General features: G+C 41.6%; 4 protein-coding genes and 1 non-coding gene across 6 annotated transcripts; 3 read left to right on the forward strand and 2 right to left on the reverse strand.

Annotated features, from left to right (window-relative positions):
- The first annotated feature begins 10,226 nt into the window (after window positions 1–10,226).
- Window positions 10,227–19,121, forward strand: ACAT2 (acetyl-CoA acetyltransferase 2). The gene is made up of 9 exons (XM_054395624.1): window positions 10,227–10,275; window positions 10,382–10,516; window positions 11,751–11,932; window positions 12,706–12,823; window positions 13,549–13,692; window positions 14,740–14,862; window positions 16,205–16,359; window positions 18,305–18,415; window positions 18,944–19,121. Exons 1-9 carry the CDS (start codon window positions 10,227–10,229, stop codon window positions 19,109–19,111), a joined length of 1,185 nt encoding a protein of 394 aa, XP_054251599.1. The 3' UTR covers window positions 19,112–19,121.
- Window positions 19,122–19,378: 257 nt separating this feature from the next.
- Window positions 19,379–27,919, reverse strand: TCP1 (t-complex 1). Its single transcript, XM_054394753.1, has 12 exons — window positions 27,845–27,919; window positions 26,265–26,350; window positions 25,635–25,763; window positions 24,932–25,029; window positions 24,474–24,584; window positions 23,652–23,833; window positions 22,915–23,041; window positions 22,431–22,606; window positions 21,606–21,729; window positions 20,352–20,544; window positions 19,902–20,065; window positions 19,379–19,661 (listed from the first exon to the last, which is right to left on the reverse strand). Exons 1-12 carry the CDS (start codon window positions 27,915–27,917, stop codon window positions 19,448–19,450), a joined length of 1,677 nt encoding a protein of 558 aa, XP_054250728.1. The 5' UTR covers window positions 27,918–27,919; the 3' UTR covers window positions 19,379–19,447.
- LOC128980807 (small nucleolar RNA SNORA29) lies at window positions 26,877–27,011 on the reverse strand. Its single transcript, XR_008489495.1, has one exon. It is a non-coding gene; the product is annotated as a small nucleolar RNA SNORA29 (small nucleolar RNA).
- A 920-nt stretch (window positions 27,920–28,839) lies between the features above and the next one.
- Window positions 28,840–31,727, forward strand: MRPL18 (mitochondrial ribosomal protein L18). Of its 2 annotated transcripts, none has more exons than XM_054395636.1 (4): window positions 28,840–28,993; window positions 29,748–29,928; window positions 31,026–31,260; window positions 31,523–31,727. In XM_054395636.1, the coding sequence occupies exons 1-4, from the start codon at window positions 28,930–28,932 to the stop codon at window positions 31,592–31,594; spliced, it is 552 nt and encodes a 183-aa protein (XP_054251611.1). In that variant the 5' UTR covers window positions 28,840–28,929; the 3' UTR covers window positions 31,595–31,727. The 2 variants fall into 2 exon arrangements, with proteins under 2 accessions (XP_054251611.1, XP_054251619.1); XM_054395644.1 differs by having other exon boundaries at window positions 31,026–31,264; window positions 31,523–31,585.
- A 629-nt stretch (window positions 31,728–32,356) lies between these two features.
- PNLDC1 (PARN like ribonuclease domain containing exonuclease 1) lies at window positions 32,357–44,086 on the forward strand. The gene is made up of 19 exons (XM_054396606.1): window positions 32,357–32,432; window positions 32,971–33,028; window positions 33,127–33,200; window positions 34,118–34,151; window positions 34,274–34,397; window positions 35,107–35,195; window positions 35,484–35,584; window positions 36,873–36,952; window positions 38,118–38,255; window positions 38,846–38,915; window positions 39,139–39,224; window positions 39,443–39,498; window positions 40,602–40,669; window positions 41,529–41,582; window positions 41,795–41,837; window positions 42,390–42,489; window positions 42,992–43,167; window positions 43,338–43,436; window positions 44,014–44,086. Exons 1-19 carry the CDS (start codon window positions 32,357–32,359, stop codon window positions 44,084–44,086), a joined length of 1,599 nt encoding a protein of 532 aa, XP_054252581.1.
- The last annotated feature ends 6,516 nt before the right edge of the window (window positions 44,087–50,602 follow it).

Genomic DNA, 50,602 nt, shown 5'->3' on the forward strand with positions numbered 1-50,602 from the left:
GTCGGAATGTCTCAGCTTTGCCAGTACGAGGGTTTCCTTGGGGCATTTGAACGTTGATTCAAAGTTTGTCAGTTAAACAGGCCGAAGGGAGGAGGCAGGAGCGCGCCATGGCCGAGCACCGGCTTGCGGGGCACCAGGGACGGGGGGAGGAAAACACGGGCGCTGGCGCCTCCGCTTTCCACAGTCGGGGTGGAGGGGTTGGGGTGTCAGCTACTGCGCGAGCTGTAGGGAGCGCAGTCATCTCTGTGTGTGTAGCGTCTCCGCGGTGCTTGTGAAAGCGGCTGGCGGCCAGGGGCGGCGGGAGCAACGGGAGCTTAATGAGAAAGCTGCTTGGCGCCTTCTCGGAAGGTGAGAAAAGTGGCATCTCTGGAAAGGAAAACCGCGCGTAGCAGTTACGTGCAGGATGGGTGCCGGGTGTCCCGGTGTGGCTTGTTCTTCCAAGCAGGGAATTAACGTTTTCACACGCGTAACCCGGGTCAGTCAGTGTCATCAAAGAAACGGAAGTTAATGCTTGCTCTTTCTAAAGAGTTCTTCAGTTTCAGCACTTGGGAATAATAAAGAATAAAGCGTACTATTTGTCCTTTATTGCAGTCTAGTACTGAGCTGCTACTTTACAATCAAATGTATTTTTCCTATTATCTGCAATTTCTGAAGCAGTGCTATTGGAACGAGTAAATGCCTTCCCCTCTTGCCAGCAAAGTCCTAAAGCTTCTGTACACTAAATTAGTCTGTCTATTGAGTTGCACAGGTGTAACTGATTATCACTCACTACATCACTGGTGATCATGTGCTCAGAATTTCCATTGACTCTTCCTGATATCAGAATATATTTACCACAGAAAAGATTCCAATGTGCATGTCCCTACATCCATTTCTACATGAATACACACATTTTTCGGTAAGAACTTCAAGCATTTTGAAACCCAAGCTACAGTGTAAGTGATTTGGCATGGTTAGCCAAAAAAAGGCTAAGGATTGTGTGATGAGTGACCACAAGGACAGAGGGCTTGAATTAATTCTTTTGAAGTCCATCTCCTTTTAAAACTGAAAAATATGCTGTCATTACTGTTTAGGGTTTCCTGCTTCTGTTTTCCTCTGCAAATACCTTGCAGGTATTTAAGTATTGCAAGATGCTAATTAACATATGAAACCATCACAGGATATGGCAGCATGGAAGAGGTGCTGAAATATCAGCGTAATCCTTAATATAGAACATAGAATCAGTCAGAGTTGGAAGGGACCACAAGGATCATCTAGTTCCAACCCCCCTGCCATGGGCAGGGACACCTCCCACTAGATCAGATTGGCCAGAGCCTCATCCAGCCTGGCCTTAAACACCTCCAGGGATGGGGCCTCAACCACCTCCCTGGACAACCCATTCCAGGCTCTCACCACTCTCATGGTGAAGAACTTCTTCCTCACTTCCAGCTTGAATCTCCCCACTTCCAGCTTCATTCCATTCCCCCTAGTCCTATCACTACCATATGAACATGAATGTAGCAAATTGACTTGATTTCGTGGGAAACACACTAGCTGAGCAAGAGGCAGGCAGCCAGAGACATCTAGGGATAAGTAGAAACAGTCCACAGAGCTTTATATGCTAGCCTGCCTTCCTTCTGTCCCTTCAAAGTAGTGTGTATTATCAGGTGACACTTAAAATTTTTATTTGAGAAAAGAGCAGCAATAAGAACAAACGTAGGAAATGTTGGTGCTACTGCAGTAAACGTGTCGACACCTGCATTATGTTGTTTACAGCATGATAACTGTAGTGAATTTGCATTTCAAATAATAGTGGGTAGCGTAACCCCCAGCAGCACTGTTTTTCCTCATGAGCGGACATGTAACAGAATGTCCAAGCATCAACAAAAAAGCAAAAATCATATATGCATTTATCTAAAATAGGAACCAGATTATGAATGTGTGGGCATGACAGCTTGCACACAAGAAATTAATATGCTTAAGGCAAATTAACTACTGCACTTTCATTAAGTATATTGTGTTTGTATCTCTCCTGTTTTTTAAGCAGTCATCTGATTGTATGGTGAAATTGTTGCAGACTTCTGACTTTGATGGAAAAGTTGATTAAAGGAGAAGAATGTGCCGACAAGACCATCATTTCGCATTACAGTGAGACCCCTGCACTTACACACCACTGCCCGCCCTCCTAGTGGCACTTTCACACCCAGAGACTGCTCAGGGGATAATGGAAAGGGTTCTCATTTTTGTTCTAAATCTGCTCATAGAACTGTCTCATCCAGTTTTAAGTTCCTTGAATGACAGTCTGTTGTTCATTAACTTAATTATCCATTGACTGGAAGGCTTGTAATTGTTTTTACCTGCTCAGTTCTGGGTTTCAGGAGGTAAAGAAAAGCCAGTCAGCTCTTGCAAAGATTGTCCTTAACTTGTAAGGACATGAGATAGAGGAAGGCAAAACCGTCCATCTGCTGCTGGAGCACTAGAAAAGTGCTGCTGTAGTTTACAGGTGTGGGGAAAAGATAAAATGTATGCACTGTGAAGAAAGTGATACAGAGAAGTTCTTCAGGTAACTACTAGGGCCTCAAAAAGCCCAAATTTGACATCCATGAATTCTTCCTCTCTTACAGAAGCTTCCTGAATACTAGGCTGAAATCTTAGTGCTTTGTATTTCCTGATAAGAGTGTTTTACGGATCTTAGTGGAATTACAACATATTTTTCTTCCATTTTTAAAGCAAGATGTAATTAAATTTCTTCAGAAAATTCTTACAAGGACTTCTCTTTTACTTACCAGTAATTTTTTACAGTTACATATAAGACACCATGAAAGCACGCAAGATCAGCAGTCTGATAATGTCCAGCTCCACAGAGCCAATTTGATTTACAGCTCATCTCTAGGGTGGCAGCACTTGTGATGCTACTGTGCATCTGTGAATCAGCAGATAGAACACAGTGGCTGGAAATTTTGTTCCTGTTAGGGGCTGCCTGTACCAGTGAGTGAACTCCAGAGCCTCTCCTGAAGAAACCCCCTGACTTACTATTAGTCAAGATACGATTACAGCAAAATGGTGACTTGAGTTATAGTCATGTTTGGGATGCTTGATGAATGCTGCAGGGTTACACTGAAATACAGATGTGCGTATAGTTGCTAAGGATATAAAACCAGGTACTTGTTGTACCTTATATGTCATAGAAAAGCAATGGTGGTTTTAAAACAAAGATTTTTCTGTCTTGGAGGAACACAGCATTCATTATTAAACACTGATTAGATTACGAGCATTCTCTGACAAAAATAGATTCAAGGCAAACAGATTCCTCTTAACACAGCCAAAACAATTTTTTGCATATCAGGACCTTGATTTTCAAGGACCCAGTCCTCACTTCGAGGGCCAGGAATTTTATAAAAATTAAATCTCATCCTCACTGGGAAAACAGTTTGTTGAGACATAGCTTACATGCTGAGGCTACCCACAGACAACTGGGTGTCAAGTCCATTAATAAGTTGTCTTTCTAGACATGAGAAAGGGCCACAAGGTACTAAAGGTGTACCCTATATAACCTGACATGATGTAACAGCACATGGAGAAAAACAAAAGCTTCCTCAAATCCTTCCCTAGTGAAAAAGCCTCTGGTTTTCAAGAAATTATGGTTGTTGTTCATCATACTTGTTTTGGTAGCTGTTTGGTTTTTTTTAAGGAAAGAAAAAGATGGTGACTTTGCTTTTCCTTTGTTGAAGAGCAAAAAGCTGGCTTTTTGCTTAGACCAACCAAAGAACAAATCCTATTCCCTATCAGTAATAAACATATTTTCAGAGACAAAGCACAGAAAACCTGCATCAATAGGGTGAACATCTCTCAAATGCTTTCACATAAGAAGTATGGACACTAAAAGTATCAATGATTATGAGGTGTCTTATATAACTACTGTGACAAGGTTTGACTCTGATCTTAGAAGATGCCAGTTTTAACAGACACTGAGATGAGCCACATCTCATTCCCTGAGGGATCCCATGTGCATTTTTTGGTAAGAATCACAACAAAGGAGATATTAGTACCATTACTTGTGTATGAGATTTCAAAGATTAGAGCATTTCCTATCACAGGAAAGTTGTAAAATTATGTATTTTTTAAAATTATAGAATGATCTGATATCAAGATTTATTAAAATAATTGTTCTTTGTTTTTGTTTCCTATAAAAGGTGCAGCTTAGTTTTTCTCAAATTCACATGTCCAACAAAAGTACTGTTGTAAATCTTCACCAACCGAGTGTCAGATTAATGGTATAAAGCAAGGGTTTCACATTTTGGTAACAACACTGATCTCTCTGTAAAGGTTACATTTAGAAAACATTTTTTTAGCAGAAGAGTGAATTAGTGCACATTGAGGTACTCTAAATTTTAGCCTATTTCTAATAAAAATGAATCACCAGTACCAGATGAAAAAGCCAAAATCTTTGCACTTTAAGTATTTCACATGAGGCCCAATTCCATTCTGTTTGTAAAAAGGTAATAAATAAACTTTACACAACATAACCTTACTTACTGATAGTAAGTAAGCACTGTTCCAAGCTGACGTCCTTTTTACTGACTTACTTAATTTCCCAGAGCTTAGATTTTCAAGAAACAGTAAAATGTACCAGCATAAGGCAGTAGTTTCCTTATTATTATTATACTGCTCATTAACTACAATGAATTTAGAAGCACAGTTGCCAAGTCCCATTTAGGAGGTTCTTTTCTACATTTGAGTAACTTAACTTTGGCCTGTAACACACATTTCATAATTATTTGCCTTTGTGCAATTGTTATGTTATTTTGTTCCTTTACATGTCCCTTTTATCCTCAATCCTGGACACCATCCAAGTAGAGTTAAACAGTATACTACAAGACTGATAAAGATAGCAAGATAAAACTCATTCATCTCTGTTGAAGGTGGTCCAACATTGCAGCCTGGTCCATCACTCATGTCGAGTTGCGAAACAGTTCTGCTGTGTGGGGCTGTAAGCAAAGATGCAGCAGGTCAGCTCCCTGAGGTGAGCTTGCCTGAAGTTCCTAGGGCTGCTTCACATTCAAACTCTCCATCTGTCTGTTAGTGGATTAAAGGTGGAGGATGGGGAGGGAAGGAGCTGAAGCCTCACTTTATGCTCTATTCACTATTTATGGTGATAACTGTAAAGTTTTAAATACAAGGGAATCCTGTCAGGCTTACTTCAGGTATATTGTAATTTTTGGACTTTGCACACCTGCTAACAGAGTTAATCTGAGCGTGTCTTACCTTATTGATTTTGTATTTACATTGATGACTTTTAAGTACTGATCAGTCTAATATTACATTAAGAATTGCATATTGGTATGTGGTACAGTACATTTGATAAATGAGATTATTTGGTGCTGCCCTCATACATCTATTACTCATTCTCTACTGAATTTTGAAATGATGCAGGGACTACATCCAGTCATATAGGGTTATTCTGGAACCGTACAGTATTTTTCTAAACCCATCACTCTGTATTGCTCAAAATCATATATTCTTAAGTTTTGCATGTATGGTAGATCTACTAATTACTAATGAGTCTTTTGAGAAGACATCAAACATGTCTTTTCCACCCAGATTTAGTCAGGGGGTAGGAGGCTAGTGCTATCAGCTGCCCTGAGTGCACAGCATCACTAAACAAAAGCTGTAGCACATGCTTGTTGCAAATTAATGCATTCTTAGGAGACTGGTAGATCAGTCCACCTAAGCATTTGCTACCCATAGGATTTTCCAAAGGTTTCCTTTCCTGAAGATATCTAAAGGCATTCTTTTCTTGCCAAAGGATACATAACTGGAGAACCTTATGGTTCTTCAGTCAGACCAAAGTAGCTAAAAAGAGAAACCTGTTTTGAGTGTTGGAACTACTCTGACCAGCATGGTTTATCAGAGCTGTTGGTGAAATCTGGGCTAACAGTATTGCTTTGCATAGATGAAGTAGTTTTGTTTTTTTTTCTATCTAGTAATGCTGTAGCTTTTTACATCGTAAAACAACAATAGTGACTGGTAAGAGCTAGAGGAATCCAACTCAGGTATTGTATTGCTCCTTCTAGTCAGTGTTTCCACGCAGAGGGTTCAGATGTGTGTTATGCATTCATATTTCATACCATAAAGTTCAGATTAGCCAATGTAGAATGTGATCACAGTTGTATTGGTGCATCTACTGTTATATATGTTAGTGTTTGTCATCACAAAGTATGTGTTTTTCTAAGATTTAGTTTCTTCTTCTCCTCGCTCTCCCAGTCCTACACAATTCTACTACCTGGATAAAAAAAAAAAATGTATCTCCCAATTTTGTGGATTCTCCAGCTAAGGTAGGAGTGACAGCACATTTTCTAACAATCTTCTTGGCCTTCAGTTGCAACTTCTTTGCAGTGCTGTTTTGCAAATGAGTCAGCACAGGACTCAGCACAGGAAGAACTAAGGACTGAAGTTCTAATCTAGGCTGTGACATAGATGAGTGATTTCAGCTCATCTTTTTTTTTTCTTTTTTTTTCTTTTTTTTCTTTTTTGTTTTTTTGTGTTTTTTTTGTGCTCTTGGTTCCTCCCTTTATTCTGTCCACTTTGAGGGAAGATGAGGTAGTAATTTCAGGACCATCTGTTCAGGTGGTGAATAAAGGAAAGCCATCAAAACTGAAAGAAGTTACATAATGGGTGACGAAAAAATAAATGTGGAATGATCTTGTATGAGCTGGTATCCCACAATCAGATGTTTCACCAATGGCAAAAGTTATCATCTACATAAAAAAAAGCCAACTGCCCCTGGTGGTGCCAGCTCCACACCCACCCTCCAGCCCTGCTTGGCACCTCCAAGCAATATGCTAAATGGCAAACGACAGAACAGCAAAAATGAAAGTTTGGCAGGTCCCCCAAAATCTATGAATCCTATTTGGCCTGTCCAAAAACCAGATGGCACTTGGGCAATGACTGTAGATTACAGAGAAGTGAATAAAGTACACACTCACCCTTGCAGTAACTGCACCAGATATGGTTACTCTTGTAGAAAAATTCAGCAAAAACTTTACAGCTTTGGGAGGTGGTGATGGATCTTCCTAACGCTTTCTTTTCAATACCCTTTACATATTTATAGAGCATGCACACATAACTGTACTACTTGTATACGGTTACATTTAACAGCATTACATAGGCCATGGGGAAAGATAAAACACTGCCTATTGGCCTTGAATACCTGACAGGTTGATTGCATAGGCCCACTGCCCCTGTCAAGGGGGTGGCAATGTGTGTTCACTTCTGTGGATATAGTGTCTGGGTTGTTTTTTTTTCACTAAACTCACCAAATATGCTGTCCTGGTTTAAACTGGGATAGAGCTAGTTTTCCTTTCTTAATAGCTAGAATAGTACTGTGTTTTGGATTCACTATGAGACAAATGCTGATAATTCCATTTGTGGCTGAAGAATCAAGGACTTTCCAGCTTCCTATGTTTTGCTAGTGTGCAGGTGCACAAGAAGCTGGGGGAGAACATAGCCAGGACAGCTGATTCAAACTAGCCATACCATTAGAATGTCAGCTCAGTATATAAACTGGGAGGAGTTGGCTGGGGGAGGTTGGATCACTGCTTGGGCATCAATCTGTGGGCAGTGAGCAATCAGATTGTGCATCACTTATCTTTTCTTGGGTTTTCTTTATGTCTCTTTTTGTTATATTCCTTTTAATTACAATTATTAAAATAATATTTTCATCTTATTGTTGTTATATTTTAGTTTCGTTTAGTTATTAAACTGTTCTTAACCCACAAGTTGACACCCACTACTCCACTGGGAGGAAGAGAGTAGTGATAAGTGGCTGAGTGCTGTTTAGTTGCTGGCTGGAGTTAAATAACAACATATGCTAATCAACATAACACAATTGAAGCATTAGAACAACTCATTCCCTCCAAAATATTAACTGCAGGGGAAATTGAATCATTTACACTGACAAATTCATGCTTTAATGGCCATGTTGATCTTAGGTTGATGGTTTGACTTGATGATCTCAAAAGTGAAACAACTCCATGATTCTATGACTGCATGCTGGGACCATGACCTATTAGCTTAGATGTGAAGATTCATATAATAACCTCTGAGAATGCCATATGGTTCTGTGCCCCAACTTCTCTTATTTTCCATCCTCTATTGATAACTTGTATTTCAGTTATCCTGTTTGGAGGAGATAGCATTGGAACTATGTTACTGATGTCATGAACTCAACATTGAAGTTCAATCTGAAAAAGCACGAGCCACAGCTCTCCAATCTATGTGGGCAATTACTCCACATCAGGTTATCAAACCCAAAATAATATTAGCTGGAGGAGCTGGAGTGACTGGAAGGAGACGACACTCCTGTTTTCCTCCTCTATCATAAGCTGGCTTGTACTTAATAGTTTTATACTAAAATACCCACATACCCTGGATATGTTTCCTCAAGATCAAGATGGTTAACCTCTGATCTCTGTTAAGCTTAAACTTAGTAAACATTTTTTAGCAGAAAATTAGTGATCACTGAGATGCTCTAAATTTTAGCCTATTTCTAATAAAACTGAGCCACCAGTACCAAATGAAAAAGAAAAAAATGAAAATTAAAATCTTTGCACTTTTAAGTATATCAGGTAAGTCCATTTTGTTCCATTCATAGAAAGGGAGTAAATAAAATTTGTGTAACATAGCAATCTCTCTGTTCAGAGCTGACATCCTGATTTTTAGTGACTTAATTCCCTATAGCTTAGATGAATCAACTAGCACAGAGGACAACATGCAACACCTCTAGGGCATAATGCATCAAATGAAACAATTTACTGTTGATGGATGTCTGGCTGAGTGGTTTTATTTCCTAACTGGATGAATGGGACACCTGATTCAAATTATTGTAGAGATATGTTTAGTCCTTTTATTATATGTCTTGCATGCCTCTGTAAATTACACTTTCCTATACCCTGCAAGCCCAAGTGGACACCTCCAGCTTTGCTAGCCCCAGTGGAAGTGGTCTGTTGAGTGAGGGGATGAAATGTGGGAAAATAATAGATTGGACTTGATGATCTCTAGGGTGTTTTCCAACCTGGTTAATTCTGTGATTCTGTGATGTACTTTTATCTGGAATAACAGAAGATTGGCAAGGAAGATTGTAAACACACTCAAGTGACTTGTAGCTGGGGTTTTGAAAAACACATAAACATACTAATAATTGTTTGGTCTCTCTGTTTAACAAGTAGAACACAGAATCATAGAATCGTTTTGTTTGGAAAAGACCTTCAAGATCATCAAATCCAAACTTTAACCTGTCACTAACTCCAGCACTAAACTATGTCCCTAAGCATCTGTGTTTAAGTAACATAGGCCTTTGATAAACTCAGAGCCAGCCTATATAACATGAATAAGATACCTGCCCTGCTGTGGGAAAGACCAAAGCAGTGGTAAATTATGCCTGTGATACACAGGCAAAAGCAGCAGGCTCCAAATCTTGACCACAAACTGAGCTCTGCGGTGCCTGCAGCCCTGCTTGTGCACCTCTGCCAGGGCGCTACTTCCAAGATCCCCTGGATGAGAATAAATTTGCCCTTTGAATTTCATTCGTGATTTTGTGGTTGTTCGTGCATCCTGTCTGTGCCAGTTCACACGTTATAGTTTGATTTAAATGATTATTCAATTTTTTTTCCTGCTCACATCGATCCTATGAAATGCCACCATCCATTAAACAAAATGTTCTTAATGCCACAATGTTATAATAGAGCATTTGATCTGCATGCTTTATTTTGTAAAAAAGTAAACTGAGTATTAGCAGGAGTTGGCAAAAGGCAGTGAACGGCCCCGACTGTGTCAACGGGAAGGGGAAGAGAGAGACATGACTGACACTCCCCCCGCCCCGTAGTGCGCGGTAGCTCCGGGCCTGGCCGGCAGAGGGTGGCAGCAGCGTTTTCTCACCGCCTCAAGGAGGGAGATGGCGAGAGACCCCGCCCCCCATGGACCCAGAGCTGGGCGAGCAGACCCCACCACCGGCCAACCTCCCGGCTCTCCCCAGGGGCGCGGCCACGAATCACCCGTGCGGATTCCCTTCTCCTGCCCAATCTCCGGGCAGTGCCCGGCCCGCCCAGTAGCGGGCGAGGGGCGGGACCGGCAACCCGCGACGGGGGGGGCTCGCGACCGGGTGCAGCTCCGCTCTCTTGCCAGACGCAGTTGCTGCTCCCGTTCTCTGCTGCTGCTCCACGCCGCTCCGCTCCGCCGCTGCTGCCGCCATGACCACGGATCCTGTCGTCTTCGTTTCCGCCGCCAGGACCGCCATCGGTGAGGGCCTGGGCCGTGACGCGGGTGTCGTCCCCCTCCAACCTCCTCCTCCCGTTGTCGCCCCGCGGGACCCGGTGCTGAGTGCTCTCCCTCTGTGTCCGCCCAGGTTCCTTCAACGGCGGCCTGTCCACGTTGCCGGCGCACGAGCTGGGGGCCGCCGTCATCCGAGAGGTGTTGCGGCGGGCCGGGCTGGCCCCCGAGGAGGTGACGGAGGTGATCCTGGGGCAGGTCCTCACCGCAGGTACCTGGGCGGGCGGGCGGACGGGCGGGCGGCGGGGAACGGGGCGCGGCGGAGAGCCCTCCTCCCGCTGCCGGGCGGTCCTTTGTGGGCTTTTCCTCTCTACGGCCACATCTCTCCTTAGTTGCCCCTTGGCAACAGCTCTGGTTTCGCGTGTCGGAACCTTACTCTTTGCCGTTAAGGACGTGGTTCGTTAACAAAGCACTTGAGTGGCGTCTTGGCCACTTCTCCACACGCTCCACAGCACCAAACACATTGCTGGGTTTTTAAAATGGATGTGAGGGGGAATACTTTACTTTTTAAAAAAATTCCCGAAGTAGATAACGGTGTATGAGTGAAAGTCAGTTTCTTCTCTTTGTTACAGCATCCCCTCTCTTGCGTGGGTCATCTCCTCTCATAATTCAACATAACAAGTATAGATAACTTAGGTTTTAAGAGCAAGGCCAGCGTTTCTGTTTATCTGTAAGATCGACCCATGGCTTGAAGACAAATAGTTTGATTTAATGAAAATGCAGCTGATAGCAAATTGTTTGCTTTGAGTGGTCCCCAGCCTTTTCCAGGGCAATGTTTAATCAGCAGAGTCATGGGGCAGGTTTGTATTTTAAAGATGGAGGAGGAAAATAAAGGAAACTTTTTTTTCCTTGCTTAAAGCTGATCCAGATTCCTGCATATTTTAAGCTTGCTGAATGATTTAGACCTTTTCTTGCATGCAAAGAGATGGCTTTACTTTGGCCTGAGGAGATGCAGATGAAGAATGTTTTCAGCACTCCTCTCCATCAGGATCACAACAAAGAATGAAAGCTTTTTGGGTTGTCCTTGCATAACTCTGCCTTTGGTTTCCATAAGAACTTTTAGGGAGCGTCATCTGGTAGTACAGAAGATGTAAAAAGGAAACCCTTTAGCGAGTAGCAGTTTGAATGAACTGTCACCTTACACATGTACAACAGGCTAGTGATAATTTGGTGTTTCATCTGACCTGCCGTCAAAGGCAGAGTGCAGGTACAAAACTGTCAGTACCAAATCCCTGATCTTGCAGGTATTTTATTAATGAGCAATACAAATGAGAAAGGTAACTGAGCTCCTGTTTACAGATTACCACTGGGAACCTCTGTACCAGGTGAAAATTGGAATGAGCTTTACATTTTGATGGAATCAGGGTACCTGTTATGGAAAATGACAAGGCTGACATTCATTTTTTTAAGAATAGACAAAGGAAAAATGCTGCCTGTTCCTGCAGGTGCTGGCCAGAACCCTGTCCGGCAGGCAAGTGTTGCTGCAGGAATCCCTTACTCTGTGCCTGCTTGGAGCTGCCAGATGATCTGTGGGTCAGGCTTGAAAGCAGTATGCCTGGGTGCTCAGTCCATACTGACAGGAGACTCCAGCATAGTGGTTGCAGGAGGCATGGAAAGTATGAGCAAGGTAAAGCAAATGATGACAGTGGCATTGTGTTGACTTGCTGGGAGCAAACAGCATTAAGTTACGTTGAAATCCTGTGTTTCTAGGCTAGTGCTCTAGAGGCAGTTTGAAAGAGTATCTTTGGTTTCTGTAATTTGGAATGAATTTACACATATAACAATTGACTTAATCAGCTTTGGGGTTTTTTTTGTGTGTGTGTTTTTTTAAACAAAACAAAACTGAAAAAACACTAAAGGACCTGATACTGTAGCTACTGAAAAGGTCCCATGCAAACACACACCACATTTAAAATTCCATTTTAACTTCCATCTAGCCCAGTTGTGGTGAATGACATTTTTGTGTGTATGAAACTGGAAATGTTATTTTCCCCCAAGAAATTTGAGCTGGGAAAGAAAGCAAAGCACTTGTATTTCAAGGTGTCCATCCCAAGGCTGTATTGAGGAATGTTGCTGGGCTGGTGATCTGATACCATAGAAGGGGGTAGCTGCTTCTGCTGGGGCTCTCTAGCTGCCTTTGCTGAGAATAATGTTGGTGTAGTGGGGGACCCATGGCTGTATGGCCCCAGGGATGATTGATTTGATCTGAGAAGTGAAGCCACTTGCTCCTTGGTGATCTGCTGCTGGGGAAATGCACAGGCCAAACAGAGGTGGCAGCCTCCAGGGAGATACAGAGCAGGCATCTGGGGAGATGCCAGGATTTGGGGTAGCTACTTGCAGCCGCTGTGTTGTGCTCTGAAATATAAAACATCTGACTCCTTTCAAAATACCTTCTTGCAGGCTCCTCATGTCATTCACATGCGAGCTGGGGTAAAAATGGGAGAGGCTTCCTTGCAGGACACTGTAATACTTGATGGCCTTACAGATGCTTTTTATCAGTACCATATGGGTATAACAGGTAAGTGGTGACAATCCAAAAAATTAAATGGTTAATTGGAGAGTGGGAAAGATTGAACTGACAGGAAATTTCAGAAATCTATTTTCAAGTAAGGTGTTTTAAGCTGTCCTTAAGAAAGAAATGTCTGATAATGCTTTGTTTATAAAGCTAGGTTTTTTTCTTTTTTTCTGTCTGAGCTAATCTCAGTGCTTCTCTTTTGCATGAGAGTAATTTAATTTAATTTCATGAAAAATAAATAAAATAGTCTCTCTATGTAACTGGAGCAATTGGCAGCACAGATTTACAGTGGGCAGGAATTGTGTAAGGTGTATTGTGGATACATGTTTCTGCAACTTCAGGTTATTGCACCCTGCATGCAATAGTTAGCAACTGCGTTTCCAAACTTTGCTGATGAAATGGAGTAATTACAGAATGTTCCCTTCTCTGTATTATCTGTTGAGAGATCTGAGTGTAATAAACCAGAGAGACAATAAACTAGAAGAACTTATTTGCATTTGTATTTAAGTGGATAGAACCTCTGAGAGTAGATCCTACACAGAAATTTTGACCTTCCAAAGAAAACAGAGAATCATGAGCAAACAAAATGAGAAAATCAGAATAAAAACTATTCAACAAGATGAGCAGCTTGCTATAGCAAACATTAATTACTGCCTTGGTGCTTAAAATTGTACAACTTAAAATGTTAGCATTTTCTGATGGCAGTTTATGTTTTGTTCCTACTGCAGCTGAAAATGTGGCCAATCAGTGGCAAGTCAGCAGAGGGGAACAAGACCAACTTGCTGTACAGTCACAGAACAGGGCAGAGGCAGCACAGAAAGCTGGCTATTTTACAAAAGAAATCGTTCCTGTTCTTGTACCTTCAAAAAAAGGTATGTGTGAATGGATAAGAGATGATTTTAAAGAAAAAAAAATCTGGTTTCTGCTATGTCTCCTATAATCAGGGGGTGTTTTCCCACTTACACAGTGTTTTTTCTAAGCTGTTCTGTAAGCATGTAGCATGTTGGTCTCTTTTATTTTTTTTTTTAATCTTTTCAGTGGATATTTTTTAAATGAGATAGAAGCAATGCAAATGTGGAATATGTAAATGTAGCTCTTTGCAAATACTACTGCTGTTTTATTTGAGATGTAATTACTACTTAAGCAAACCACTGACTTTTACATAGGCTTGGATATTGTACCAAAATAAGTACCTTTTGTTTTGTTATACTCCTTCTGCACCAAACTTAAACCAGTCATGTTGATCTGGCAAACCTTGCCCATCTAGCAGAGTGACAATGATCAGGGTTACTAATTAATTAACTAGATGAGGTTATTTGTCAGGTATGCTTCTCCTTCGTCTGTTAGTGATATAAACAGATTTGTCATGGTGCTTGAGCCATAAGTCTGTTTCTAGAGCAGGGGAATTACCCCAGCTCATGGTGAGATGGATGTAAAAACTGAATTTTCTAAACAGAAATCAAGACTCTCCAGGAAAAAATCTGGTATTAGGATGATTACAACCTAATGAAGGAATTTCTTGACACAAGTTGAGATGATAATGTTTAATGATCCTGGGTTACTCTCTGCAACAAGATTCCTACAAGGATCACTTGGAAGATTGCCTTCTGCTTGGAAGAGGAGGTTTTGGTTAGGAAGAGCAAGAACAAGACCTGCTTTTTTACAACCAATCAGTATCTTTGTTGCGAGCATTTGTCTTGGAAAACTCACCTATCTGCCTTGTTAAAAGCAGCTGCAGGGTTAGGGCAGTTTGTTAAACTGCAATGAGTTGGAAGCTCTCTCTGACATATGAATGGCTTGTTGGTTAAGACGATTGTGCCGTATACTCCTGACTGCCCTGTTGTTTGTGCCAGCATTCTGTTCAAGATATGTGTGTGTGTGTTTAGACTCTCCTGTGAGTATAATGCTCTGTTTTGCAGGTCCTATAGAAGTTAAGACAGATGAGCACCCTCGACATGGGAGCAACTTGGAAACAATGGCAAAGTTAAAGCCATGTTTCCTGACAGATGGAACTGGGACAGTAACAGCAGCTAATGCTTCAGGTTGGTTCATCTGGCTAAGAAACAGTAACTTGTGGATCAAGGCAGAGTCCCTGCAAAGGGTTAGGCTGCTGTGTGGTAGTCCCAAAAATGGGTCCTTTATCCAGTGTGCAAAGCTAATTGATGCACAGAGTTGAGGTATTTGCTTTATTTAGTTTCTTTAGAATCGAGCACTAGGCAATAAATCACAAATCCAGCACACCATTAGCTCAAACAGAAGTGGTTTATACACAGTACAAATAAATCATTTATGATTGGTTGTATGATTTACACCACAGAAATCTTTGTACATGTGCTCCATTAACTACCTAATTCATTATACTATTAATTCATTATAGTGGTGGCCCTACATTTACTTTTAAACTTTCCTCCTAGAGGTGTGGTTTTTAGTATTGAAATCAGCACAGGTATATAGGGGACACCTTGATGTTTTTGAACTTTGTCCAAATCTGTCCCTGTTTTATGTAAAGAAGCCACACAATGGTATTATCTAGAACAGTTGACAGAATCACACTGTCTTAAGATACTGCTTTTAATTACTGTGTCTTGTTTCTGATTATTTTAACTCTTGAGGTCGTCCTGTCCTTCAGTATTAAGAGCCTTCCATTCTTGTTACTGTGGTTTCAGACCAGTTCATTATGAGCTTATTCAGCCTGAAACCTTTTAACTGCATCCTTCCAGCATGAGCGTGGCTACTGCTGCATGTATTTCACAGGAAATGGTAGTGTGTTTGACAACACAGATAGACCTCAGACAGAACTGTGGTGGAGGATTTCTGTACAGGCGAGCTGTCTTTTATTGCTTGATTTCTGTGAAGCGATGCAAGTTTGGTGCAATAACAGCAATATATCATAGGCTGGAACAAATACGAACTACATCTTCTCTTTTCAAAACTAGCTTTCAAATGGTTTTGAGTACTGCAGGTCTGTACAGAGAAAAACTTAGCTTGTGTTTTCAAATGTTATTCCTGTGGGACTAATTGTTCTGCCATAGGCAGCTTTGAAACTCTTTCTTGGGTCTTTATGCTGCCTTTTTGTTTTTTTTTCAATCTACTTAATAAATCTGATGTGCTCCTTTTCAGATTGTGTCTCAAATTCTTAACCTGCTCCTTTCCAAATAAATACCACAAATGTGTCTCATTTACAGCAGTATAGATATGTTACCCATTTTAAGTGTTTGTGTCAGAGGTCAGTCCTGGATGATTTGAACAATGTTGACCTAATCCAATAAGAGATTTTTAATGCTTGTTTTGTCTATTTGGGGAATTTACACAAGAAGGAAAAGGTGGTACAGTAAAAGCCATAAACCCCAACATATTACATACAAGTTGTTTGTCATTCCACAGGTATTAATGATGGAGCTGCAGCTGTAGTTCTAATGAAGAAATCGGAAGCTGCTAGGAGAGGTCTCATGCCTTTGGCTCAGATTGTATCTTGGTCTCAGACTGGTATAGATCCATCTATAATGGGAGTAGGGCCCATTTCAGCAATACATAAAGCTGTAAGTAATTACCTTTCTATGTATCCAGTATTTTAATACTCTTGCTTGTTTTTATTTTCTGTCCATGCCTTGTTTTTTCTGTATTCTAAGGAAAACACTAGAAGAAATAAATTAATTGAAAACAAGACTTAAAATATTGGAGGGTATATAAAAATAAGATTGCTAATGCTTACTCATGCTTCCAAGCATTGGAGAAAAAAGAAATCAAAGAATATATATGAGCATGAGTATGAGTAGGGTTCAGAGCATAAACTAGTTGAGTTTGTGAAAGGCTATGTCGTTAACCTAAGGAAGCTAAAGATCCAATTTTGTGAATGTGCATACCAACCTGATTTGGGGATGATTTGTTCCTGCCATGATACAGTTCTGCTGCTGTGTCTGTCCAGGCTAATTTTCAGATGATTGCCTGTTAGAATTTACAAAAGACCACCACCAAAAGAAGGGCCAGTGAGTGCATCTTCATTAGCAAACATGGAGCCCTTTGTATTTTATAGCTTGCCCTGTGAAAAGGTTGGAGCAGACAAACTGGATTCCTTTCAGATGAAACTATATAAGAAGTTGCACTCCAGAACAACATCTAATGTGCTCAGACCATTATTGCACACACTGATGCACTCTCTGCTCAGTCCACAGGATAACATTCTCAAACAAAATGCCCTGAGTGGGCATTCCCTGTGTACCCCACTGTTTGCCAATACAGACACAGCCCATGGCAATGTTGTAAAAATGAGTTATGCAACAGAGCATGAAAAGAGCTCTTGTACAGTTGATAACAGTAGCTTCACTTTAGTATTCCTTTAGTTTTATTCATACTGTACAAAGGTCTTATTTTTCATCTTTGAAATGCCCTGCCAGTGTAGAAGCTTAACCCGAATTCACCTAAGCTCTGTGGTTTTTAACAGGAAAATCAGAAATTTAAAGCTGGTATCAAACTGTTGTTTTAAATCAAGAATGCAATGAATGTATACATAATACATAGTTCAGCTTAAAGTGTAGGACAAGCTGTTATTTAACAGAACCTCTAATTCTATAGGTACTCTGAAAAAGGGCACACTAACATAAACTGTGCGTCTTCAAACAATTCACACCCTCTGTCTTACCAGTGTACCTCTTCCAAATTTCATAGTAGCACTTTAAAGCGAGAGAATGATTAGGCCATGCATTGTAGTGTTGCAACATAGTAAATATTCAAGACTATGCCCAGAAAGTGAAGTTTCCATACTGTCCCGTAACATCTAGTAGAAAGAGGCTTTCCTCCTTGACTGTAGTCTTGGATATGTACTAATCTGGCTAGCAGGTTGTGAAACAGCGTCATGCAGATGACTACTGATAAAACATTGCTGTTAGAAACAAAGTCGAAGCAAAAATGTAAATGTGAAACATGCCTAAGCCTGTGTGCAAGCAGTTGAGCCACAAAATTTCTCATTGAATACATGAGCCAAACCATCTTCCAAAATAACTATCTACAAAAAGCTTCAACTCACAACTTTCAGCTTAAGGGTAGAAGCCCGACAAACTGCCCTTGACACCCACCATTAATAGTCATTTTACTGTTTCCTAGGTTAAAAAAATCTGTATTAAGCAAAGAATGTCAAATGGAATTAGACGTCTGTTATAAAAAGTTTGCTTTTAATCTGTTAAACCCTACTTTTGAAAACAGTGCTGCTTTTATTAGGTGCATCACATATCTATGGTTTGATCCCCACAGTTGCACTATCACCACTATGTATGTGAAATTAGTCATATTTTTTGAGCAGCTATTTTGTAGCATGTACTGACTTAAATTTTGTCTGTCGCTTCAAGAATTGTGTCATGAACCCTGGCTATTAAAAGGTTTGTTTGCTTCAACTTTTTTCATCACCCAATTTAGGTCTTAAGAAAAGCTTCTTCAGATGTAGGGAAGACCTAAAAGCTAATAAAGCCTGTATTAATTTTCTTTTCTCAGATTGAAAAAGCCAGCTGGACTTTGGAACAAGTTGACCTGTTTGAAATTAATGAAGCCTTTGCATCACTAGCTGTTGCAATAGCAAAAGAACTGAAAGTCAGTCCAGAAAAGGTAAATATATTCCAAGACTGTAATTCTTAGTTGTTCCATTCTGTGCACCTGGATTGTATTCCAAAGAGGTAAGAGTGGTCCTCTTGTAATCAAATTTGCAGTAAGTAAAAAGTATTTGAACTCCTTAAGGTGCTTCCTTATGCTACTCTGCTGTAATCTTGCTTTGCTAGCAGGAATATTGTTTCTTGTAGCAGGCTACAACTCTGTTATAGTGGCTTTGTATGCAAAGCTAGGTAACTGCATAACCTTGAGCTCACTGCCGAGTCTGTCACCTTATCCTTCCAGTGGTGGCAGAAAGTGTGGGTATTACTCTGCCCTCCTTAAATTCACCTTATCTTCAGAGTAGAGGGGAGCCCCTTTCCAAAGAAACACTAACAGCCGTCTCATGTATGTTCAATTTCTTCAGTTTCAGGCTTACAATTAAGGACTATACCACCTGTGAAGTTATTCATGTTGCATCTTGGCTAAACTGGTTAAATTAATTCTTAACTTAGACCTTCTCTGTTGGCTTTTTTTTTTTCTTTCTAGATTAATATCCAAGGTGGAGCTATTGCTCTTGGCCATCCTCTGGGCGCCTCTGGGTGTCGCATCCTTGTTACTCTTCTACATGCACTGGAACGAACAGGGGGAAAACGTGGCATTGCTGCTCTGTGTATTGGAGGTGGCATGGGAATAGCCATGTGTGTTGAGAGATGAATGTGGATAAATCAACAACTACTCTTAACTTTTAGGGTTTCCAAATAAACTTCTAATCATGAAGCATAGATATTTGTCTTGTCTACAATTAAATAAGCTTACTCCATCACTTTTTGCCACTCAGTCATTGCCCTGACAAAAAGAGTAGGGGCTGCTGCACGTATCAGCGTGCTAAGACATACTAGAGCTTAAATTCCTCAACCCAAGGACCAACCTTCACTTTCAAAATTGGTTTGTTCACAAGAAAAGAGTAGGAGAGTTCAACCACTTGTTTTATTAACAGTTTAGTTACAAGAGTGGGAAGTGTAAGTTAGACAAACATAAATAAAACCTAAGTTATTCTTCAAGTGCTCCAGAGTGAACTGCATCCTCATAGCACCCTCTCTCTTCTTTAGTTTCAGGGTGCAGTTTAATAAGATCATCAATCCGAAGAATAGTAATGGCAGCTTCTGTTGCAAACTTTAGGCTCTTAGTTTTGACCATGGTTGGTTCAAAGACACCAGCTTGCTTGTTATCGCGAGGCTTTCCATTGATCAAGTCAAGACCAATCCTGGAAGGAAGAAATAGGAGATGGAGAGGTAGAAAAAGCAGACAGTTGGGATGATGCTGTTTAACTGCTACTTGGTCTCAGTGACACATACATAGGACTGAAGGACAGAGGGAGTAAAGTCAGTGATAACCTATACCTTTTTCACATGCAAATCATGGTTCACTAAACTGGCAGGACAATTTTCCATCCAAGTCACCCACCACCATCAATGTTAGGGTAACTGTTGCTACAGATACTTGCCATTTCAGATTTTTGCGATCTGGGTTAACCTGAGCCTCGTTGTGGAATGCTCTCAACTTCGCAACAAGATCTGTTGCGTCCTGAGCAGCATTTACTGCCAGGGTATTTGGAATTACTAAGAGAGATCTTGCAAATTCCGCTATTGCAAGTTGTTCACGTGATCCCTAGAAAGAGGAAAAAATTTTAAACCAATTGTTGCAATGAAAGAGGAAAAGATACAGCTATGATCAAGAGTTCAGACATGCAAAACCTAGTTTTAGGTCAAGGAACCTTACACTCCGATTGTCAGAAAAGTAACTTGTACTCTCCCTTTTCAAGAAGCATGTTACAGTCTGTGAGATTAACAGATTTTCAGGAACCTTAGAACCAACTTTTAGAAGAAAATAAGTACCTGGAAATTCATGTTGTCCCAGTTTAAACACATGCATGTTGTTACTACTTAGCGCTTACCATGCTTGTTGCGTAATTTTCAAGGTATATTGAGAGTGCTGCCTCTACAGCACCACCACCTGGGACAACAGACTTTGATTCCAATACCCTTTTAACAACACAGAGAGCATCATGTATAGATCGTTCCATTTCATCGCACATGAAGTCATTAGCTCCTCGTAAGATAATTGATGCAGAAGTACGAGCCTTTGTACTAGGGAAAAAAAGCATTCAAAAATCAGTGTGTTGAAAAGAATACAAATTAGAACAAATTTTTCTTCTAAAGCCAAATTCAGTTAAGACAGACTAAAGATTGAAAAGGAGATCTTAATATTGTTATGCACTTCCACAGGGTATGTACATTGTAACTTGGTCCAGGTGTTAATTTCTAATATGCAAGAACTTCGTTTCAAAGTTAGTCTTTTAGACGAAGTACTTAAGTGTGACATACAAGAAATAGAGGGAAAATGGATTTAGAATGTTAAGAAAGCTCTTTTGCATAGGCACTACATGAGCTAGTGACTGACATCATAGTATAAGCAGTCATTTAACTGCCACAGAAGTGCCATGGCCAGGGTGAATTTCATTCACACAACAGGATGTTGAATGCTGAGAAGGGATACTGAAGCAGTGGGAAAGTTAACATTCAGCATATGTTCTTATTAAACTGATACTCAAGTCTTCAGACAGCAGTGTCACACTAAAAAAAAAAAGTCAGTGGGAAATACCATGTGTGTGGACAGCTAGTAATTGCTGCTCTTCTTGCCTATTAAAAACCCCAACCAAATAAAAAAAAACACAAAAAAACCCAACACCCCAAAAACCCTAACCCATCACAAACCCCACCCTTTTAAGAATACTTTCTACCACCAAGCCAGTCACTGATTCAATGAAACCAGCACAAGTAAACCCTGTCTTGCACTATAAATGGTAAGAACTTTAGGTTGCACCTTCTTACTCAGATCAAGTTATTCAGATGCTACATAGTTCCTTTTGCTGTCTGTAAAGGGAAGCCAGTTTAGAAAAATTTGTTTGTATACAAAATTTTAAGTCTATCTTACTGTTTCATATATTACGATTGATGAAACAATGTTCAGCCCCCACAGAAGAGGTTAAGTATGGATACTTTCACCCCGAATTTGCAGTCGGCTTGCATACTCTCTCCCATGCGTATCACTACTCATACCACTGAGGTAGCATGGAAGTAAGTAAATGGGATTTTATCTCAACTCAGTAGAAAGTGTACACAAAACTGATTATTAAAAGGAATCTTACTTCTTGATTAAGATCAGCTCATCATCACAGATTCTCTCTTGAATCACCTCTTCTGCCTGTCCCAGCATTAATGCCTCAAAACTCTCTTCACCTTCAAGGTTTGCGAGGGTTGAACATATGGTCGCTTTAACAAACAAACAAGTGAGATTAGCATTCAATTCAAGCACATCCTTTGCCAACTTCCCAGAATAGACACACAAAACCAAAACAGAATTAAAAGCAACATAAGTAGACTTCTGTTAAAAATCAATAGAGCTTCAGTATGCTGCAGTTCATAATCCATACCACTCTTCTTTGCTCAACTTTTACAGTACTTAACTTTTCCACAGCTAGTACAAGCTCCCATGCTTTGCTGTAATAAAAATGCTTTCTTGCAAATTTAATAACTGACAGCTAAGATATAAAACCAGGTTATTTTTTTTTCAATATGCATTTAACAATTTAAGAGTTCTTCATTTGCCTTGAACCACCTGAACATACTTAATGCAACTTTCCAAAGAGAGGCTTATGAAGATGTGCTTAATAAAGACTTCATAAACACAGACTCTGGCTCCCATTTCCACAAGAGGACAGTCTTCCCCGTGCATGGCATAATTATTTCTCCCCCACTGTAAATCTTCAGCAGTCAACTCTTACAGTACTTATTCACCTTGATAGAAGTGACTTAATAGTAACTGTAAAACCTAAGAAGAGTTGCTCAACTCTACTCATCCTCTCCTTGAATGCCTTGTATGTTAAGAAGCCATATGCTGAAAATTATTTACTAACAGCCTAATGAAAGCCTTCACTTAAATAATTTGAAACATGACCTTTACATATACATACCTCCAGATGCCTTAGCAATCCTCTTAAGGTCCTTTTTAACAACTCTTCGTACTGCCATTGCACCAGCATCAACAAAGTATTTCAGACACATATCATCAATGCCTCCAGTAGTGAGGATTACGTTGGCACCAGTGGCCAAAATCTTCTGGATTCTCTCTTTGGTAATATCTGACTCTCTGTAAGGATACAGTGAAAGTTAGAAAAATGGTACTACAAATCTACAGTCATTCAGTCAACCCTTTTCCTGAATCTTAGTGCAGATCTCTGCAAAGAAGGGACCACTGTACAAGAATACATGGAATTCTTGAAAACTGACCTAGTTCTGCATCCAGACATGAAGACTTTCACCATCAATATTTGCTATTGTTGAAAAATACTGTAATTTAAAACATTTTTACCACAAATACACTGAATCACTCCAAATGAAGAGACCAAAACTAGCCTGTGAAGATCCACTGTCTCAGTTACTAAAGTTTCCACATACCTCTGCCTTATCTGGTCCAGCTTCTCAGGGTCTGAGATAACAACCTGAACACCAAGCTTCATTTTTGCCTTCTGCAGGCTGAAGTCAAGGCATGCAATCTTTGCATTAACTATTCTCTTGGTCATACCTGACAAAAAAAAAAAAAAAAAAAAAAAAAAAAAGATTTTGGCAAATTGAGTTAACAGAACATCAAGTTAGCACCATTGATTAAAACTAGTATTAGTTCCACATTTCCGACTTCTATTTCTTTCATTTTCCACCACTACTTCTGTCCCAGTACAGAGAAATGCTAATAAAGACTCTGAAATTAAAAAAAAAAAACCAAAAAAAAACCTAAAACCCACACTTCTCCTGTGACCTAAGTTACCTTTTCACAGACCCTGTCCCCAAACCATGAATGACCATGAAAAGCTGATCCATCAGTCACAACATACCTCTGCTTTATAAAGTGTTTCTGACAAACCTGACATTGCAACCCCACAAGGGTGGTGCTTATTATGTTCAAGAAGATCAGTGTTACCATGCGGCTGTCGAACCAAGGAAACTATGAAAACTTAGCCACACTTTGCAGATCAGTACTCACTGAAGTAGTAAGCTGTTTTATTTGTCGGATTTTTTTTTTGGTTCCAGAATTGAAAACCCACAATTTGGCACTAATGAAGTGAAAAGATCCATCTAAGAAAGACTAAGAGGATTGAATTTGCACAAAAGCTTTACGAAACACAGCACATTCTTACCCTGTGAGCCCACCACACAGTTCAGAGCATAACCGTTCACAAGTATGCTCTCCTTCTGGCTGCGGCCATGTGCCTTCAACACATTAACCGAGTTGATTGGATACCGAGCCTGACCCTTCTGGTCTGTGTATTTGACTGCCAGTGCAGCATCCACCACCATATTAGCAAAGAAATCACCATCACTAAAATGCTGTTAAGGCTAAAACGGGAGAACTAATATTATGTGTTAGAAAACAAAAAGTCACTCATAGTGGCCAAAATAAGAGTCAACAATTGTTTCCAAACAAGAACTCCAGAAAGGCATGGAAGCACTGGCTTTCTTTGCCCTTGCCTTAGAGTAGTTCTTAAAACTGAAACTAATGTGATAGTTTTGTTAAGAAACAAAAGGTGCATAAATGGAACTATCTCCCCCATGGTCAGTCTGCATTCCCTTCTTAGCACAAAAGCTAAAAAAAAAAAAAAAAAAAAAATGCAGGTATTTCTTTTCTGTGACTAGGTACTAAAATGTATTTTCTCTAGTTTCACTCCCCAGGTACTTGACTTCTGCAGTGCATTCTTCCATTCACACACTTCCTTGTCTAATCTCACTAACACAAAACATCATAAGGAAATTCTTATGTGCCTAAACAGTTTTAAACAAATTGGAAGAATCTGAACTTTTCACGTGCCAAAAAACACCTGTGAAATGTTTTTCCACACCTTGTAAAAATGGCAGCGTGAATACTGTATCCCATTCACACAAACTGCTGCAAAGGAAATTAAGCTAGATGCTTGAGCTCTCCTGTCAATCACTCACTTGAATTTGATCAAGTTAAAGGATACATTCCTATAATTTTAGAGGACATTGATGTTTTAGCAGCATTAATAAGGCACTCTCTGCCCAATTCATCTGTGTTAATAATAAGATTTTCATTGATGTAGCGAACTGCTTCCCTGTAGAATATAAAGACAAACACTGGTAAAGAATTCCACCCCAACAAAGACAAAAATCTTAAAAACTTTTTCAGTCCTTCTACATGCATCTCAAAAAGCAAAGGGATGAAATAAATTAGTCTTCTAGGATAGGAATATGACACTTTAAGTACTGAAATATAAAATTAAAAAAACCTAAAAAAAAAAAACAAACAAACCACAAGCAACACCTCCAAAACAAAACACCATATCCACTTTGCACGAAGAAGTCTATATTAATGAAGTCACAAATACAGAAATAAACCAAAAAACATGCCATTATTGTACCTTAGAAAATTCAATGTACTTCAATTGTATTAGTTTCTTACTTGCAAGCAAGTCGGTATCCACCAATAATGGAGGTAGGATGAATTTTTTGTTTCACTAGCTCGTCTGCATTTTTTAGAAGTTCTGCAGCAATAATTACCTGTTGAAAACACGAACATTAGATACACGTATTCCATACAAGCCGAATAACTACCTGCTGCATTAACTGGCAAGCAGAATCACAAATAGTACCCCGGTGTCTGTATTCAGGGCAAACAAGTACTTGCAACCTTTAGTCATAGTTTCCAGTATCACATAAAACCCATCTGATCCTGCTCTCCACCAACCCCCAGGCTGTTAAAAGTGTCAGTAAAGCTTTCAACCCTCAACATGGTTACTATTTCTAACACACAAAGTTTTCAGAGTTGCCAAAAAATCCCAAACAAATAAAACACCAAAAAAACAGAATTTTATGTTAGGACCTATCCTCGACCATCAGTGAAAAAAATTAAATAATGAACTGCAGGTAAGCAAATTGCATTACAGAACACCAGCTGCGTATGGAAAGCAACACCTCTAAAAAAAATACACAAACCATATTTTCTTCTGTAACTTTCTTTTAAAAACTGCTTATGTTCAGCCAACTGCAGTTTTTCATCCGGCATGATTCCTTGACGTTGTATCAAGACTCATAATGGATAAATCAAAGCCACGCTATAACAAAACACAGACTTGGTGTATCTGACTGCAAAACTTTATACGTACCACTGAAGTTGTCCCATCACCAACTTCTTTGTCTTGCAGGTCTGCCAGTTCACAAAGAACTTTTGCAGCAGGATGTTCTACTTCTAGCAGTTTCAGAATGGTTGCACCATCATTTGTAATGGTCACATCCTAATTTTCAAAAATCAAATGTTAATATGAAGTCTATTTCCATTTTAACTTCTGCGTTTTGTAACATTCACACAAATGGAAATCAATTTTCTTTCCAAATGTCCACAAAGCAACTTTAAGAAGTGAAATATGGAATACTGCTATAAAATTGTTATGGGATTCCTTGAAATCACTTCCAACGTGGAGACCAGAATATCCAAGTTATCATCATAATGCCTGACTTCAATGGTGATATTCATAGATCAATACTTGCTAAGCGATAATGAGAACTTATGTGAAGAAAGAGAACAACCGTACTACATAAGCTACAATGGTAAGTTAAACTAAAATGATGTACCATGTGTTATGCGATGCTGAATTTTTGTCAGAGTTCTTCTCCTAACCCCTCTCAGAACAATGGAAAAAAACAGGCACATGCACCTGTTGCACATGACCTAAGTGGAAGCACTTTTACACAGGGATACAATTCCCCTGGCACTTCTTAAAGAGAGTTTTACTTACCCCAATATCATCCACCAACATCTTATCCAGACCAACTGGCCCAAGAGAACTCTTCACAATGTTGGCAATAGCAGATGCAGCAGTAACTGAAACAAAAACAATTCTGTCTTTTCAACTTTAGAGTGATTAAGGTTTACAAGAAAATGTGCCAAGAACCTGCAATTCTAAAACCTGAAATAAAGTGACCTAATTCAGGATTCAGTTTCAGCCTAACTAAGCTAGACTGTGCTAAAACACAGTCTTTGACAAACTTCCCTCCAAGCTGGTTTACGTAACTGACCTGATAAAACTAGCTGATCAGAAGAGTAAGTTTGTATTGGCTTGGCAAGATGACTACTGAGGTCAGAAGAGCAGGGGTGGTAGCTTAGAAAATGTTGGTAGTGCTCCTATTTTTGGCAGCAGCAAGTCATTCCATAAAAGTTTACTCTCATTTGCTCCTCATTTGTAGACAGATACAGAGCAGTGGTATTATATATCAATTAATTATGTATCTTCCACTCCCCATCAGGTCCATGACTAAAACAAAATGCTTCCACCCTAGCAAAGGCAATAGTCAAAAGCGACGTTTTGGTCATTACTTCAAGTGACATGAAACTTCTAATACAGTATATTTAAAGGATGTTCTGCCAACTTCATATAGGAAAAAGATACAATTATCTTTTCCTTCAGACCGTGGCAAGTTTTTCTTTATCCCACAAGCATAGCCACTTAATCTGGAAATTGAAAAAGTGGTAGTATAATGGGAACAGTTACTCAGACCTTCACTTTGAACTTCAACCAATATAACTGTCTCTTTTGCTTTAGACGAGTAATGGCAGCTTTCTAAAAGAAATAACTGTGGTATCAAAGGTACCATTATCAAGTAGAATCTCAGCTACAGATTAACCTAATTTTCATTCAGAACGTTCCACCTAAATTATCATCAGAACTATACGTCTCTCGTGATCATCAGGAAACAGGTTTTCAGCATTTTTGCCTTTTATCTACTCAGAAATTTATCAGAGATCTCGGCATTTGAAGCCTTCCCCCAAGACTTGGAATTTAATACAAAGAAATGTGGAACGTTTTTGAGAACTACAGTTAACGACACTCATGTCCGGGCCAGTCCGCACCACACCAAGTTTTTTCTCTGTGTTGCCGATTTCCCCACTCGCCCTTTTCCGACCAAGGTTCCGCGGCCAGTCTGCAGGCCATTCCAGCTCACGCTCTACAAGCTCGGAACGGAGCCAAGCCGACTTCTAAGTCAGCAACCATCCCCCTCCAAGTGTGTGCTTATACCACGAAAAAGAGGGGGACGCAACATCGCTTGGCCACAATGACGCCTAAGAGCGGGGCGAGAATCGCGCAAGCCTCTCGTCTCTTCGTGGAAGCTGCACAGAAGCAGCACTGCCACCCGCCCTCCCTTTTTTCCCTCCTAGCGGCCCAGGACTGAGAGAAGCCGGCAGCAGGGCGAGGCCCACCCTGGACGGTGACCGGGGTGGGAAAGCACATGGCGGTGGTAACGGTCGCGCCATGTTACCTCCTCCATGCCCCTCCCCGCATAGCTCATCGCGTCTCTGCCAGCAGCGCGTGGCCGTTACCGTTTTGTGTGCGGATCGTGTCGCCGCTGGTTCGCTCCCCAAAGACAGCCAAAGGCCCCTCCATCGCCGCCATCTTCCCGCCCGGCCGGGGCGCCAGCCGAAGAGGTGAAGCAAGCCGCTGAGCGACGGAAAAGACAGCGAGCCGCAAAGAATGCTGGGTACAAACCCCCCCTTTCCCAGGAGAGGGTGAAGGCACGAGAGACAGCCCCCCGCGCGCGAAGGGCGGAACCACGCGCTGCCTGCCCAATCCACGAGCGCAGTGCCGCCCCAGCCTGAGGCCGCGATTGGTGCTTGCGGTTGAACAAAGCCGCCATGCCGACAGAGGGACAGAAGGATTTCCAGGAGGTTCTAGAAGGTAGCTACGCCTGATGCGCATGGGCACTAAGTCCATCCCCTCTTAAGGGTGCGGCGCGCCGCGGTGTCTAGCTCTGCGCAAACACTGCGGCTTTATGTGAGTGTAGCATAACCGTGCAACGACCGGCGAGCGGGCAGCGGCATGAGCCCATGGGGTAGGCAGTATCGCAAGACTGCCGGCGTCGCTTGTGTCTGGTTCAGTAGGAGCAGATCCGCAGTCTGTACCGCAGAACCAGACTAGCTTTTAATAACAGAGTTTTTGTAGCAGCTTTAGTCTCTATCTTGTGGCTTTGGTAGGCGCTGGAAGCCTACTTCCCCGTCTTGCTATGTGTGCATGCCTGCTCCCTGGGTCCAACTCCCCTTTCCTTAGATCTGTCTCAGGAAGCACAGGTCTTTGTTGACAGCATCCTCTGACGCCCTTTTTCCAAGACTAAAAATCCAAGAGGTTCTCCAAGCCACAGAAGTGCTTACTGACTGACACAACTCACATTTCCCACTGGAGTTTGCACGAGGTGGGTACTTGGCGGAACGAGACATGCCTCTCCTCAGCTGCACTAGGAAAGGTGGAAAAGGAGGTAAATTCCGTCCGTGTGACATCCTCGACTGCGGGCGGAAGTCGTATAGACGGTGACTTCCGGGGGAAGTACCAGCCTCACCAATATGGCGGCGCCCAGGTTTCCCTGAGAGGATAGGTGACAGTTGCTTGAGGCCGTGGTGGGGATCAGTTTCTCATGGCGCTGAGGACCCGCATCTGCCTGTTGGTGGCGACCGGCAGGCTCCAGGCACGTGGAACGGGTAAGGTCAGCCCATCTGCGGTTCGTCGTGGCGGCTTTTTCCAGCAGGGGGGCCCACATCCCCCGTGCTGCCGGCGGAGGGTCGATCCCAGCGTGATCCGGCGGCCAGGTGTCCTGGCAGGACTTCTTTGCCATGGGCAGGACCCAGTGTGTGCCAGAGTCCCGCCTGTAACAGCCGTTCGGCTGCTGTGGCATGGGGGCGCTGCGAGCGCATCTCGGGCCGGGGTGGGCGGTCTGACAAGGAGAGGCCCAGTCCATCACTGGCGAGAGGTTAGCGCTATGTAGCACAATGCGTTTGCAAGCCTAACTCCAAATTTGTGTTTGTTAGCTTAATTAGTAACGAATAGCCTTTGAGGATCTAGGATTTTTGCCTTGTTAGTTGGTAGCACTGTCATTAGTTTTTTTTATATTTCACTTTCAGTATTTTCTGAAGCCTTTAATCCTAAGGATATTCTGGTCATGTATACATTTATATTTTATGCGTGAGTTTTGAACTATTTTAGAAACGTAATACACTTTTCAATTTTAGTCTACAGTTCACCCCATAAATTGGAGAAACAGTTTGAGGTCTGGTAATACATTTATTTTACATTAAAAACAAACAACCAAAAACCCAAAACCAAACAAAACCCCAAAGCAAAACAAACAACTATTTTTGCCCTGATGACTTGTACCGTATTGTATTTGTTCTATTGACAGTGGTATTTTTTTTTTTTTAACTCTGGGAGGTTTTTTCTGTCCTGCTTTCCTTCAAGGTCTTTGTTTTGCATCAACTACAGCCAGTCTCAAAACTGAGACTGATGTGGACACAAGCGAAAATGAGGTTGTTGCCCAAGACTTTACAAATAGGAATCCTCGGAACTTGGAGCAGTTAGCCCTGGCCAGGAAGGAGCGTGGCTGGAAGACAACATGGCCCAAGCGTGAATTCTGGCATAGGTGAGTCAGAAAGACATGGGCAGAAATGAAAACACCAAAACAAACATAAAACACTCAAACCCACCAGATTGAATTTTTACAAAATGTACTTTTTGGGTTGTTGAATCAGTTGCTCCTTTAGTTGTTTTTAAGCAGCAGGTATCTTCTGCATTCAGAAGCCAGTAGACTAGCATTCCATGAAAATTACTGTTTGCATCATACTATAGTTTAGTAGTCATGGTAGTTGGGTTATGGTTGGACTTGATGTTTTTAAAGGTCTTTTGAAACCTTAATGATTCTGTGATGCTATTGTTAAGGTAACAATAATATTTAAGCAACTACTCTTTAATTTAGGATTCCTTTAGGCCTGCGCAGACCAGCAGCAGTCTAGGAGGTTTTCTTGGTTTGTTCAGAGGTTTTTTTTTGGGTTTGGTTTGGTTGGTTGGTTTCGGGTTTTTGTGTGGGTGTTTGTTTTTTAGCAAATGCTGATTGCTTGTCTTCCAGAAAGTAAGTTCATTTTAAGATGGGGATTCAAAATCATTATTTTGTTCTTGAGGGAAGAACCGCATCCAGATCACACCTGGAAGTCTGATACTGTTGCTGTGCAATAAGAAAAAATTTCTTCTAATACTCTGTATGTAACAGCTTATGAAATACTGCTTAACCGCTTGCTTATCCAAACAAGTAGTTAATGTGCTGTGTAAGCACAAGCTTTTAAGAGACTGCATAACAAATCTAAGGTTGTATTTCTGCTGGAGCAATTCCCCTGGTCTGGCTTAGATGTACCTGTACTACACTGTGCAGGTGTACAGTGCTGGGCTTGGAGTGAGTGTTGGTGTGAGGTGGTGTAGCACTGCGCACCTGAGTAACTGGTGAAAAGCTGTTCTTTGAATTTCATTCTGTTGAGCTGTTAACATGAATCCTGTTTTACATCCTAATAAACAAAGCCTTAGATAATAAAAGCAATACTAAAAAATTGTTATTACATTAATAATTCTAGTATGCTCAATTTTACTTCATAAAGTGAGTGGTTTATGCATTTAAGTGTTTAAATATTTTCTCTCTTTAGATCTATAAAAGATACCATAATTCCATGTTACTTCTTTCCTTCACTCAAGATTACGGCTTGAGCGGACACAGCATTATGTAGAGGCCTATGTTGAGCGCTGTAATGGGGATGTTGTCGTTTCTGCCTCTACACGAGAGTGGGCTATAAAGAGACACCTGTACAGTCCTAAGGGAGTAACAGCGTGCAAAAACCTTGGCCGTGTAATGGCACAACGCTGTTTGGAAGCAGGAATTAACTTTGTGAACTTCAAAGCTGTTATTCCCTGGGAACATCGTTGCGACTCGGCAAGTACCTATCTCCTTAAATATGTTTTCTTTTTTTTCCTTTTTAAGCATTAATTTTGCTGCTGTTCATTAATTTTCTTCTGTGGCTTGACTAGTCCTTCTTGCAACACTCAGAAGGGTAGATTTGACCAGCTTGAGTTCCTGGCATTATGCTTCACTGAGGCCGTTAACCTCTGTCCCTCCACATGATATGTCCTCACTGGTATTTTGGTGCTGATGGCTTTTTTTTTGTATTTATTCATGTCTCTATCTTTTAAACAAGATCCAGGAATTTGAGAAAGCTATGGAGGAGGGTGGCGTCATTCTGCGTGAGCCACGAAGAATCTACCAGTAAAATGGAGACCATTGGGAAAATTTTTGAAGGAGCACCAGTCACTTCTTTAGGCATCTGTACCAGCACAGTGGAAGTTCAGAGCTGGGAAGAGGTGGAATGTGGCATCTAACAATAAAATATTTTTAAATGGACAGAAGTGTGTCATATTTGTGATTATAAAATTATCAAAACCTTTAAGGCTAAAATAAACTTTTATCATAGTTCAGTCTGATTGGTTAACAGACTGTACTGAAGAATTCAATGCTTTAAAAGTTTAAATACCTGATTTTGTGTTTGCCTAACCTGAACTCTGTAAATGCTTAGATTATTTGATTCCTGTACACTGCCAGTCTAATGCAGTTGTTAAGGTTTAGAACTGTACTAAAGTGATGCACTAAACTTGGTAAAAAGGTTAAATTCTCATAACTCGTCTTTGCAGCTTCCTTGCAACCCTCAGCTTCTAACTGCTTAACCCTCACAGATGAGGAGGGAAGCTGTAGGGACTCAGAAACCCCCTTTCTCTCTTTCGGTGTCTGCTCAATACCGTCAGCTTGCCTGCCCGATCAATCGGCAGAACTGAATTCGTCGGGGCTACTCAGTGTCCCACGCTGCGTGTGACACGTTTTTCAGCCTTTATATACTTCGAGTCTAAACCTTTCCATCTTTTATTTCCGCGGCACCGCCTGCCTCCTCACCGCCAACCTCGCGTGCCGGCCGGCTTTGCTGTCTGCACCTTTTTAAAGCGGCCCCGCAGAGCGGCGCAGGCGCGCAGAGTCGAAGGCAATGGAGGTGGGGGCGGCCTGTTTCGAGCGGCGCCTGTCGCGTCTCCAGGATCGCATCCGCCGCGCTGCCTTCTTGGGTGAGCGGCAAGAGGGGAGGCCTGCTGTGGTTAGCGGTGCTTCGATCCCTGCGGCCCGCTTGGCCACCGCCCTGGGCCTCCTGCTGAGGGGGAGGGTCAGGCCTTTGCCTGGCGAGGGCGGAGGCCGTAGCGACGGTGGCACTGAGATGTATTTTAGCGGGTAATGGCTCTAGTGTATGCTACAAGCAGCGAACACCGAGACGCCATCCTATAAACCCGGCAGCCGTTTAGAAAGTGCACCTTCGCAGCGCTGTTGGCCTCGGCTCGGTGGGTGGGGGCTCGGGATGTTAGCTGCGGGCGGGGTCACACTCCAGAAATGAGGCAGACTCTGCCGGGGGAGTGTTTTGATTTCCTTGCCTCGCAGGAGGGGTGAGGAAGTCGCGACTTCAGCGGCATTCAGTTGCCTTTTCTCGAGCTTGCTCCTGGTGGGTTTAACAGAGGTTATGGTGAAGAGATACCTGTTTCACACGTCTTTGTCCTGATGTTGGTGGAGTGCACGCTTTATACAAATGTTTTTGTGTTCTTTCCGCCTCGACAGCCCTTGATATGGAGTTTACTGGCTTGCATTCGATTTTCCCACAAAATAACGAACCGAGGTAAAGGACTTCGAATATAAGGGGCACTTGCAGCTTTAGCTCTGTGAGAACTACCCATGTGTTGTTTCTGCTCCCCCCAGTTATGGTTTTGTTCGTAGCCTGTTTGATTCTCCTGCGGAACGGTATCTGAAGGCTAGGTGGAGCGTTCAGCACTTCACTGTTAGTCAGCTTGGTAAGTTCTGTTCTTGATGCCGAAAAAAGTTTCTCGAGGTCCCGGTGGTAACCGGCCCTTTTCCAGCTGGCAAGCCCTGCAGGTGCTCCAGTCTTAATTTGGTCCTTACAGAGCCATTTATTTGCTGTGGTAGGGTAGGATTTTTTTTTAATCCTCTGAAGTTTATTGCTATTAGCTTTTAAAAATATTTTAAAACGCTTAAAGTCCGATGGGCCCTGTACTTTTTACTGGTCTAAAATTCATATTTAAAGATTGCAGATACAGGGCTTTAGAGTAGGCAAGCAAGTAGTAGTTGACTGCAGCTCCTATTGAAGACTGTATCATTTGATACAGTGTATGAATAAGGAAACCATAAGGAAAATAAAGGCTAGTATTTCTGATATTCCTAAAGGAAAAAAGAATGAACACGAAAAAAGTCCTGTGGTGGAGGGCTGTTGACAGGTAAGAACCAGTTAGAGGTGGAGAAACCAGCTCCAAAACTGTTTAAAATATTGTTCGAAATGCTTTAGGCTATATAAAATCTTAATGTGCTTTTTAAGGATTAACAGTAAAAAAACCCAAAAAAGTAAAATTGTTACTTTTCTGTGGTGTCTATCTCCTTCCAAATGCTTTTGTAGCATAGCAGGACCTGCACACCTACATTACACATGGTTGCAGATTTTCATCACCAACTCCCCTCACCCATTGTTCGATCCATTTGGTCTTTAAACAGACTTTTCCCACTTATCAGTAAAAACTCATCCCTGTTCAGCCCTTGGGGAGCAGAGGAGTGGCTTTGTAGTTGCTGTTAAGATTTGCCCTGTTTGTAGCATTAGTCCTCTATAAGAGGATTCTCACATCCCTTCTTTAGCTGTCACAGTATCTATAGACATCCAGCTAAACATTGCTATTTCAACAGAGGTGTCTCTGTCTTGCAGGGCTGGCAATTTTCTCAAATGAAAATTCAAACAAGTAAGTAAAAAAGCAGTTTTCAGTTATAATGAAGACAGTGCAGTTGAGATCTTACCCAGAATTCTCTTGGGAGGAGTTATTTCTTGTAATTATGTGCTAGAAAGATTTTTGTCTTTTTGTAGGTATGTGGTGCATTCATACAACTTTTTTCTCTTTCCATCAACAATGGGAATTACAGATGTCGAATTTACCTTCTCTGCATCTAGCATTCAGTTCCTGTCGCATTATGGCTTTGACTATAATAAGGTATGGAATCTCTCTGCCAGAAACATAGAACAAAGGAAGTCTCTGCAACTACAGGAGAAATTTAAGATTCCCTACATTTCTGGGAAAAATGGCATCTTGCTAAAGTGTGAATGCAACATGTGGTTCATTATCAACAGGGAGAGTTAGTGCTGTTTTTTTTCCACTCCCTTAGAGTCAGTAACCACACCTTTGTTAGCCTAAGACAGATTTCCCCACCTCAAAAAAGGAAGACCTATCTCTGGTGAGCTGAGGAGTTATTAAATGGACCTCAGAGGGAGTCTTTAGTAGCCATGAAGGTCAGGAAGTCTCAGTTTACCTGCATCTTACATATTACTACATTTCCTGTAAAATTCAGACCATGTCATCATACAAGAGCACTGTTTAGCAATTTTGTATAGGAAGCATCGTGAAAGCTTGACACTTGAAGTATCTCATTAAAGGGAAGATAAAAGCAGAATAATAAAAAAATTTATTGCAGTTGACAAAAATTCTGTTTTTTCCTCCACACATAAACACTTTTTCCTTTATGTAAGAATGCGTCTTGAATTACCTACAATTTGTATTTTTGAAGAGGATATTCTGAGAATGAGCACCAGCAGCTTCCAAGTATATGCTGGTTTTGGACTTGGCTAATGTGCTATTGTATAATTTTCTGCAAGAAAGTCCAGTGGAGGGTAACCAGCCTGGCTGTTTTTTTCTTCCGCTTCAGTTCCTCAAAGATGGAATCCCATATATGAATGAGGTACAGGAGAAGATCTTTAGCCAGCATCTCTCAGCAAGTAGCTGGAAACACAGCAGGTGAGCACTATTCAGAGACGTGGCTCCTCACTACTGACTGTGGTGACAGCTCACCTTCATTCAGATCACACTGTAGAAATACTCATGCCTCTTGGTGTGAATGTCTCACCACCAGCTGTTCCAGCATGCTGTGATCTGTCTGAAGGAAGTCTGAGATCACAGGATACAATGTGGAGAGTTGGGTGAATGTTAGGAAAAGATGCTTTTGCTTTCTCACAGCAAGGCACAAGGCTCCATCTGTAAAGAGCTTTTTCTCACACCGCCTTTTCCCACCTGATTCTGCTTTAGTTCCCTGGATAGGGATGTGCTGAAGAAGGCTATTGATAAAGTCACCTGTTGGATAGCTGCTGCAGAGGAAGAGGAGACTATGATTCTGCAGGATCTGAGTGGTATGAAACAGGATGCCTTTGAGTGGTTTCATCACTTATGAACCCCAAGGACTGCTACTGTTCTTTGCTGCCTATTCTGTTAAACTGCTCTGTTGAGAAGAAAAGCATCTATGCCCATCCTGGCTTTGCACCTTTTTGTCCCTGTGTACATCTCAGATCTGGTCTGGGATTCATCTCTGGACTCTGTTTTTCTGCTCTGTGAAGTGGTGATTTTTCTGCAGTGGAAGTGGATGCCTAAGAGCTTGGAGTGTGGTAGTTAACTTTCATGTTGTGCTCTTTCAGACCAACAGCTGGAGAATTTGTAGTTACTCTGAATCAGAACAACTTCTGACTTGTTACAAATTTTGGGTGATCTGGGTTTTGTTTTCTTTCCCTTGTAGAAGGGAAAGGCACTCACCCATCAGAGTTGTTCTTCTGATGTGAAGCAACAAAGAGTGCCATGGAGACATATATATGCCAGTAAGGATAGACAGGCCCCTTACCATGTGCATTAGCTCTTGGGAATGCTGTAGCAGAGCTGAGGAATTCCTGTACTGTTCTGGAGGAGCTGAGGGACAGAGAATTATAGGTTGCTCACAGAAACAAAATCTTAATCCTCTAGATCAGGGAGTAACAGAAGAGGTTAAGAAGGAGGAAGAACAGAAAATATTTAAGGATTTGTCTTTTTTAATTTTTCTTCAGGGTGTGAAATTCAGGGGGTGGGTAGTGTATCTTCTGTGTCAGCTGTAATAGATATGATACTGATACTTTAATAGTGTTTGGCAACAGTGAGCATCTGTGACAAGTAAGACACTAAGTAAGCAATAAGACTGATTAAGGTGTCTCTTTTGAAGCCTCTTCAGAAGAGTACGGGGTTAGTTCCTTATCAGCTGTGGGGGGGAAATGCGGTGGAACCATGCATGTGCATTTGGCTTCTGGGTGTGTTGCTCTGAAACCTTCCAAACACACATTCAGTTTTTTTTCAAAATAGTAGCCTTCCTGCCTCTTCTGTTCGCTTTTTCTTCTGTGTACTCACAAAAGAAATTCTCAGTCCCATGTTTCTGTTTTGCTTTGCTCCCTCTGATGTCCCTTTGGCTGTCATCCTTTATAGTAATATACCAAGTTCATACATTTGGGAGTATTTTCTATACACTGGGGGAGAAGCATCTGGTCAGTTCTGTCTGGAAAAATGTGTTTTCTTAAATTGGTTTGTCTTAACCTTTGAAATTTTTACTACTTTCTTTTTTCTTTGTTTTTGGTTGGTTGGGGTTTTTTTTTGAGGGTTTATGTTTGTTTGGTTTTGTGTCAGGCTATCAGATGTTTGAAGTTCAGCTGGTTCTGAGACGGGCTCTCCAAAATGTTTGGACACAGCCTCTTGGAGGGAAGAAGGTGAGAAGAAATGTGAACCTTTTGAAAATAAGGCTTCTATCTAGACAGGTAGGACTGGCATTCTTGCAGGGACTCTGAAATGTTGCTTGTACTTTTAAAGGTAAGGTCCAGACAAGGAGAGGACAATAACAAGGAATGTTCTGCAAAGTGTTGATTGTGGGATTCCAAGAAAAGAGATACAGAAAACTGAGTAACTTCAGTTTCTTTTTGTCTTGTACCCAAAAAGTATTTGAGCTGGAAATACTTGTCCATGGGGCACTTCTGAAGGGAAGTATGTCTGTATTTCCAGACTTGGTTAGATCTGTCAGTGCTTCCACAAGAATGTACAGGGTTTAGCCTTTTTTTTTTTTTTTTTTGTAATTTTCCTCTGCTGACTTTTGCTATATAGTTACCATTAAGACTCTTACTGTTACATGGCTAACTGGTTTGCTATTGCTATTTTATGTTTGGTACAATGTTTTCTGAATGAAACCTATGGCTGTAGACTTCTCAAAACATAGTGTGAGTATGATACCAGTCAGTTGTTTAGAAGTACATTACAGAAGTCAGAGTGATAGATCTACCCAGACTTCTCACCCAGAGCATAGCCTCTGGGGACTCAGTTTGTGTGACTACTGTTTAGTTTTCAGTGCTCTGAACTTACCATATTGGTGTGAAGTTCAATTGAATTATGTTCAGTTGTGATCAAAAAAACCCCAACTGTGGTAGGAACCATTCTCTTAACAAGAGAATCATTAACATGACACCCTTAAAGGAAATCTCTTTTGTTCCTGGAGCACTGATCTCTATATGGAAGATAAGTGAGTCAGATCCAAGGTCCCAGGGGATGCACTATTTTTTCATTCTAATAGCCTAGAATATAAGCTTCTCTTCAGAATTACAGACCCACAGTAAGCACGGGAGGTTGAGACACCCAATGACTGCTCTTGTGTGGCCTCAAGCTTCACCAGGGGAGGTATAGGCTGGGCATGAGGAAAATGCTGAGAGGGCATTGGAACAGGCTGCCCAGGGAGGTCATTGAGTCACCATCTCTGGAGGTGTTTAAAAGCCATGTGGGTGTGGTTCTTGGGTCATGGCTTAGTGGTGGACTTGGTAGGGTAAATAGTTGGACTCAATGATCTTGAGGATTTTTTTCCAACCTAAATGCTTCTATGATTGTTTTCAGATAATGGTGAAAAAAGTGAGTCCACAGCATCGTCAGCTTCTGGAGAACTCTCGTTATGACTACTGCCGGAAGGAGCTTATTCTCCTGTCCGCCCGCGGCTTCACCAACCTCTTCCTGACACTCGTTAGAGCCAAGAAGGTAAAATGCTTCATCTCTACTCTCACTTTTCATCTCTTTTTGCTTTACTACACTGGGTGTAAAGAGATTACAAAATATTAAGTAGTAATTTGTATTAAATGACTCATTCAGTGTGATTATCCTGGTTTATTTCAGTAAAACTGAGATGAATTCTTAGATTGTAATCATGGTTGGAAAAAATGAGTGTTAAACCATTGGCCTGATTGTGTGGAAATTCTTAAGTTCTGTATGCAGATTACTGAATGAATTTCAACTTCAGAAGACTATGGGTGATGTGCAGGCAAAGGCTGTTCTTCCCCTTCTGAGTAAGCCTATAAATCTGATAGCTGGAAGATTTTTCCTAGTATTAACTGAACTGAGAATCTAACTAGCTATTTAGGTCCACTCAAACTAGAATGCTGCTGAAAAAAATACCCTCCTTTAGAGAGTCCACAAGTCTGATTTCCTGAAAGCACTTTTGGGAAAGCATGTGTGGATGCTGTCCACCAGAGGAAAGAATTACAGCTGTTGCACATGCTTGAAATTGGTTATCTCTGAGATCTCCTTAAAATATGTTCCAATGGGCTGTTATGTTTGTATTCTTTCTGTAGCCCCTGGTGGGACACAACATGTTTATGGACCTTATGCATCTTCATGACAAGTTCTACAAGCCCCTTCCAGGTACACAGCTGCTGTCTTTGCAGTGGGGATGGGACAGTAAGCACAGTAATCATTCATGGACCCAGCCTCCACAGTGCTTAGCAAACAACAGTGGTAGTTGCCTCTTCTGAGCTCTAACTGCTAGACCTGTGCTCCTCTGACTCCACCGCTTTCATACTTGTTTGAAATACTACTGGCTTTTCCTCCGTTCCACAATGTTTCTCTAAATGTGTTTTGCTTTCAGAAAGCTATGAGGAGTTTAAAAGGAATATTCACAACCTGTTTCCTGTCCTTATAGACACCAAAACTGTAACAAAATCCATCTGGAAGGTGAGATGCAAAGGTCTTTTTGTTTGGATTTAAAACTTGTCTTTCAGCCAAAAGAGAAGAGATCTTTCCGCAGTGCCCTGTGATTACAGCACTATGACCACCTCTCAGTGTTGCCCTGAGACATTCTGACTTTATATCTCATCTAATAACTCAGTAAATGAGCCCACTTATCACAAGGTCTTTCTTGGTTGGTTTTCTAACATGTTCTCATTTTATAGAAATACCTGTTGCCTCGAGTGTCTGATCTTTTGGAGGCATATACGATTTTGTGCAAGTAAGTGATGGGGTTTAAAGTGTTTAGCAATCCCTTTATTCTCTTGGGAAAGATACTTCAGAGTCATTTTATACATTCATACTTTCCCTACACCCAGATGTTTTTCAGTTGATTTCTTTCAAAATTTAAGAGCAAAATAGCTGCTCATCTTTCTCTTAAAGTAACTGTGCAGTAAATGATTTGTTCTAAGTCACTTCTCATCTTGTACCACGATTATTCCACTGATCACAGGTTTGGCTTGCAGACAGTCTTACATACAACTTTACAGCTGTATGTTGCTTTTGCCATGTCATGTTTTGAGATGAGTGATTTTCAGTTCTCAGTGCAAATACACTCTTAATTTCAAATGCTAGCTCCCAAGAAAGAGCTGCACTAAGCCCAAAGCAGTAACTAAATACACTGCTCAAATGGAGCACATGAGTAGACAGCATTCCTCATAACCTTAGCTGTGATGTAGTAGAACAGTTCTCTGGTTTTTAACACCTTTGTGGATAAATTGTTCATGTACGTTTTGCTAAGAAAGAAAATTTCACCTCTTTTTCCCTCACCCCCAACTCCCAAGAAGGAGATGCAAAAATAGTGCTTATAAAAACAGTACTGGGATTCTCAAGGTTTTTTTTTTTTGTCATTGATTTTACAATTTAAGACTGGTCTCTTCACAATTTTTATGCTTTTTTTTTTTTTTTTATTTCATTTCAGTCATTCCATGAATATCTGTTTATTAATCTGTCCTCCAGAGTTCCCCATTCAAATAGAACCATTTAGTCAAATCCTTTCACTGGATGTTTCCATCAGGTTTTTTTTGGGGTTTTTTTTTTTTAGTTCTGTTTGTGTTTTTTTGTATGCAGTTAGAGCAGACTTACTGCTTAGAAGGTTTGATTGGGGCAAGAGACTGAGAAAGTATTTAGCAGTTAGTTTTCAGGAAGAAAACTGCTAGATGTTATCCAACTAAATGTCTTAGCCTTTTCATAGAACATTGCAAAAACTCTTTTAAAGTCTCTACTAGGTTTTTCTGAAACGAAGCCATAGGTCACTAAAGAATAATAATTTGTCTTTAACCTAGTGAGGAAAGACAAAAACTTTACATATTCACTTGTCTTCAGCAGCAACCTAGATCTCAAAGATCCAACATGTCCAGTGACAGTTCTTGCAAGTGATTGTTCAAGATATGGTATGTTCTTAAGTAAATCTATAAAATCTGGTACCTTAAAATAGCTTTGTTTTACTCTCTGGATGTTCACATGCAAAGCATAAATAAGTGCTGGTCAGTCTGCTGAATTTGCACAAAGCTGCCAATGCACGTTTTTGTCCAGACCCAAAGCCTGGGCTCCCAAGAGGTGATGTGTTTTGTGTGTTCCTGGTGGTTGACAAGGGCAGTGCCCAGCAGGTTGCATCATGGTGCTAGCACAAATGTTGTGTGCATTTAAGTTGGGCTCAACTGAGCATGCCTTGGGGCTGTGAAGATTCATTAGCTCTTAGAAGGGGCAAGAGGAGGTGGGAAACAGCGGTGCTAGAGTAGAAAACAGTGGGATCTGATGGCAGGGAGGTTCTAGAAAGTATCAGGAGCTTGGTGGCTCATATATAGGAGGGTGTGTTCAGTACATGGTATGATACTGGCTGTAGGACAGATGTTTCCTAGCTTCTCTTGGCAGCATGGTGCCCTGCATTGCAGGGCTCCTTGTGCTTCAAAATAGTTACTATACTATTTATAATGTATGGAACACGATTTGGTTGCAATCTTCATGAAAGTTAATTTTTTCTTTTTTTTTCCAAATGTGCATAAGGTTTTCAGCCATTCATGGAACTGCTGCTTTTTTGTTGGTATTGTTTTAAAATTCATGGCAAGATTTTGTATGAGGTGCAAAGGTTTCATGGTGAGGAAATGTATAAAGCTGAGGGTGAGGGGAAAAAACTCCCAAAACACGACAGTGGATCTTATGAATGCTACAACTCTGCAGTGGAGCAGTTTCCACAGCATGCTAAAGGTGTTTACTCTTTATTTTATTTTTTATTTTGTTGGACACTTGCAGCTGAGAAGAAATTTCCTCATGAGGCAGGCTATGATGCATTTCTCTGTGGTTCAGGTAAAATGCTTTGTAAACACTTTAGAATTTGGGCTGGGATTTGGCAATTCGTTTCCTGCTCCGTAGCTTCATGTTGTGCTAAGAAATACTGTTTATACACAGTCTGTTGCTCTTGGTAACATAGCTGCACTTCAGTGAGTCTTTGCTTTCCATTTGTTTAGTTACATTTCTTTAGCTTTGTTCTAATGCTGCCTCAATATTCCTCCTTCTAGTTCTTCTGAAGTCAGCTCATTTGCTACTGTGCAGACACACAGAGTGAGTTATGTTTAAATGTTTACTGAAAATTGCTTTAAGAGGATGGGACCCTATGGAAAAGAGTTGTCAGCTTGCTCTGGCTGACTTTTTGTGGGCTGGCCTTCCTTTTGGATAAGGGCAAGTGTTACTGGGAACGTCACTGTTCTTATTAGATTTTTATTTTAGAAATCTGAAAGTAGTAGCTTTATGTCAAAGATGACATTTAAAAAATTAAATCAGGGGCCATGCAAGGGCTCAGGGGTTGGGAAATAACATTATGACTCCTTGATCCTTGAACAAGATCTCTCAGGATCAGTTCACTTGGGTAAGGGTCAAATAATTTTCCATTAGTTTCCATTTTTTTAAATCTATGATTCAGTGCTTTCAGTTAAGATCAGAAAAGGCTCAAAACCCTTCCCTTTGCTTTCAGCTCTTTGACTTTATATAGATGATAGCAAGACCTGAAACGCCTCTTGTCCCCAGTTAAAGAGTTACTTCAGGAGATCTGTGCTCAAAAGACACTCTGCAGTGCTGGACAAACAAAACTTTGTTGCATTTTGTTTGCAGATGTAGTGAGGCAGTGGCGGCTGCACCTTCTTTCTCTCAGTATCTCGCCGTGTTAGCCAAGTATCTGAACAAAGTGAATTTCGTCCGAGGTGGTGTTTCAAGCATTGTGCGTACGAATTGCAAGTCTGTGACCACTTTATGGGATGTGTGGGTTAGTAGCCTAGCTGATGGCTTCATCAGAGGAGAAAAATCCACCTGTGCCTGAACCTACTGTGGCAGAAGTTGCTGTCAGTACACAGTTGACCTTTCAAAATGGCAAATGAGTTGAATTTCTGCTTGTGAAATGTTTTAATATCGTTACCCTGTAAGATGGCATTAGTCAGATGGCATTAGTCAGATCACATTCCCCTAATTCTCTCTGCTCTGTAAGAGAGCTTGCTGTTTCTTGGGTAGTTCTCTGATGATTTCCCATGGTAAATTTGACAGTTTGCTTTTATGACTTAGCTTTAGAAAAATCTTGGGACAAAAGAAAAATAATTATACACCAACACCTGTGGTGCATAGCTTGTCTTATTTTTGTGTCACGTTCTGTATACTTTCTGATTATATTAGAGTGCTGCCTTAGTGTTTCTCAACTCAGGTATGTCTCAATATTGCATGTTTTCCAGAATTTTTCAGGAGAGGACACCCCCTGCCAGCTTCCCCCTCTCTTGGTTGTCCACGTCCAAGGGTGGCCAGAGGTGAATGAAAGGCAGATTTACCAAGAGTTTAAAGCTTTTTGTCACTTTGATGTCAGACGACTTTCAAAGAACCAGTTCATTCTGCTCTCCAATAAATTCAAGCAGTAAGTGACTGGGAAGTCTTAATTTTTTTGCCCCTTGATGCTCTCTGATCCAGGTCTTCATCCCACCTTCCCTCTGCTGTGGCCACTGTTAAAAGAGATTTCTGCCGTTAGTTGTGGGATGCTGTAAGTATCCTGGAAGTCACGGCTCACGACCTCCGTTTTCGTTACAGCGTCAGGTTTGTTCTGCGAGACTTTAGGCATCACCCTCATCTGCGGATTTCCGTCTACCGCCACTGGAGGCACTCTCCGCACGTGAACTGCCTTCTGCGGTGAGCTGGGCAAACGGCATGCGCAGGGCGGGGGGGAAGGTGCTCCTTCCGCAGCGCCCTGCGCTCTCACAGCACAGGCGGCCTCTCTTTTGCGATGTTCTTCTCCCAGCTCTTCAGGAGAGCAAGGGCTTTAGAAGCAGATTCATTTGCCGACTGTTGGGTGGCTACTTGTGAGCTTTCAGCCCAACTAGACTTTAGTCGTGATCCTCATTTAACCAGGGAATGTTACCCTATGGATGGCACATGGATGGCACAAGGCTATGTATGAGCTGTTGTAACAGACGGGGTGTTATCTCAATGAGCTGTAGTGCTAGCTGTAATAAGCTTGAACAGAGAGAGGCAGAGTCTCCCAGGTGTGGGATGGGTGTGTTTTTAATACAGCAGCCTTGAAGGCTTGGTAGAAGGAGGGAACTCAAGATTTAAGGTACAATCTTATTGTGAGGCAGTGACAATGATGCTCCTGAAGAGTGAGTTTCTGGTTTGACCTGGTTTGGAAAAGGATCTTAGTGCTTACTAAAATTAAAATAAGCTCCAAATATAAGTAGTATAACAGCATTTTATCATTCTTGTCCTTTAGAATCTCTGGTATTGTGGTAGTGTGGTCTCTATTGGCCTTTGCACTTGGAGGAGCTCCTCGTTGTTCATTCTAAAAGACTGCCTTACAGATGAGATGTGAGGAACACAGACCTTACTTTTTATGTTTGTCTATGTTTTGTTTCACTTCATTTAATAAACTATAAGAAAAAACCCAAAAAGCTATGAATAGTGGTGTTTTGTTTTTCTTTTCTTCCTTGGAAGTATGTTTGTAAAGATGTGTTGGTTTCCAATTTGTAATATTTTGTAAACTGTTCATAGCATAGTCCCCTCGTGAAGAGGGAGAGGTGGTTCTTTCAATGTCCAACTTACTTTGATCCTCTGTTGGTTGTTCGCAGCTATTTGTAACCCTGCTGCATAGAACACATTTCTGATGAAGGTCAGGAAGTCATGAAATGCAAGAGGGTATTTTTAGCTTCAATTGTAATCAAGGGAAATGTCACTTTACCAAATGAAAATGGGCAGAGTTGGAGAAACCACTCATGAAGGATTCTGGGGAATAGTAAATAATTTCTAGTGCTATTTGTGTGATGCACTGGTATTTTCAGTGGAGCTGAGGATAAGCACAGATAAGTGGACTTTATCAGCTTCCAGTTTGTGCAATAGACACAGGTCAGGTGAGTTGGCACACATTTCTGTTTGCTTCCAGTGCACAGTGTGAGTGGTTCTTTAGCCAAAAGTATCATGTGATACACTTTGTTGATCAGTTTCTTTGATACAGCTGGAGTATTTGTCAGTCTAGGGACTGTAGTCTTCAGAAATTTTTCTTACTAATTTCCTTCTCTTACTAGTTTCCAAATAATGGTCCCTAGATTTCATCAGTCAGACCTAATTGGAGGGGGGCCATAACCATGTGCTATATATGGAATCTGCCTTTAATTGACTGTAAAATGGGAGTTGCTGCAGGGGACCTTAAAGCAGCAGCACAGTATTGTGGTATGCCTGAAGATCACATGCTCTCTTTAGGAGAGAAGGGCAGTGTATCTTCAGATGTGGTTCTGCAGAGCTTGTGGTTTACACTTATTTTCATAAGCCAGCTCCTAGCCAGACAAGTAACTGACCTCTTGATTAATTATTGTGGGAGTTTTTTTGGTAACTCCTTCAGTGATGGGGTTCTCTGTTGCAGTGTTCCTTCAAATAGCAGTGTAAGTATCTGCCTCTTGTGTATGCAATTTTAATTTTTTTTTTGTCTTTTTAGCATCACTAGATACCCTTCTTGTGTCAAGGAGAACACAGGCTCTGGGTGTTGTGTAGCTTTGGGGAAATTTTCATCAGGTATTATAGGCAATAGTGTGCATTTTCCCATAAAAACAATTTTCTTGGCTTATGATGTGGGAAACAATACTCTTGTTCTCAGGGGTCAGGATTTAGTGAGCTACTTAAATGTGGGAAGATGCTGCCTTGCTTCCAACTAATCTTTACAGCCTGGGGATTATGAAGATGTAGATGCTGTTATCTTGGAAAAGCAAAGCAGTTTTTATGGGAGCCTGCATTTTGAAGGAACAAAAAAACTGTCTTGTCTTTTAAATCTTGTTCCTTTCCTCCCATTTTTCTTCTCCCATGTGGCAGGAAGACAAAAAATGAATTGGTTCCTTGCAGAACTATTCTCTCTCTTGGTTCATTGTCTGGAAAAACATGCTTCCCTGTGGAAGAAAGAAGAGATCCTTTCCCCTTTTTTGAGAAATAGCTCATGAGTCTGACCATGCCTTCTCCCTTTTCAAGGGATGGGCATACCTCATAGAGCAGCATAGTGTAGTGAATTAAGAAGCTCGCCTTTCCTGCATTGGAGCTGGGGGAACTTATAAATAACAATTGCTGTAGATCTACTAGATATTCCTACTATAAATCAGTTAAGTTTACATGCAGAGTAAATACGTGAAGAAGAAATGAGAGTGAGTTGAGTGTATTCTGATCTCCTTCCTAGGGGAGAATTTATAGAAATAAGTTGCTTGTCTGCAATATCTAGGGTCACTCACTGCTCAGAGCCTTTTAAAGACATCAGTCAGCTGTAGTAGCTGTCAGTTCCCATGAAATGGGTTAGCTGGAGGCTAGTCTAACAAATCAGAGCAGCAACTTTTAGCCGTGGGAACAGATTTACAAGTTTTTCTGAGCAGCTGTACCTCAAGACAAAAATCTCCCTGAGCATGCCAGTCTGGCCATTCCTACTTCAGCTATTGCTTCTGCTCCAGCCTAGGGAGGGAATTGTCATTAATTGAAGTTGAAAGTATCAAAAGAAGTTCAGGGTTATACCTGTTCCTGCATGCCTTCTACAAGGAGTGTGTGTGGGGGGATACTTTTTGATGCTTGATGCTTGTAAAGCCACCTCGGAGTGGTGGAACCTGCCTCGTAACTCCTTCTGAAGAAGTGCATGTCAAAGTTGCTGAGTGGCTTTAAGGGCTGGCAGGTCAGAAAATCAAGCCTGTCTCCCTAAGACAGTGATGAATCCACAGCAAAGTCCCTACCAGCAGTTATAGAATAACTGCTTCACAGCACTGTGAGGAACTTGTACTTCAGCTATAAGACTTGAAAAGATAATTTCAACCCTCAGTGAAACAAGATGGTAGAATTAAAGTTGTGAAGGTGTTCATTCAAAGTAAAACCATGCAAATAGTTCTTCACAGAGAGAGTGATTGCCCATTGGAATGTGCTGCCCAGCAAGGTGGTGGAGTCATCATCCCTGGAGATGTTCAAGAGAAGCCTGGATGAGGCACTTAGTGCCATAGTCTAGTTGATTGGATAGGGCTAGGTGATAGGTTGGACTGGATGATCTTGGAGGTCTCTTCCAACCTGGCTGATTCTAAGATTGGATTCTATGAAATAGAGCATTGCAAATCAGAATATATGTTTCCAAGAACAGTTTGATTTTTTGATATACTCACATCCTTGGGGGGGAGGGATGCAAATGAACCTCTTCCATCAGTACCCTAACAGACAAGTGACTAGTTAAATCCTCTTGCAAATTCTCCTTAGCCAGCTGAGCATAAAACAAGCAAGCATTTAAAAATACCTATGAGGTAGAAATCTGCAAGTGGTAATGGTTGCAATGCCTAGGAAACACATGGTTCCCTGGCAGAGGCACATACAGGTTTAAAAAAAAAAAAAGGAAAGAAAGGTATTATTTGAAAGATGAAAATGGGTTGTTCAACACCATCAGGCACAGAAAAATTGAGAAAATCCTGAAGTAGTTTGAAGTCTGGACCTGGTCTAACTCACTGACACCACTGCAGCTTATCTGGATTTCTAAGCAGTGGAGGATTAATTGGTAATCATTACTCTGTGGTTTGAAGTAATACAAACTACTTTATTTGTCCTATAAAACTTGGCACTGGTGATGAGACAGAGCTGTGCATATTCTGAGCCTGCTTTGAAAGGTGCTGCTAGGAATTTCTGCTTTGCTGCCTCCAGCTTTTGGTTATCAAAGGCCATGCTCTCTACACTTTCTCACTGTTTGGCAAGCTGCTTCCTTACAAGTGTGGCCGGTGTAGCCAAAACAGGCAGTTCTCTGACCTATTGGAACTCATCTGTTGTGTGTATGAAACACATGCAACACAGTTTGCCATTCCTACATCAATACAAGGATCTGGAAACCCACAGGTTCCCACAGCTGCCTGCAGTGCTCAAAACCTGCCCCCTCCCCTGGGATGTGGGACTGAAGCAGCTTCATGTAATTGTTCCATGGGGCTGTTGGGTCATGGGAACCAATGCCACAGAAGACATGCTGGGCTGCTGGCCCTCCCCTGTGGTCCAGCAGCCTCCAGGGGTTGGGCTGGGGCTGGCTGCTCAGCCAGGGGTGTCCCTGTGGAGGGATGATGTTCTTGCTCCACAGCTTGAACATCCTATATATACTATAACTTGGCACAAGTAATGGAGGACAGAAATGCAACTGGAGAACCTTTCCTAATCCCATAAGCACTCCTGCCATCTTTAGACTCCCAAATACCTGTACAGTCTGTTTGGCACCTCTGAGTCTATACCTGCTCCCTACTGAACTTATCCTCCTTTATCTGTGTGCTTCCAGTGGTGGTAACTGCTGGAGAGGACACATGGAGGAACAAATAGTACTTGGTGGTGGCTGCTGGCCCATGGTGGCTTCACACTGCGCAAGATATGGGGCTGGTGCTGCATGGAGCACTGCTCTATCCCCATGCTGCAAGCAGTTCCCAAGGAAGATGTGTTTGTCCATCAGGTATTTTTATTAGTATTTGTGCTAGAGCAGTGGTCATGAACTCCTGGAAGACATGCTATGATTAGCAGCCCCATTGCTGGCAGAGAAAGAGTACAAGAGGTCTCTGATCCCACCCCTTCTTCCCAGTTGTTGGTCCCCATTAGGTCACAGGGTGTTTCAGAGTAGGAAAGAGACAGGCTTTGCCTCTCTGCAGTGGGGAAGGGGGACTAGAAGAAGTTGGATTTGGAGAGGATGGGCAGAAATTGGTGACTAGGAGCTGAAGGTGTTATGAAAGCGTTTGCTACAATGATCTGCAGGGTGAAACTGGGCTCCAGCCCAAGGCTGGAGATTTTGGCACATTCACCTACACATCATTTCCTCCTTGATGAAGGTTACCATTTCTCTCAGAGTTTTGCATGTTCAGCCGCTAATGTGCCATATCAGCAAAAAGGCCACTCAGCTGACCAGAGATGGGCAATAGGGCTGGAGCAGCTGACATCAGGAGCTGGCAACCTGCAATGTCAATGTTTCTTTCCTGTTAATCTCCTCCTCCAGCTCTGAAGTATAAAAATGGATGAAACTCTCTGAGTATGGATTTCTTCCCCTAACACTTTTTCTGTCATGGGGTTGGTGCTCTGTTCTCTGTTCTGCTGGCCCAGGCAGGTGTCCTGGGCCAGCTGAATACAGCTGTGGTTTCCCCATTCTGCACCCAGCTCAACACAGCTGCCAGAGCCAGCCTGGACCTGTGTCTGTGCCCTGGCATTGGGCAGCCTGTGGATTCTCAGCTCTCCACACTGGAGCTGGTTTCCCTGCCTCCTTTAGTCTGCTCAGCTGGCTTGTTCAGTCATGGGGCTGGGAGGAAATTCCTTTTGCATCACTCTAGTAGGGACCCTACAGAAGGGGAGTGGTTGAAACCACCTGGTAGAGTGGTCTGTATATTTTTTTGCTTTCTTTACTCCTTATCCCTGCAATGCATGAGCAGAAGCTTCCCATCTTGTAGCCACTTGCATTTGATTTTTTGAGATGTGAAATGCTTTGTCTCATTAAAGCTTTGAGAATTTAATGAGGTTTTTGGTCGGTTGGTTGTTTTTTTCTTCTTAAGAAATCCAAAATTCACCTACAAGTGGCATTTTGACTACAAAAGTTGGGGGGGGGGGGCCTTTTTTTTTAAAAAAAAAAAAAAAAGGAGAATTTACAGTTTACCTGAACTTTTCAGAAACTGATTTTCTTTGCCAATGGAGAAATATTTTGGTTTTGCTACACCATGTGTCTGACAACACCACCCCCTGCTTGTTTCACCTCCCCTTCAAAGTCACTTGTGAAGACTACAAACTCTTCCTTGGTAACTTCACCTAGTGTCTTTATAATCTTCACGAGTCTGATAAACTTGTTCACCTGCAGAGTGACCTTACAAGGCGGTTAGTTACAAGACCTTAAGAGGGTCTTGTAGCTGAACTCCTGGGTTTCCAACTCTCCTGGCTATATTTCTGCTCTCATCTTTGCCCTCTCTATCCCATCCTTTGCAGCTCTCTGAAGTACTCTGAAGTACTCTCTGGATGGCTTCTCCATGTCTCATCCTCCTCTGCTCCCTGACACTTGCATTGTTGTTCGTGATGTTGAACAAACCAGAAATGTAAGGAAGCCTAAGTGGCAGTGATGTAGGAGGTCTGCATTTCACAGTGCTTGTGGGTCTGACAAGCACAGCAAAGATGAGGAATGCCATGACAGCAACAAGGATGGAAAGGACAGGCCACATTTGGGGGCCCTGCTGTGGAAGCCTCTTTTGGACAGTGTTGAGCAAGATCAAATTGGAGAGAGTCACAAGAAGAGTTAAATGAAGTAATTAATGACAGAAGTGAAAATAAATACTGTGATGCTGCTCCCAGAGTCCTCAGTGAGCGGACTGCTTCATTTGGTGCAATTCCCCATCTTGCTGTCCAGGCAGAAAAGGCTCCAAAAAAGAGAATGCAAGTGGGATGGATGAAAGAAGGAGAATAGGTTTAGACTGGATCTCAGGAAGAAGTTCCTCAGTATGAGGGTGGTGAGACTCTGGAACAGGTTTCCCAGAGAGGTTATGGATGCCTTGTCCCTGTGGGTGTTCAAGGACTGGTTTCACCAAATTAGGGTGAAAAGTTGAGCAGTTGATCTGCTCAAAGGTAGAAAGGATTTGCAGAGGGATCTGAACAGGCTGGATCAATGGGCTGAGGTCAATTGCATGAGGTTTAAGTGCCAGGTCCTGTGCTTGGGTCACAACAACCCCATACAATGCTACAGGCTTGGGAAGAGTGGCTGGAAAATTGCCTGTCAGAAAAAGGACTGGAGGGGCTGGTCAACAGCCATCTGAACATGAGCCAGCAATGTGCTCAGTTGGCCAAGAAGGTCAACAGCATCCTGGCCCATATCAGGA

This window comes from Indicator indicator, chromosome 2 (genome assembly GCF_027791375.1).
Source record: "Indicator indicator isolate 239-I01 chromosome 2, UM_Iind_1.1, whole genome shotgun sequence".
In the NCBI taxonomy this organism is placed as follows: Eukaryota; Metazoa; Chordata; class Aves; order Piciformes; family Indicatoridae; genus Indicator; species Indicator indicator.

Bases quoted from the DNA above. Each gene is read 5' to 3' on its own strand.
- ACAT2 (XM_054395624.1), top strand. From the start codon at position 10,227: ATGACCACGGATCCTGTCGTCTTCGTTTCCGCCGCCAGGACCGCCATC. The intron at 10,517-11,750 runs GTACCTGGGCGG...CTGTTCCTGCAG, and splicing joins GGGGCAGGTCCTCACCGCAG to GTGCTGGCCAGAACCCTGTC. The intron at 14,863-16,204 runs GTTGGTTCATCT...GTCATTCCACAG, and splicing joins AACAGCAGCTAATGCTTCAG to GTATTAATGATGGAGCTGCA.
- TCP1 (XM_054394753.1), bottom strand. From the start codon at position 27,917: ATGGCGGCGATGGAGGGGCCTTTGGCTGTCTTTGGGGAGCGAACCAGC. The intron at 24,585-24,931 runs GTAAGAAACTAA...TATATTCTACAG, and splicing joins GGATACCGACTTGCTTGCAA to GGAAGCAGTTCGCTACATCA. The intron at 23,834-24,473 runs GTATCCTTTAAC...ACAGCATTTTAG, and splicing joins TCCTCTAAAATTATAGGAAT to TGATGGTGATTTCTTTGCTA.
- MRPL18 (XM_054395636.1), top strand. From the start codon at position 28,930: ATGGCGCTGAGGACCCGCATCTGCCTGTTGGTGGCGACCGGCAGGCTC. The intron at 29,929-31,025 runs GTGAGTCAGAAA...CCTTCACTCAAG, and splicing joins AAGCGTGAATTCTGGCATAG to ATTACGGCTTGAGCGGACAC. The intron at 31,261-31,522 runs GCAAGTACCTAT...CTTTTAAACAAG, and splicing joins GGGAACATCGTTGCGACTCG to ATCCAGGAATTTGAGAAAGC.
- PNLDC1 (XM_054396606.1), top strand. From the start codon at position 32,357: ATGGAGGTGGGGGCGGCCTGTTTCGAGCGGCGCCTGTCGCGTCTCCAG. The intron at 33,201-34,117 runs GTAAGTTCTGTT...TCTGTCTTGCAG, and splicing joins CTTCACTGTTAGTCAGCTTG to GGCTGGCAATTTTCTCAAAT. The intron at 34,152-34,273 runs GTAAGTAAAAAA...GTCTTTTTGTAG, and splicing joins TCAAATGAAAATTCAAACAA to GTATGTGGTGCATTCATACA.